Source organism: Prosopis cineraria, unplaced genomic scaffold, assembly GCF_029017545.1.
Source record: "Prosopis cineraria cultivar Desert tree isolate PC_DT_omini unplaced genomic scaffold, ASM2901754v1 PC9, whole genome shotgun sequence".
NCBI classification, from domain to species: domain Eukaryota; kingdom Viridiplantae; phylum Streptophyta; class Magnoliopsida; order Fabales; family Fabaceae; genus Prosopis; species Prosopis cineraria.
The window spans coordinates 29,623,597-29,684,544 of record NW_026555340.1 but is presented as its reverse complement, the minus strand read 5'-3'; the positions used below and the strand labels follow the sequence as shown (position 1 = coordinate 29,684,544).

Sequence of the window (60,948 nt, the reverse complement as noted above, 5' to 3'; positions counted from 1 at the left end):
GAGAAGGATGTTTGATGGGCAAATTGATCAAATTATGAAGTTCTAAAGTAAAGCTCGGCTCTTTAGGCATGGGTGTAAAACACAATTTCATTAAATTTGATGGAATTCACTTATCTAGAGAACCCTCTCCATTCACACCAAACACAAAATTATAGATTTTTCTTCCTTACACATTTCTCCTTAAAATTCATTACTACCAAACAAGCCATAAGGCGTAAAAAAAAAAAATGATTGACATAAAAAAGGTCACTTGCAATGAGCATAGCATAAAAAAGGTCAACAAAAGGATGACTATAATAACACCTTAAATTTTTTTTTTTGGGGGGTGGGGGACATTACAAGGAAAAGAAGAAAATAGAAGGCACAGCATTACAACAACAGAACATATATTACAACAAAAGCTTGATGGTGAAAAGGTTATTTTCTCCAGCATAAAGATGATCAAATAGCATCTTCTTTCACCGAGTGCTTACTCAATTCATCAACAACTCAGGACGGGGAAGAGTGGCTAAACCACTGCCATGTTCAGTTTCTTTCGGTTACACTCAACCAGAATTCTCCACATTTCTCTCCTAGCAGGCAGCAAACAGAATCTATTCGGAGGAAAAGCTAACATCAATACTTGCAGCACATCCTCCAACCTCGTCCAATCATTCACAATCCAAGACACTGGCTGGAACAGTTTAATCTGCAGTAAGTAAATCCCGCACGACCAAGAGTAAGAAAATGTAGTTCAGCAGATGCAGTGGCAAAAGCAAATTAGGATAGTAACTTTGAGAGATCAGGAATAAGAATTTCGCAGCTTAGCATTTCATTGAAGCGACCAAATAAGTAGTCACATTTTAAAGGACTAGGACTTTGGGAACAATATGCAGGGTTTAAAGTGCAGACGGGTGAATGGAAAGCTCAAGCCCGTGGTTTGGAGTTAAGAGGAAAATGCACTCAGAATGCTGCGCATTAAAAGAAACAAAAGAACAAACAGATCTAAGCAAGTAAACATGTTTGGGTGGACAGTAATAACGAGAATAAGTCTATGGCAGTTGATTAAAAAATGCAAACATTGTGGTCAACTAATTTATGTTTGATTATGTAACTCAAATAACCAATGTAAAAAAGCAAAACCAAAGGACCGATCACAAGGATCATAAAGGGAATAAACAATACAGCTAGAACTTACACCAAATAAAGAAATGAATAAAAAGATTAACACTTCTAGTTCAATAGTTCAGGTTACTTTACTTCCGAACTAATTTGTTTGAGTCTCAAGATAACTCGGTAAAAAGTCCTGAAATTTTGCCCTCCCTCTTTTTGCCAGTTCCTTGTAAGAAATAAAATCAATCTTCCTCATTACTTAGAAGTTATCACAACAGTCTAGCCAATTCTGTCATGTACTAAACCAAAAGGCAACCATTTAAAAGACATTAATAATACCAATCATGATGGCTTTGTTTTTCGCTCCACTTTTGTAATGCGTCTAAGCTCTTGAGTTCGATTCTTCATATCTCTGCAAATTTCCCAATAACATTACAAATTATTGCTGAAAAATTCTCAGTTCATTCAACAACTTTATAGAAAGAATGCTTGCCTTTGTACCAAATAGACAAAAAGATAAAACACAGGAAGTAGCACCAAGGTCAACGCTCCAGAAGCCAAATAGAAGATACTCTTTTGCTTCTGCAGCAAAAAGAAAAAAAAGAAAGTACCAGGAGGGATAATTAATGGCTTTGTTAATACATAATAGCATGCTATAATGACTTAGCTATAATTAACCTAGAAATTTTCAGGAATTTTGATATGCTGGGATTGAAAGGTAAAGACCATGCTTGATACTTGTAGACCTTCCTAGGATAGAAGTACTGCTTGCATGTTTAAATTTAGAAGTGGATAAGAGCTACCCTAAAGAACCAAACAGAAAATGCAATGATATATAATTGCAATAAAAGGAGGAGATAATTAGAGTTAATCAATAAATAGAGGGGATTGGGTAGATATATAATTAGATTTTAATCATATTGAATTGAATGGAATGGAATAGACTCTCCTATTTTTTCTCTTCTCTCTGTTTCTACTCTCCTTCTGTCTCTCTCCTTTAACCTACCCCTCTTCCTCTCTCTATCACTCTTTCCTACTCTTTCTGTCTCTTCCCTATTATATTTCTAAACAGAGGGAAAGTTTATTCCATTCAACTCAATATGATTCTCACAAAAGCTAATTACAACCTATTTAATCCCCTCCGTTCACCCAAGGCAATTAACTAACTCTAATTAACTCTCCCTTTTATTACAATTATGTTTCAGTTCATATGAGGTTTTTCTCCCCGGAAGTGCTTCAATAGAATGGATAACACCTAACAATGTGGATAATTTATGACAAGGAGTATAAAGCCACGAATCTTTCAAAGCCATTACAAATTAGTAGTGACAACTTTCCAAGTAGAGACATTGAAATAAATAGGTGTTTTAGTAATGCAATTTAAAAAGAAGAGAGTTGGATCTTAGCATCTTACCCTGCCACCTCTAACGAAGGGTTTCTGTTTACCTGAGCAGGTGTGGGCATCACAAAATTGGTGCAGAAACAATTCTAACAGCAGACCATGACATCATCATGAGAAACAAATTAAAACCAGTGAAAACACAGATAGAACACCTTCAGAAATTATAAGCATACCATGAAGGCGGCTTGCTGAGAGACCCCCATTTAAGGGAAAACAAATATCTGCAAGACTCTGTAAACAAATTGTGGACATGGATTGGGTTGAAATATTCAGCATTAGTGAACAGTGCCAAAATGCAGGCGAACCAAAAGGCTATAAAAAAAAAAGGAGCAACCTCACATAGGTGACGATTTCTCCCTGCAGCTGCCGGATTACACTTGGTTTTAGAGGTCTTAGTATAAATCACAGCATCACAATGCAATGCCCCGCATAAATCAGCAAGGCACTTGCCATGACTCTGCATTTAAATGTAGCAACAAAGAAGTCAAGCTTAAAAACAACAAAGCTTTCAACAATTATGATGTGATATCAACTGTAGCAATGCATTCAAGGAGAGCTTGAAGCTTTTCTCCAATGGGCATAAAAAGATTTTGATATAACCCTGCTCTGAAATTAAATTCTCAACAGCAAAACAGAACCAAGAAGTAATAAATGAGGGAAATTCTGAAGTTTTGCTATTAATGAATAAATAGAACCGAATCAGTGTTGCAAAAGGATTTTCCACTGATTCTGGCCAAAACCCTATTCCCTATCAATAAACAAGATACACTGAATATAAACCAGCAATACATAACCATAACAAGTCTCTCATTGGTGTTCGAAAGACCAGCATTCTCCTCTCAAAACATTCTCTGAGTGCCCTTCCAAAACACAACGAAATAGTAATGTAAGCCAAAAGGTGACCCTAGCATCTAAGCTGAGTCTACAGCCACACCACCCACATCATTACTTACTCCTGATTACCAGGACCCTTCAGATAATCACTTTGATCTGCTGGATCCTTCTTCTTTGTCCCCTGTTCCCCCCTCAATTTCCTCTTATATGTTTTTACAAATTTTCCAGCTCTATCAGATTTCAATACCTGTGTACGCCATTTGAATGAGAATTTGTTGTACAGGAAATGCATATAAAACTAGAATGAGTTTTTGACATCCTCCCACAGATTTGTCAATATATTCTTTCTCAAGATAAAGGGGGAGGGGGGAATGAATGAGTGGTTTGTAACAAAAAGTCTTGAATTATTGTGTTTGGCCATATATAATATAACTGAAGTATCACAACTGACTGTTAAAGGAAACAGTATATGATCAGCCACAAAAATAGGTCCCAAATAGAATACTGAAATGACATTTAGATATGACAGAAATGAACAATAAATAGAAATCTGAAATGAAACGTAAGGGGGGGGGGGAAGAACACTGAGAATCAGTGTCAGCTGTAAAGGCAACATCAACAATAAAAATCAGATACAGAAGAATCAGAATACAGAGAGGAAATCAAGAGTCATGGCGTCAAAATCTCCTTGGTTTGGACGTCTCAGCGTCCATGAGTAGATAAATAAACTCAGCCAAAAATTTTAGAAAAATAGAATAAAGGGAAAATTGATGTTATGGACCTGCTAAGATAATTATTTTCCATAAGTAACCATTAATCAGTAGTGTCATGGCTCTTGACCAAATTAAATACACTAAGGCTTAATGGGCCTTTAAGGATTTATATCATCTATGGCAAGTAATCACAGCCAATCTTCCTTACACTAAACTCATCTAGCTGAATGAGAAACATAAAGATGAAAGCTTGCACTGCACGTGTTAAATGAATGATTCAAACACAATGAGACAGGGAACGAGAAACTACATACTACATTTAGAAGATTGTGGTGTCTGTTATCAAAATGCTGATCAAGAAATTTTTCAGCACGGAAGCTTTTCTTACAATATCCACACCGCCATTCATTTATATCAATATAAATTTTATGCTCTTCCTGATCCCTGAATATATTATAGTCGGGACGAAGTCTGCATTTTGTCGGGAGCTGATAGTTTTCTCGCTCCACAAATGGCATCAAATACTACAAAACCAACATAAGCAACATAATCATGGAGGTGGACGTTCAAAATGCACTCTTCATACTGTACAGTGTAACAATGATGACAGAAAAACATTTGATACCTCCTCAATTATTTTTGAAGCTGCCCTACTTCTTTCTCTAGAGCAATGTACTTCATGAGCGTGCTCTTGCCCATGTTTATTATGCCTGCATGATAAATCATATCAATTTGGGCATAAGATTGGATGACGAGGCCACTTACAGTCCATGAAGAGGAACAGTGCTAGACGGCAAAGATAAATGCCAAGTATCATAATGAGCTAAGAACGAAACTCAAACGTATCAGTATCAAAACCATGTTATGAAAGTTAAGCGATGAAACGTATTGGGTGTTGAGCAGTAACAATAATTGCTGCTCATTCTCATACCTTCCACCAGCAGATCCCTCATAAACCTGGAGCAAATATTTCAAAGATGGAACAAAGCAATGTCAGCTTCGCATCTCTAGGCAATAAACCACACGCACAAGTGAAAATGAATATGATATATTTCTTGCAAATCCTAATTAACCTAAAGATATCTTAGACTAACGATGTTGAGCTTGGAACCCATATGTCACCTCTATTGCATAATTAAATTTCACATAACACGGTTTGCAAAATTCCAGAGTAGCCAATACTGATGACGAAATAAACCACAGATAATTTTCTTGCAGCAAAATCATTATTCAACAAAACTCCAAGCTTTAGTCCATCATAACTGCGCAGCCAATTACCAAGTCATCGTATTCGTAGAGACAGCATAGTATAAAGATAACCTGGCTTTCATGTAAGAAAGGCGACGATGAAGAAACATCGACGATCTCAATAGAAATCGTTATTAAGATGAAGAAAATTGAAGCACTTGTTGTGGCCCTCTTCATCTGCCACGCACTCTTACGATTTGAACGCCGGCCCCCTCTTCTGCAAAATGGTTTCCTCCGTAGGGCCGGGACGGAGACATTTAATTAGTGGATTTCAGGCCAATATGTTTTGGATTTTTTATGCTCCGAGAAATGCCAAATTTTCGCGAGGTTTTCGAGTAACTGTCAACAGGCATTTGATGGCGAAAAAATTAAATCTCGCGTATCCAATTTTTCTTGTTCTTGCAAAATAGACATAGATATATCATGTATTGTAAGGGGGAAAAAGGCATGGTTATATATATGTTCGCTTGATTTTTGGTGAAGAATCAAAGTGTCATGACCCTTTGAATGTAGGCATGTTAAAAAAAAGTCTCCTTGAAAGTAAATTGCCATCAGATAATTCAAAGAATTCTCAACACCTTTTATCATAATTTTTTAAAAAAGTCAATTGACTTGCAAGAGCAATTGCGATGAGTTTACCACAAATGAGCATCAAATTCACTATGATTACTTGATGAAGTAAGTACAATGAGATGTTTTTGTAATAAAGTGAAGTAAATAGATTGAAAAAATTACCTTAAAAACAAAGTTTATATAGAGAAAACAAGTCACACAAGGTGAGGTTAAAAACAACATACGATCAGGATTTAAATAGTTTACATTGCGCAAATATTAAGTAAATATAGCAAAGTGTTTGGAATCTTTAACTACGTGCTTGCTGCTTATTTATAACAAATGGCAACAATGTGCTCCCATTTGAATTTGGCACTTGGTACTAATGAGAGTAGAAAACCATCTTTGCCTCAAACTGCTTAAAGGTGTTTAATCATGTAATGTTGGCGAGTATGGATGTACTAAAATGCTTGAGTAGTGGGAAAAATGCCCACAACTCAGTTAACTTTCCCTAAAACATTTTGCTTCATATCTTCACCTAGTTGTATTACAATTGGGTAGAAATCCCCCCCCTTTTTTTTTTAGGCTTGTGCTTCATGGACTTTTTGCTTTTAGGTGAAGTGCTCCAGATTTAGTATAAATAATATATTATTTAAAGCAACATCCAATTCAAAATAGATATTTAAAACTATACAATTTATAAAATTCATTTTAAATTTAGATGCGTAGGCTTGGAATTGGAATGAAATAATACCAGCTTAAATTTTTATATGCATGGAGCAATATGCATGCTTAATAAGATATATATTTATATTTAATTAATAAATTAACTCATTAAGCAATAAATTAAGCAATAATTTTTTAAAAAAAAAACAAGGGTAAGAGTCTTCTCGTGTAGGATAGGTGGGTGTATTGAACTCAATTTTGGATGCCACATGGCAAAAAAAAAAAAGGTTAACACAATTTGTTCAGGTAAACAAATAACAACAAACAAGCAACACGTGAAGGACAAGGTAAGGTAATGGGAGATTAATTTTTAAGAATTTAAAAATAAAAATAATTTAAAATTGAGTTTAAAATAACGACAGCCCTGTACAAAAAGTTAAATAATATAAATAATCCTTGACTCAAAAAATTATAGCATGAATGCTATGACAAGGCATATACATCAATAAAATTTCCATGGCAACTTACGAATAATATTTTTGCATTCTTCTCCTAAATAAGAATACATACAGGCTTACTTTATTACTCAAATGCAAAAGAGATCCTCGGCATGCAGGTGCTCATAATTTCTCTGAGTATTTAACTAAGCCATTGTAACTTATTTTATTTTAATCAAATTTTTATAATCTGACAGATTAAATATATTGATCTCTAAAAATTAATATTATTAAATTTTTCTGTTTAAAAAAAGAAATTAAGAACTTTTATATTTTTATCAGAATATTATATAGCTTTTTAACTACTTATATAATCTCTATAACTCGACATTTATATAATTTGGTAATGTTTTCTATTTAATTTTTATAACAGTATAATTTTCATAAAAAATTAACAAAAATGTAAATATTATATTAAATCACATTTTATTCTTTTTGTTTCTTGCCAAAAGTTTGAATCAAATTTTATATAATTTGGAAAGTGTTTTTTTTTGGAAAAGTTAATGATTCATTAATATTTTTCACTTTTATGATTAATATATTTATTTGATTAAATGATAAGGACTTGATCAAAAATAAAATAAAATAAGGAGACTTCATTCAAAATCAAAGGAAAGGACTTGCAAATTGATTTTCCCAAATGTAAAACTATACAAATGAATACAAAGTAATGTAGATGTTTATAAGCATGATATGTAACACACCAAAATTTTTTTAAAAATAATTTAACTCAACCATAGTTGGGTTACAGCCACCTAACACATTTTTATATCAATAATTTTAATATAAAATATTTTATAATTGGCTTCAACTCACACACTATAACATTTCAGATAAATTTTTACCTCCCACATGCTATTAGGCTAAATCACATTAGTCCATCCTTATACTCCAAACAAGTAAACTAAATCACATTTGTCCATCCTTATACTCCCAACAAGTAAAATAAGCAATTTAGTCAATTTTCAACACAAGCCAGTTATTTGACCTTATAATCATGCCATTTTAATCAATCCAAAGTAAATCTAATATTAAAATTATAGTCATCCAAATTGTACCAAAAATAGAAATAGTTTGAAAGGATGATTACATTTATATATTCATATAATTGACAATAAACAAAAAGCCCTAATATTGGCAATATAACACATTATAAATCATAAATTAAATACCCAAAAGAGACAGTGGATCTATACCACTAAGCCTCTGGGACTCCTCCACGTGTCACTCATGGCTCTTCTCCTGAAAATTGTTAACCACATAATGAGACTCAAAAGTCCCAATGACCAAAACCAATTTATGATAGTGTATACAAACAGTTAAGTGTGTGCTTACTAAGTAGAATTAAAAATAATATAATTCCAACAAATATAAGAAATATTATAATAAACACAAACAACCATCCTTATATCCCTCCATTAACCTCGAGCCGTAGCCCTCACTCGGTGCTAAATTACCCGACCAAAGGTAGATTAGCCCGAGCCCTTACAAGCCACCTATTGAGCTCCAATAGGGGCGTACCACGTGGCACATAAATACAACAATAATAGCAAGTCTCCCAACACCTCCCACAATAATTAAACAAATTCATAATAATATTGCACAATTATACAATATTACAAAATTCATAATTTTCTCATTAATCACCTAATTAACAAGAAGTAACACTAATCACAAATTAAAAGCATGGTTACCTTGTGGCTTTTTCAATAAATTATTCCTTAAAATTTCTCTCTCACCACAATCTTCACCAGTAATACAATCTACAAATAACATATTATTTATAAATATTAGTTTCAATTTTTGAAACTAATAAAATAATTCTAATAATAGAATTAAAAATATAACATAATTTCTAATCTCAATCTTAATACAAATCTATAGTTAATACTATTAAGTAAAATTTTTAAATCCTCTTTTAATTATCAATAAACATTAATAATCTAAAAATCAAATTTTAAACTAATTTCTATTATCAAAATTTTCTTTTTATTTTATAAATTCGTACCTAAAGTACCCAAAAATTAAAAATTAAGTCTCTAGCTTAGAATCATAATCCTATAACCATAATAATTCATTTCTCATCCCAAATAATCATCTAAACCTCAATAAATCAACATATATTTTCAGATCTAGTTTAGAATTTGATCCATAAGCCACAGATTCAAAGATCATCAATAAATTTATACTCTAGAACATTTATTATACTACTGACAATCTCAAAAATCATATTTATTCAACATAAATTCATCCCTCTTCCAGATGTTAAATTTTCTACCACTACAAACTCAGAAACTAAAGAAGAAGGATGACTAAGAAAAAATTTTAGAACACTTACTTAGTCTTAAAAAGCTTAAAATCACATCCTAAATATCCTATTAAAAACTCTTACCTTAAAAACTCAGATCTCTCGCACCGATGAAACTAGATGCTCTTTCAGTCTCAGCTCACGCACACGAAGAATGAAGAAACGAAAGGAAACAGGTGAGTTTTTATAAAAATTCAGTGGGTCCCACACATTTTTTTTATTCTTTTCTCTCTCTTCTTTCTTCTTCTTTTCTTTTTTTTATTATTTTATTTTACTATTGTTACTATTGAGGCGGCGGCCGAAAGCATTCACGTTTTCTTCCTTCTTCTTCGTTTTTTAATTTTTTTTAATTTTTTTAATTTAATTTTTTTTAGAATTATATCCTAAGTTAGATTTAATAATCATCTCTTCCTAATTTTCTTACCTCTAAATATTATTTTTTTTTATTTCTATTAACCCAAATTAACTATTAAAATTCAAATTGAGATGTTACATGATACATCATGCATTCATTGTACCCTGTTTTATATTGTATATTTGATATGAATATGTCAAGCCTTTTCCCCGCGACATCTCTGCATTGTTATTTTTTTTTTTGGGGACAAATGTCACTGAATTATGTTAAAATATGAGCTAAGGTAAACTAAGATTTTACTTTTGGACCAAAATCAATATTTCAACTAGCTGCTACCCAACTAAAAAATAACTCTTGCATTCAGTACCATAGATGTAAACATTGTATTTTGCTCAAGTTTTCAAGTGTAAATTATAAATTAATAAAAACATGATAAATAAAATAGAGGAATGAAAAATGTAACAGCCCTCCTGGGTCACCACTGCCTCTCCAGGGTCTTTTCCCAGGCGCTGGACAACACACATGTCACCACATGATTGCCGGCTTTCCCACTGGTGGTACAGTGGTTATTCCTCACCCCACCCTCGCGGGGGTCTTTTGGAACCTCCCCAGACTCGAACCTCCAACCTCTACCACCTTAACGAAGTTGAGGCGAAGTCTGGTACCATTGAGTCACTCAATGGTACCAGACTTCGCCTCAACTTCGTTAAGGTGGTAGAGGTTGGAGGTTCGAGTCTGGGGAGGTTCCAAAAGACCCCCGCGAGGGTGGGGTGAGGAATAACCACTGTACCACCAGTGGGAAAGCCGGCAATCATGTGGTGACATGTGTGTTGTCCAGCGCCTGGGAAAAGACCCTGGAGAGGCAATGGTGACCCAGGAGGGCTGTTACATAAAAGGCGCCTTTTATGTAACAGTACGGAGCCACCCCTTGGGCCTCGACTCGGTACTGGACTCTGGCCCATCACTGGACCAAAGCCGACTTTCCCACAGGTGGTACTGTGGTTATTCCTCACCACTGCCTCTCCAGGGTCTTTTGGAACCTCCCCAGACTCGAACCTCCAACCTCTACCACCTTAACGAAGTTGAGGCGAAGTCTGGTACCATTGAGACTCAATGGTACCAGACTTCGCCTCAACTTCGTTAAGGTGGTAGAGGTTGGAGGTTCGAGTCTGGGGAGGTTCCAAAAGACCCTGGAGAGGCAGTGGTGAGGAATAACCACAGTACCACCTGTGGAAAGTCGGCTTTGGTCCAGTGATGGGCCAGAGTCCAGTACCGAGTCGAGGCCCAAGGGGTGGCTCCGTACTGTTACAAAAAAAGGAAGAGCTTTTGTGATAATAATAACAATAATATTTTTCACCTCAAAATTCCCTTAATTGTGATCTCATTAAAGTTGACTTTTTTTAAAATGAAAATTTAAAATATTTGAAATCTAATTTTAGGAAATTATGCCTTGAATAGGATTTGTTTTTAATTAATTAAGAAAAATTTGAAATCTCAAATAATAAAAAAGATTCAAAATAAAAATTACCTTTTTTTATCCTATTATTAAATAAAAGAACCCTCGTTAGTATTTATAAAAAGGTAGGGAGAGGAGGCGACAAATCACAAAAAAATTTTAAAAGGATAGAAAGTCAGGTGAAAACGATATTTTGAAGGTGCAAAGGTAGAAGACTTTTCTCCTATTCTTTTTTTTACTCTTACAATGCTTAAGTCTGATTAAGTGATTAAGAAGGGGATTTAAATCATTTGTATGCAATCTATCTATTGTAATCCTCTTTCTTGTTTTTTTTTCTCCATCTTGTGCAATATCACAAGAATATATTCGAGAATTTGTGATCCCATCTTCAGAAATCATCCTTACAATAGTTGGATTATTATATCAGGGATATCAATCCAAAATCGTGCTTCCTTGTCTGCACCCTCATTTATTTATTTATTTGTTGTGGATGTATTTACATTAATTTTTTTTCCTTTATGCATAACATGATGTTTGTCCCAAAAGGTGTGTGATTGGTGGATGATCTCAATCAACGTTGTTAATGTTACTTGGCCATGGGATTTTGGTTTTTCACATTTCCTAATGATTTTGAATTTCAATTGATTGATATGCTTGAGTGATATTAAATCACTATAATTATTAGTTAAAAAAAATTCTCTTTGTATATTAGTTTGAAAAATAGTAAAATTTATAGACACGTTTTAGGTTATGTCATGGGTGATAGTAAGTTATTGTGGATATTTAAAAACTTTAAATGAGATATCATGAATGACATTAAGTTATCATAAGTAAAACAATAGTAATAATAATAATATTATTTACATTTTTATGGTGTCTCATGAATGATACTAAATTATCATGAATACTTAAAAACTTTAAATAAGATATCATGAATGACACTAAGTCATCATATGTATTAAATTTTATATTTAAAATTTTAAAATTAAATTATTCTATGAAAAAAATTCACTTTGAAGATTCTTTACGATTTGTCATGAGTAATACTAAATTACCGTGTACACCTAGAAGCATCGACTAGTGGATTGCGAGTAATACTAAATCACCATAGGTTCCAATATTTGTTAAATTTCCCTCTCTTATGCATTATTAATAAAATAATAAAATAATAAAAACTTTAGCATATTTTAGGTTATCTCATGAGTGATATTAAATCATTGTGGATTTCTAAAAGTATTAAATGAGATACTATGAATGACACTAAATCATCGCAAGTATCTAATTTTATATTTAAAGTTTTAAAATTAATTTATTCACTTTGAAAGTTCCTTTAAGGATTTGCCATGAACGATATTAAATCACTGTGTGCACTTAGAATGTCCACCAGTGAACTTAAGCGATACTAGATCACCGCAAGTTTCAATACTGGCTATTTTTCTTTTATCCGAAGGAACATCCTTATGTCATTTTTTATTTGAAAATAAATATAATTATATAACAAAATAATCTTCTCTTCATAAAATAAATTAATAAAAATTAAAAGAAAACCTAAATAATAATATTTCGAACTATGTAGATTTTGATCCTCATTATAGGGTACGTAGGTTTTAGGTTTTGATCCTAGGTCAAGTCCTTTCATGTAAATAAATAATTTATTTTCTTTTATTTGTTTTCATGTGCAATCAAGGATAGCTAAGATATTATTAAAATGTTAATTAATTTACACGATCAACTTAGAGTAACCATTTTTATGAACGGGTGTTGTGAGGTGTTTAATACCTTCTCCATGCACAACCGTCTCCCGAATCCTATTCTGATTATTAGAGATCATTTTATTTTTTAAAAATTTTTTAAAATTATCTTTTTAAATTTTAATGGTAACTCTTATATTTATTGATCATTTTTTTTTTAAGAGATCAAGATATAGGCGCCACAATAGATAAAGTATCTAATTTAAATAATGTCTCTAAAAAAACACAATTATGATATGATAGGTCTCTGAGTTTAGAACATGGCGCATGCTTTTTGTTTCAAATGTGCCCTTCCTGAAGTCCAACAACCAAGGTACCGGGGGACTGGGGAGCGCTGCCGCGCTAGCGAGGGCCAAAAAAAAAAAAAATGGGGAAGAAGACGAAGAAGCCAGGGAAAGGCAAGGAGAAAACAGAGAGAAAAACTGCGAAAGCAGAGGAGAAGAGAGCTCGCAGGGAGACCAAGAAGCTTTCCCCGGAGGACGATATCGATGCCATATTGGTAATCCTTTATTTCTTCATACTGTCATCACTGTAGAAAATGCTGAGCTTGTTCAAGATGATGAAAACTCCGTGCAATGACATCCCATAGAAGTCCCATGCGATGCGTCGTCCATGATTACTATTCAGTTTACTGTGAAATATTTTGTACATGCTGGACCTCGATTGCGGCTATGTTCATATTTTTACCACATTGGTTTTCTCATCTGGAAATTAATCCATGCGAGGGAGAAAGAAGTTCCTCGCGTACTTTTTCCACGCATGTAACTAGAAAAAATTGATCTTTGCCGCCTCCCAGTTTTGTAAACGACCTTTTGCTTCATTGGGTTCTACTGTGTGATGCCCAGAATGGCGGCAGAAATGTTGCCTGGTTTGTATAGTACTAAGTTTGGGCGGTTGGGATCTCCGCCCTTTCTAAGGGCTCTGGTTTGATTAATTTGTTTCTGTTATGGCCCTTTAACTTTTTAATTCCTAAATTCTAAATTCCTGTCACCTTTTCAATTTTAATTCAGGAACAATCTCTCATTCTTTCTTTTCCTTGTGATCTTTTATCTGAAGTTTTAACGTTTGGTTTCATTCCTATCTAGCACTTGCTGTAAACTAGGGTTGCATCCCCCCTTTTGGTTGATTTATCATCAGTTTCTGTTTTGTCTAAAGCTGAAATCATGCTCCAAAAGCATCATGACAGTTGACGGTGCTTGATTTTTTTGGAAAATGAGTGTTACGGTTAGATTGATCTGTGATGTAGTTTATTGTGGAACAACTCCGTTATGTGATTGTTATGAGTCCTACATCGAGGAGCCTCACAAGTGGTGTGGGGTTTATAAGTTCAAGGGGCTCTCCCACCTAACAACTAGTTGGGTGGGTGGTGGTAATACTCTCTTTAGGTTTGTTGTCTCAATAAAGGCCTTGTACGGAGGGTTCAAATTGGCTGCAGTTGAGTGAAGTGTTGTGGAGTGAGAGCTGCCGGAATTATAGGTTTGGGGGGCACTCCTACTAGGCTAGTCTTTTAAGATGGACTTTCTCTTTGGGCTTGTGCTTGTCATATTAGTGTTTTCATTGAGAGTCCAATGTCATGAAAAGGGCTACCTACAGAGGGTTTGACTCGCAGAAGGCCGAGTGAAGTGTCGTGAAGTGAAGCTGCTGTGGACGTAGGCTCTTGATGGGGTGGCACTATCATGAGTCTCATATTAGAGAGCCTCACAAGTGGCATGGGGTTTATAAGTTTAAGGGGCTCTTCTACCTAACAGACTAGTCTATTGGGCGGTAGAACCACTTTCTGTGGGCTTGTGGTCTCGGAAAAGGCTGCTCATGGAGGGTTTTGACCAGCCCCAATTGAGTGAAGTGCCATTGAGCAACAGCTGTTGGAATTATTGGTTTGGGGGGTACTCCTATCAAGCTAGTTTTTGGGGATAGGCTCGCTCTTTGAGCTTGTGCTCGTCACAGTGATTCTTTTCTATAAAAATTTTTACATGATTAAATGTGTTTGTTTACAGTTAAATATACAGAAGGAAGAAGCCAAAAAGAAGGAAGTTCAGATTGAAGACAATGTTCCTGCACCTTCTCCTCGATCCAACTGTACGGTAATGCTTTAGTCCTGGTTTATCATTAATTACAAACATGTTCAATTTAAGTTCACAATCTCATCTATCTTGCTAATAAAAATTTAGTGAGAATATAAGGTTTTATCAATGTCTCTTTTGCCCACTTACACAGCTCACAGTTAATCCCTTGAAAGAGACAGAGTTGATTCTTTATGGTGGCGAGTTTTACAACGGTAACAAGGTCAGATTTTAATGATAGTCAAGATAATGCTATATTGAAGCATTCTGGTGTAAGTAGTTCTGTTTATATTTTGATGAATACCATGTGATTTATTCAGACCTTTGTCTATGGTGATCTTTACCGATATGATGTGGAGAAGCTGGAATGGAAACTAATTTCAAGTCCTAATAGTCCTCCCCCTCGCAGTGCTCATCAGGCAGTTGCATGGAAGAATTATCTTTATATTTTTGGTAAGCTTTCACCTAGTTAGTGAATGTCTGCATTGCAGACTCCTTTTTCCCCATAGTATATGTCACTTCATTTTATTCATTCTTCAGGCGGTGAATTCACATCTCCAAACCAAGAACGATTTCATCATTACAAGGTAGGACTTGCTTAATCTTACTTCCTTGATGTCAATAAATGCGGTTCGATTTAGCGGTTGTGACTATATAGAAAGAGATTACTGAAAGTACTGCTTACAATCTTTAGATGCTTCTTTTGAATGTTTATTTGTGTAGGACTTTTGGATGTTGGACTTGAAAACAAATCAATGGGAACAACTTAATTTGAAAGGTTGCCCAAGTCCACGCTCTGGACATCGAATGGTAGGCTCATTTTACTTTGAAATGATCAATGTATCAATCAATGCTAGTTACTTGTGAAAATGACAGATTTAGAAATCATGAACCAAACAAAAATTTGGTTTGCTTAATTTGGGACATGATCCTCTTCTTTTGGTTACATTTTTTTTTTCCTTTGACTCACCTTATATCGTGCTGCTGTGCTGTGATGTAACTGTATATAGAAATGTTCTTCAGTTGATTTCCTCATGCCCTGTAAATATGTCTTAAATATTCAAATGATACTGTGCTGTGTACCAGTAACCTGACAAAGCATATGCTGCGTCTATCTTCTGTGAATATATGCTTTCTCACAGAAAGTACATAATGTATGCGCACCCACAAACTTGTGTGTGATTATTTATCACACGTCATTTATACATATTTCTCTTTGTCAGTTTAGAAATATATATGTTTTCTGGTTTATAATTCCAATATCATCTCTGTTGTAGAAATTTTATATCTGAATGTGAGTCTTCCCCTCTGGGTGGGCTATGCCATTTATGAATGGCTGTATTCGTCTTGTTATCTGTCTTCATCATATGCATTTCTATTCAAAGAATTTTGTTCTTTTACAGGTATTGTACAAGCACAAGGTTATTGTTTTTGGCGGCTTCTATGACACTCTTAGAGAAGTGAGGTTGTCAATGCCCTTTATTTATTTATTTATTTATTTTGAACGTGGTGGCTTCTATCACACAACGCTCTTCCAAAAGGAATATGGGAAATGTTGTTGGTGCTTTTTGACTTACACATCATCTAGATGTAAATACAAGGAAATAATGGCTGATAATTACAAAATCCTAATTAAGATAATTAGGATTTGTTTAAGATATTAGGATTATTTAGTAGGAATATTTGAATAAGGATTTTATCCATTAGAATTAGGATTTATTATTTATTTTATTGTTATCTTAGATATCAGTATTTTTAAAATTAGATTTAGATTTAGGATTTGAGATTTGGATTTAAATTATTATTATTTTTAGAGCTCTATAAATAGAGCTAGGTTTTTTGTTTGTATTCAGTTTTTGAGTATTATTGAATAAGAGTGATGTAACACACACACACACTTGCACGGTGCTGGATAGAGGGAAAGAGTAGAGAGAAATCAGAAATAAGGAGGGAGAAATGAAGAAAATGAAGAACAAAATAGTAGGGGAGCAATGGAGGGAGATAGACACAGAGAGAGGGGGGGAGCTTCTAAAATTCAATCACGGTAATTCATTCATCAAAGGTGTCTTACAAGAACAAAGCCTACTTTATTTAAACTAAACTTTCCTACCTATTAAGGAAACCTTATCACTTGTCTATATAAAGCTAACGTTCAGATTTTCCTTCTAACAAAATATTAAAATAGCACTAAAAGAAGCTACAAACTAGGTAGGTTTCTTACAAGCTAAAGAAAATACAATAATGATAATATACTAGCCTAGATTTCTTCCTATAAGAGATTTCTTCGAAATATATTAATTCTCATATTTCATCAAAGAGTTTTCGACAGTTTTGGCCTTTTCCCTCCTTCTTTCCCCCTCCTCCTCTCTCTTTATCTCTCTTCCCTCTCTCCTTTCCCGTTTTATATCAATTTGGTACTAAAGCCTAGTTTCACCTCCCTTCCTTGTGTTACTTTTCTGGTTGAGATTCATAAAATAACCCAAACCTTTCCTAAAGCCACAAATCATCATATTTGAGGAGAAATTTTCAATCCATATATTCATGATTTTATATGTGATATTATCATGAATGCCCATTCAGGGAGTGCCAAAATTATCACCGCACTCTACCTCGACGTGTTGGGCACCCACAATAGAACAAAGGCTACTAGAGGAAAATAATTGAAGAACGATGACAATACTAGTATGCATATGACCAATGGTGTGGCTATGAAACATGTCGCATGGTTGAATATGCATGACAAATTGCTGAGGATGAAAGTTTTGATGCTAAATTTAAAAGGTGAATAATTAAGGTCAAATGCTGCATTGCTGAATTCAACAGTGAATTAAGACATCAAATTCAAGAAGTTGCATGTTGGATTGAAAAAAATAAAGAAGAGTTTCCAAAAAAATTTGGAATTGCTAAATCAGCATAAACAAGCAATCAAGAAGGAAGATGTTGAAACTCTTACCTTAAATTTAAAGGAATCTATAGTAACCCTTGTGGAGCCTAATCATGAGAGTGGTCTGTCCATTCTAGCATCTTTATCATTATAGGCTATATTAAAAACTTCACTAAAGGCTCCTCTACTTCCTATACAAATGGCACCTTCCCAAGTTATGATCAACCAGAAACAATCTTGCCTTGCTACAAATTCACCTCATCGACAAGTTGTGCCTACCAAGAATGTCCTGGCATTTAACGGGAAGCTTCAACAATATCTTGTCTACTGGAAAGGGTTCCCAGAATTTCCTTATAATCAAGTTCATCTTCCATATGACTTACTCCGTCGCTACCTCACCTGTTGGAAAGGATTTCTAGATCGGCGCAACCCTGGCTAAGATATTATCCTACTTGTCCCTCCCCGACTAATTTGTGCCTTGACGAGTTCTTCAAGCGGTGGAGAAATGATGGAATATGGGATAATGATTAATTAAGATACTTAAGATTTATTTAAGATATTAGAATTATCCATTAGAGATATTTGAATAAGGATTTTTTCCATTAGAATCAGGATTTATTATTTATTTTATTGTTATCTTATATATCGGTATTTTTAAGATTAAATTTAGATTTGGGATTTGGGATTTGAATTTGAATTTGAATTATTATTATTTTATTATTTTTAAAGCTCCATAAATAGAGTTAGGTTTTTCATTTGCATTTAATTTTGGGTATTATTGAATAAGAGTTTTTGAGAGTTTTGGCTTCTCCCCTCCTTCTTTTTCTCCCCTCCTCCTTTCTCTTTATCTCTCTTCCCCCTCTCCCTTCCCATTTTACATCACATCAAACATTGAAATTTTAGGTTCTTTGTCTGTTCCTTGGTGTTCTTTAGTTCTTTGACTTTGCATGTAGGACTTGAATTAAGATCTTCAGAGATACACCTAGACTACATTATCTCTGCCAGCTGAAGATTAACGGACCTATTAACTGACTATGCAGGTACTACAATGATCTATTTGTATTTGACCTCGATCAATTTAAGGTAACATTTGAATTTTGGCTTACTGTGCAATCAATCCTCTAATATGCTATCAATATTTCTGTCTGAGTTTGACTTCAGAATGACATGCTGTACAATGCAATAAATTCCTATGCCTTACTATAGTTAATACCAACCTGATTTTGTGCTGTAGTGGCAAGAAATAAAACCTAAGCCTGGTGCAATGTGGCCAAGTGGGCGGAGTGGTTTTCAATTATTTGCTTACCAAGATGAGGCAAGTAAATTATCACTGTCACTTTTTTGGAGCTATTGTATTTTACATTACTTGATTCCTTTTAGACATGCTTGTGTTTATTAGCGTGACACATTATCCATTTGACATTGTAGATTTTTTTGTACGGGGGCTATTCAAAAGAAGTTTCATCTGATAAGAGTATCTCCGAAAAAGGCATTGTTCATTCAGACATGTGGTCCCTTGATCCTAAGACTTGGGAATGGAATAAGGTGATAGGTTGGAGTCCAATATTCATTAATTTTTTATTTTCCTCAACTTAGGCTAGTTTAAGCTTCTAATTTGTGCACGGTAAGACCCTGCACTCCAAGAAATGAACACAATTTCTTCTGGTGACATAGTTGACTTGCTGCACCTTCTCTTTTTAAATGACCAACGATGGAATTGCTTGTTTAGATCTTATTCATTTGTCTTGATTGTTATTTCTTTTGTGTGCTTGTGCATGTGGAAGTGCAAACATGCGTAAGGTATTTTAATTTATTTTCACCCAACTGATTTATTTCATCATTCCTTCTCTTCCTTCTTCATAGGTCAAGAAAAGTGGAATGCCTCCAGGGCCTCGTGCTGGGTTTTCCATGTGTGTCCATAAGAGGAGGGCTGTGCTCTTTGGAGGTGTTGTGGATATGGAAGTTGAAGGTTAGGTTTTCTTAGGGCATTTGCCATTTCCATCATTTTGTTAATTGTTGCGAGCAATTAGTAACAGGTGTAACAATGAACTTAATTTTATGTACTTTATTTTGAAGGGGCCAATGTCATATGTCTATGCTTGCTATGAGGATAGTTTCCTGATTTCATTTATATTTTTCAGGTGATAAAATGATGAGCCTGTTCTTAAATGAGCTTTATGGCTTTCAATTAGATAACAATCGCTGGTGAGTCCTGTCCTAATATTATATTAGTATATATTTTCTGAAGTTGTTTTTTGCCCTTATGAGATTAATTTCTCTCATTTGCTTTGCAGATTTCTTTTATCTTTTATCACAACGTGTTCTTTATTTTTTATTACTTTTGCATGATTATTTTGTTCCATATATTGGCTAGAGTTGAAATGTGATATCATATTTGATCCTCTCTTCTTGAGCTTGTCATTGATTTTATTTGTGTTTAGGTATCCACTGGAGTTAAGAAAGGAGAAGTCAACGAAAGATAAGGTAGATTAAAAACATTCCACTCATGTTCTCTCATAAAAAAACTCTACATTTTAAAAGCCAACTTTTAGAGGTTTTGATGTAAAATGGGTTTTGCAGTTAAAAAAGAATGAACGGAAGTCTATAGATGGTGTTGATGACAAAACCAATCCACAATTGGAAGCAAGAGAAGAAAATGAGGGTTCGGAATGCCAAGAAGAAGCAAGCAATGCGGGAGTCAACATTGATAATGTATCCCAGAATATTAAATCAAATATGAGTATTGTTGATAGTGCAACAGTTGAATCTGCAAGAAACCTGCAGGAATCTGGTGTTAACTTGGACATTCAAAGTTCTTTGCCTGAGGTTCTCATTGTGGGCGAACAATTTTATTTCACTGCTTTCTTTTTGCACTGTTATTGATGTTGATTGATAAATTTTATGCAAATTTTCTAGGTCGTGAAGCCTTGTGGACGTATTAATTCCTGCATGGTTGTTGGGAGAGATACATTATACGTATATGGTGGGACTATGGAGATTAAGGATCGAGAAATCACTCTTGATGACTTGTATACTCTGAATCTTAGCAAACTTGATGAGTGGAAGTGCATTAAACCGGTTTGTCACCTTTTCTGAACTAAATTTTACAAAATCATGCATAGACAAAGTACTGTAAATTCAAAGAAATAATTTTATCACCAGTAAACAAAGCTAGAAAAGGCAAAAGGGAAAAGGCAGACTAGAAATATGCCAAAAACCAGTTATTAGAAAAGGCAGTAACCAATAACCACTATTTTGTTGCTTGTCATTCTTAAAGTTGCAGGAGACCTCAGTTGTCTCATTGAATATCATCAGGAAAATTTTCTAGTAACATTTTTGTCAGAAATTAGACCTATTAAAATGGCTTGTCTGCTATAAGATATTGTGTAAATTAGTGAATTTAGTTTCATATAAAATTGCATTGCTTTATTTGTAACAACCTGACTCAGATTTTCTTTAACCCAGTCATCAGAATCTGAATGGATGGAGGTTTCAGATGATGATAATGAAGATGATGAAGATGATGAAGAAGACGGTGAAGATGAATCTGATGGCGATACCCTAAGTGATGATGATGAGGACAAGGAGGAGGTGGTACTCATTCTTCGAAAATCAAACTGGAAAAAGAAATCTAACTTCATGGTTCACACCTTAAATCTATTGAGGGTTTGGGGTGGGAAGAGAAACAGCAGATATGTTTGTTATTCAGTGGTTTTAAATGTTATGTCTTTTGCAGCCCACATGTCCGTTATATTTAAGATTGACCTATCCTTTAGCAAGATTGAGTTATAACCCTATGGAATCTTGCCTCTTCTTTTTCCCTTTGTTGCTTCAGCTGGTTTGAGTTGTTGGCTCTTTCCACAATATTGATTTTGCATTTTTTACAACTTGAAACATTCTTTTGAACAAAAGCTTACGTTGGAAGCTGCTCTTGCTGGGTTTGCATTGATCAGCAGCTGGGTCAACAAGTGTTAGAAGAACCACCTGCTTCTCTATCCAAGCTCATATGGGAAGATTGTATTGGGGTCACTAAGCCCCGCATCTGTACTTTGTAATCTGTTTATTTTCTTACCTTTTAATATTAACAAAAAGTCTGCTTTGGAAACAGTGAATTCGAACATATTATTTAAAGCATTTCTTAGGTTTTTTGTTTTTCATGTAACTCAAATTGCCATACCACAATAATTTTCAAGTATATATTTATATAGATGAAGTCTCTGTCAGTATGTCCTTTACAGCATGAAGCTTCCCAATGAATTAATTTGACCTTACTTTTTGGGTATTATTTCAGAATGAATCAGCTAAAGTGGGAGATGCTGTTGCTTTGATTAAAGGTGGGGTGAAAAATCTGCGGAGAAAAGAAAGAAGGTCACGAATAGAGCAGATCAGAGCAAGCCTTGGCTTGTCAGATTCGCAAAGAACACCAATGGTACATCAATAGCTAATGCCTATGATTATAGATTGAAGATAGTGAATGTATTAACCTATGAATTTCATAGATTTTTCTTCATGTGAGCTCTTCTACCTTCGCTGATTGTGTGTTCGGTTGTCTTTTTGCCTGTAGAAAAAAAATGAAATATCTGTTGGTTTCCAATCATGTCTTTGTTTTACCATGCTTTTTAACTGATTATTTGTTGCATATTTGACGTAAAGCCAGGAGAATCCTTGAGGGATTTCTATAGACGCACAAATTTGTATTGGCAAATGGCTGCTCATGAGCATACTCAACACACTGGAAAGGTGTGTTCATTACCTGTCTGGGTCATTTTTTTGGTCCATTGCATTTATCTGTAAAAGTTTGACTAGTTTTCCCTAACATGAATTATCTTTTGTCTAGAATTTCTAGACGTTGGTTCTGTCAAATTTTGCATCTGCTTGAGAACTGAAGTACCACCTTCAGGAGGAAAATAGGGATTCAGTTGATTTGAAGTTCTCCTTAACCTATTGGCTTGGGCCCTTGTTCTTGTCAATGTTAAAAAATCTTTAATTTATCCTAATTTTCTTGCAAATTATTTGTTATGATGTTTCTAAATAAATTATTTCTTCATTTTTTGGGCTGGATGCATTCTATGTTCAACATGTTAAATCTTTGTCACTGAATCATAGTTCAACTTTCCTATCATTTATGGTGCCTGGCAAAATTGCTGAATAACACCTCTCTCCCTGTGTTGTTTGGGGTTCGGGTTCAAATTTTAAATGAATGTTCTAGAGTTAGTTTAAGTACTTGGCATCATGCAATTCATTTACATTTGACGGAGCACGCACCCCTTGCCTTCGTCTGTTGCATGTTCACCCTCAAGATAATATGATCCTATCGATCATGCATTTAAGTTACATAACGGGTTTCTTGTTTGAGCAAAAACATATTAACATGATGTTAACCACTGATGAACGCCTTCACCTTTGTGGTGAAATTCTGGCCTTGGGTCATAGGAACTCCGCAAGGATGGGTTTGATCTTGCTGAAGTTCGTTTCAGGGAACTAAAGCCTATACTTGATGAGGTAAGCTTGTTTGCCGATTATGGGCCCTTCTGTTCTGCCTAGGATTCAAATTTACACCTAAAAGCCACTTCTTTTGTTGTTTGACATCATTGCCATTGTCTTTCACCTATTCATTTAAGTTTTTTCTCCGGATACTACAGCTGGCCCTATTAGAAGCTGAGCAGAAAGCTGAAGAGAACGAAGGGCCTGAAATTAGTTTAAAGAAAAGAGGCAAGAAGAAAACTAGGAACTAATTTTTTGGCACGAAAATCCGTTGTAATCAAGGTTGTAATTTAATATGCAATTTTGACATAGTTTGATGTCATGAGATGCAGAGTATGTGCTAGGAACTGCATCCATATGCCTATGACTGTATGAGCTTATCGATGATCTTGCAATGAAACCTGACTTCTATGCGTGTTTGGTTTCATGGTTCCAGTTTATAACATGAAACCAAATATGCTCTCTCTGCTGTGTGGGGTATGGACTGTGCAATAGTTTCGCCCCGGGCTTATTCCCTTGCGTTTCTTCTTTTTTGGAAATAGATTTATGGGGCACTCACATTGCACAGCAGAGAAGTCAGTGGCCTTGCGATTAACCCTTAAAGATGTGATTTTTTTGGCCGGGGGGGTGGGGGCGGGTGTTGTTTTAGATTGAAAATTTGTGCATTATCTGTGTCACTGCCAGCAATTAAAATATGAAATTGCTACGACACGAGCATAAATATGTGGTGATTTCTCAAGTTTTGGGAATACTTTTGTTAAAATATTTTAAGCATACCATGTTAAGTTTTAAATTTTTCAAGTGATGATTAAAACTAAGGGCAATGCAGAACGTTCGATGAAACTTTAAGGCGAAAACTAAATGTGAGTCCTGCTTCGCTCTTGAAGCCATTACTTGAAGCCTCTTGACATTGGTTGGGGTGGTGATCTTAGTAAAATGGTTCGACATCTCAAAATTATGGCTGGCTTACCTTTCACTCAATGTGCAACTCGTGCAACAGTTATTATATGATAGACATCAATGACAAAACTAATGTGGCTGCCAAAATAATAATAATAATAATAATAATAACAAAACTAACGCGATCATCTTGCTTAAAGTTATTAGAAAAGCCTGTTCCTGAAAGGGCTGTTGCCTCGCATTTTATCCAAAATAAAATAAAATAAAATAAAATAAAGGAAAGCCTCTTCCTGGTTCCATGCATCAGACATTATCCTCTATTTCATTTGCAGTTATCTTCGGCTTTTGATAGATCGCAACTTAAGGAAGCTATTGGTTTATGATGGGCTGGACACATCCCTTATAATGATCCTGCTCTGATCACGATCGAGTTTAGTTTTGGCCCATATGGAATGTTTATTACATTGTTTTCATATTGCTTTTATTTGATATTAGTTCATTTTTCAAAATTTACACCATGTGAGTTTAAATGAGAGCAAAATTGAAAAATTTAAGATAAAAGTTAAAGAATTTTAATTCTTTCATTGGTCATGGCAATAATGTTGGAACTTGAAAGTGTCATATAAAATGGATAAGAAAAAGTAATATCCTGAGTTCAAAGGTCATTTAGTTAAAAAGTCCACTGAAAAAGGTAATAAATTGTTTTTTCTAGTTTCGTAGGCAAAAAAAAAAAATTGTTTTTATAGTTTTAAAAGGAAAAATACATGCTCTATTTGAACCCAAAAAAAAAAACACAGCACTTTGTATTAAAAAAAAATGAATAACAGTACTTGTTTATGGTGGCGAATCTGCGTGGGCTTTAGAAGATGGTTGAGCGGTTTCATGTGTTCAAATAACCTCACGAAATAATTATGAAGTCGATAATTTTAGTTTGATGGTAATTTTGTGGGAAAGATTCAGATAATTTGTTTTACATTTTTTTGCAAATAATATATATATATATATATATATTTGTTTTACATATTACATATGTCAAGTTGCATAAGGGTAGGGAGAAAGAGAGTTTCTTCACTTTTTTTCTCTCCATTTCTCTTCACTTTCCCATTCTCATCATTCATTAATTTTATTATTTAAAAAATTATTTAATAAAATAATTTAAATGATAAGAATGAGAGAAGTGAAGGAAAAAAAAAATGAAAGGCTCCTCTCTCAAAAAATAAGGCCGGAAATTAAAAGGAAAACAAAGAACCAAGGCGTCCAAAAAAAAAAAAAAAGGAAGCATCATGGAAGATGTTATAATTGCGGAGGCGATTGGCCGAAAAGTCCAAACCTTGGTTTAGGAGACCAAGAAAAGAACAATGAAAGAAACAGAGGAACGTCTTGCAAAACGGAGTCAGATAGGAAAGGGGACAAGAAAGAAGCATGGGGGCTAAAAATATGAGCAAGCGTGGAGGAAGGGAAAAAAGAAAAGGGGGCGGGGAGCAGGTGAGCGGAGCCTCAGCTCTTCAACTTAAACCCGCATCTCACCTAATTGATGACTCTAATCGCTACCATTAAATAACTAATAATAACTACTTGGGCAATGAAAGCAGTAACGATTGCTTATGCAAGCTTAGAAAGTTAAAAGAATCAAACTTCAAAAAATGTACTTGTTCTCTCTGATTATCATAACGAGTGTTTGATGGGGGTTGAGTTTTCAAAATAAATGCTGTTCCTTGGGTCACTAGGCGTCGTTAACCCTCCATTCTACACCTGTTCTTGGTCAGCTTCCGAAAATTGTAGCCGTCTTTTGTGCATTCGGCTTTCTTATTTTATTCTCTAGCTTTCTCTCGCTGTGATCATTTCCGGCTTCTGTTTGATTACAAGATTAGAGTGTAATTCACTGGTAGAACCAAAATGTTCGAATACTGCCAGCCACTTGATGCAAGCCCCCGTTTCGAGGATTCCCTCAAGGCACTTGAATCTGATATTCAACACGCCAATATGCTGTGAGCTTTCTTTCTAATCTTATTTCTAGTTTGATCATAGTTGGGGTTCCGGGTTCGGTGTAGAATTGATATTCTAAGGCATACCTCTGTGCTCTTCAGTCAAGTGTTGCTTATTATACAATTCCACCATTTCTGGGTTGGATAGGTCACCTCTTTAAAGCTATAAACAGGAATTAGCCATATAGTAGTATTGAGTTTTCTGTTTATCCCTTTCTTCTTCTGATTTTTGTCAACTCCTCCATTTCGTATAAAAAAGATGTTCTTTTTCGTTTCGTTTCAATCGACAAGTACGATGATTTGATTGTGCATGGTTCTCTGTCACTGTTATACTGTACGACCTCAATTGACTAGGTGATATATGTTGGCGGACATGGATCATTGTTGGAAAATGAAGTCTTTTGTTTACTGTTATCTAATACCTTAAGCTGGGCTATATATTGCAATATTGGAACTGGAGAAGGAGAATGTATAAAAGGCTATGTATGACATCTATATGACCTAGATGTCATTTGCAGTATTGCTATCGTCATTCCTGTTTTGAAGATAAAGGCTGCTCCTCCCTCCCACCCCCTTCTCTCTCTCGGGGGCAAGGGGTTGCAGACCCAGAGACTGTTTTATTCTAGCAGAAATGTTGATATTTCGTTTTTAGTTTTGTCAGGTTGGCGTATGTATTTGTTGATTTTTCCCTCAATCAGTGCATTATAACAATACTGGATAGAAGGCTATTTTGAACAACATTGGTTAACTAACAAGAAGTTGCATGGGAGATATATATTGATGCTGGAATTTGAAACTGTGCAGGGCTGCTTCTATTCCCAGGGGCAAGGGCAGGGCTTGTCTTCAAATGAAGTTAGTTTTCAATCAGCTGGCACCAATCTTCCTGTATGTACTTCGATGGATAGATTGCTCCTGTTCTTGTCTACTTTCAAGCTATTTGAATCTTTTCCACATAGTTGTGTTTAAGGTCTGTGTCCTGCTCTATTACTGGTTTGTGTTGAACCATTATATTTTTCCACTCAAATTCTGGTAAATTTTTTATCTGTTATTTGTTTAGGTGCATTCAAATGGGAAGCCAAATTTCTCTTCTTATGGAAGGAAAGCAAGCATAAGGGAATTCTACGGTAAATACATGTTTCCTAATCATGGTGCACTATAACACTGTATAGAAGGCTATTACGAACAACAATGGTTAACTAACAAGGATTTGCTTTCTATAACTGCAGGTGTTATATTGCCTTCTCTTCAGCGCCTTCATGGTGATTTAATAAATGCTGATATTAATCAAGAAAAGGGTCAAAATTTACAGATGGTTGTTAATCGGAGTATTGAAGATGAGGGGAATATTTGTGATGTGGACATGGAAAGAGAAAACGAATGTGGCATCTGCTTAGAGCATTGTACCAAAGTAGTTTTGCCAAACTGCTGCCATTCCATGTGTATAGATTGTTATCACGACTGGTAGATATGACCACTTTTTGCCTTCCACTAGAATTAGTCACTGTTATTAAGAGAATAGAAGCGTCGAACTATTCTTGGAAGTTTAACTTATCCTTTCATCTCTTCATACACAGGAACAAGATCAGAATCTTGTCCATTTTGCCGGGGAAGCTTGACAAGAGTTAAGTCAGGTGATTTGTGGGTTCTAACATGTGCTAAGGACATGATTGATGTGGAAACTGTCATTAGAGAAGATATGCTTCGTCTCTCTCTCTTCATAAACAACCTGCCTAAGGATATCCCAGATACTCTCTTCTTAATGTATAATGAGTACTTGTTTTAATTGAAGAATAAGCACAGGTAGAACTAACTGCCTGCGATGTACAGAATATTTTTTCTGTTTTCCTTGATCTCTTCTTTGTAACTACACAATGATTGCACTTCAGAAAGCAAAATTGTTGATATCAGATTGGCAGCTTCTCTTGCACAGAGTGCAAAATGCATTTCTTTTTCCATATTCATGATCCCCCAATCCTGCACAAAGCAGCAAGGGAAAATCTTTACTAAAGTGGATACAAGTTAGAGACTACTTAGGTTACAACAAGCAAAATATAAATTTTTCTGATGCTAGTTTAGATGATGATGATGCACCAACTTAGGGCACGTACTTCCTCTGTTCCATTTGGGATGGTTGGTTGTGAGGTTTAATTTATCGCCTGCCCAAAAAATCAGTTACTGCTATGAAAGCGTTTTATTTATTATATATTTTTTAAATTTGATATGATGTTTTGCAATTTCAAAGACCTGTAATGAAGCTAAATGCAAGTCTTGATAGCTTCATGAGGCTCTTAATTCTTAATTATGGTCTCATCTCATGTGCTAGCTTTAAACGTTCTCCTACTGTTTATGGAATTTGTGTGTGGGGTTTGCTTATCACTGCTGATCTTGTTCTGCCAAAATTAACTGAAATTTGACCAGTATGTCAATAGCAGTTGATCGGGCCTTTCTTTTACTTCTAACTGACCTTTGCTCATTTCGTTGAAGTTAAACAATCAATGTGTTTAAAATTTTTAGATAGATTGTTTTAATTGCTAAATTTTTGAAAAACAACTCTATATATTGTTTTTTTCAGAAAGGTTTGATGACGCTCTAAGATGTTAAAAATTGTGATCTCATTAAATGTTTATTAAAGGATTCAATAACGAACACTTCGAAAAGTACACCGAAGTTTTGTCCTTTCCTATTCTAAGACCAGACCGATGCCCCAGTGCAAGATCTAGTGAATTCAGGGACGATTCCCTTTCAAGATCTAATCGCACTGAAACTCCACAAGGACTAACAAATACAAACATCATCGTGGGATAAACCATTCATCCCTGCCTCTCTTTCGCGTCCAACAAAGAACTAAATGGGGGTTGACTGTAGTTTCCTCGTAGGAACAAACTAGTAACAGCCTTATACATAGCTTCAGTCAAGTGAACACCATCCCAATTGACATATTGAGAAGGGCTTGAGCAGACGGTGGTATTGGGCGTCCCGCAAGTGGCGAAAACACTGAAGTTGTAGGGTCCTTGTCCTGCTCCGCAGCACACTGCGAACCTCTCTTTGAATCCATATTTGGCGGGGTTCTCCATCACAGCTCGGTAGGCATTATAGTAATCGGCATACACTATCATGGCATGAGGGTACTGGTTCCTGAATTGTTGCAGCTTGTCTTGCAGTACAAGGTTGTGGGTGTAGCTTTTTTCGTTGACGCTTTTCACGCATCCAATGTCGTCTCTGTCATCTTCAGGTTCCAGATACATGGTCAATGGCAGACACCCGGTTAGTGGCAAACCCTGCACGACAAGGTACTTGGCTCCCCTCTGGAGCAATGCCTGCAAAACCCAACGAAGAATGAAGATGACTTTATAAAACAATTCCTTCATTTTGACAGGAAATTGATTGCTTAACGCGATCCAATATACCAGGACGCCTGAGATGTCATGATTAAAAGTCGAATCTCTTAACAAATATATGGATTTTATATTGTATACATGAAGTGTACGATAACTTTTTACGGTTTACCAAAACCAAGCTAAACAATACCTGTAAAGCATTGGAGACGCTGTAAACAGAGAGCTTTCTGATGGTATCAGCAGATACTGAAGATCCAAGAGTGTAGGCATAATCGTTGACTCCAATCTCACCAAACCAAAACAAAGTATCATCAAAATTGGCTTTACACTCTGATGCAACTCCCTTACATCCTTGGCTATCTAGGTATCTGTTGAACCATAGAACCTGGGTTTGGATGGACTGAGGAGTTACGTCGAGTGTAAGGTTGTTCCTGACAAAGAACTCATGGTTTATTGCAGTAGAACCAGCAACAGCAAAGTTTACTCCAAAAGTATCATTGCCTTTGAAGTGTAGGTAAGGAGGCAAGTAAGGCAATGAGAGTGCTTCAGCCATGAAGTCTATCACAAGCCTACCATCAGAGTATCTATTGGTGGAATGGTTAAAGAAGGAGCTTCCATATGGAGAGCTTGATACATGGCCAAACCCACTCGGTCCGCTAGCACTCTTGGTGTTGCCTGTGTCAGTGAAGGAGTCACCGAAGGCGAAAATCTTCTTGAAGGGTCGTGTTTGTCCCTCCACGGTAACTACAGGACTTGACAGAAATGAGAAGATTATGCAGATGGCCATAAGGATGATTCTGGAAGCAAAAGAAGAAGCCATCTCTGAATGCCTCATAGGGACCTCCAACTATTGAGGCCTTTATATAAAATACTGTTCTCTTAATTCCTGAGATTAGTCTCTCCAAACTTTAGCAGGGCTATGTATCACTTTAGATCATTGATGACAATATGCTAACCATTCATTTTTGACAAGCATTTGTTAAATATTAATAATACCTGTATTGTGAAGTAGGTGGAAGACTGGAGGGGGAGCGTTATGAATTATGGGAATTTATTAAATTCCTTGTAGCAGATGAAATTAATAACAATTGAGTTTCTTTTAAGTAGTAGCACATACAAATCTCCATATCAGATGTCTAATATTTTTTTCTTTTGAATAGCTAGGTGTTTTCAAAAGATTTAGGGAATCACCGAAATTTGGCCCAAAAAAAAAAGAAGAAGAAGAAGCAGCTTGCATTTATATAGGCTAGGGAAGAAATAGTATGAATTAGTTGAGGCCTTGAATAAGTGTGGCCCTCCGCCAACCGTTTTTTGAGGCGATTCACTGATGCGGTGAGGTATGAGGATGCAGACAGTGTGCTTTGGTGGTGAGAGTAAATGGGGAGGTATATTTAGTTGCTGTATTGTGAATGCCATTAATGAAGGCCAACTATCTCAACCCCACACATTGGCATTTGGACTTGATACTACTTTTCTTTTCTTTTTTTTTTTAAGAAGAAAATTGAATTATAGTTTTCAAAAGATCATTTAATCACCATAAGAGTATGTTACCCATTTTTTACTGTACAAAAGTATTTTTTTATTGAAAACATTGTTCACCATATTATTAGATATTAGCTCCTTCTGCTAAATTTAACTATAATCAGCAAAGTCATTAATTTTCTAAATACATAAAATCAAGAGATGAAACATACTATTTACTAAAATTAAAAATAATACTTGCTCTAAGCGTTTTTTGTTTTACAAAGTTACAATCATAAACAGAAAAATAATACTGGTAATTCATTGCATCCAAATTTTATATATCATAAGCAGAAAAATAATACTGGTAATTCATTGCATCCAAATTTTATTACTCCTGATCTTTAAGGTAAACTTAAAAAAATATCTTTAATATAAGAGAAAGTTAGAGTAATTAATATTTTCTAATTTTATTCCTTATTTATTTATTTATTATCATTTGAATTTTAAAACCACAATTTATTATGATTATTAATTGTAAATGAAGGTAAAATTGAAAAGTAATATATTTTTTTCCAAACAATTTTTATGATATAACTTTTTTTATTCCATTACTTGGTATTCTCATAAACCTAAGCCAAACCCTATTGTGTGGGATTATTATTACTAACGGCGACCTCACAAATATTTGGAATACTTTCGACATATTTATTTAGCATAATTTATATCCTAGGACTCGAAGTCAAGACCCCCAATATAAATTAATTCAACTCTCTTAACCAATAAATCAAATGCCCTCAATAATTTTAATGATATAACTATTATTTCTTAATAATAATCAATTGAGAGAGTGCATAAATACATGTATGTTGATGATTCAAGATCAGTCATCTAATGAACAAAACAAAGTACCAATTCTTGAAGACAATATTTATGTATTTAACTTCATATACTTAATATAATTTTATTTAATCAAATCAAAATAAGTGAATTTTAATACGTTAATAATATTAATAACAAGATTTTGTTATAGAATAAATAACATATATAAAGAATTCACATGTCTTGATTTAATTAAAAATAAATACCTTAAATATTTAAGACTAATATATAAGTTTTTTTCTCTCCATAACTTTTGAGATTAATTGTCAATTAGAATTTTACAATATTTTTAAAATCGGATTAGATATTAAACTAGAAAGGCTAGGGGGTTACAGTTTGCATGATCTATCGGGTTGGATTAATGGTCAAACTAATAACATAGTAATTAAATTAAAAAAATTATATATGTGTATAATAATTTAAATATGAGAAATAAATATAAAATTACTACTTAACTTAAAAACAAAACTAAATATTTTAAATTTATCATGACTTAACAAATACATGATGCAACATAACATTAAGGGATTTAAAAAATTGGTTATTTTCTAAAAAATTGATAAAAAATGGTATTTTTTTTAGTAGCTGGTTTTTAAAAATGAATCCAAATCCTGGTCTGACCAACTGTCCAAAGCAGCCCAACTTTCAAACTATTTTTTCATGTTGATTGAGTTGAAATCCAAACAATCAATGGTCCTATCATCAAGTTCGGTTTGATTTTTTAATCATTGAAATTTTGTAGAGTATTGCTCTAAAAAATGTTTATCTCACAAAAAGGGAACTTTTATTTGGTAAAAGAATAATTTTGATGTTATATTAATTAATAATTATCAATACTAATATTAATATAAAATATAAAATTTATTATTCAGAATATTACCTGACTAGGATCTAGCCTACTTAATTAGAAAATTTTAAAAATAAACGAATTGTGCTGAAGAAATTTTATGAGATTTTTTTTAATTGTTTAAGGGTATCATCCAATTGGAGGGCACATTTTTTAATGACATTCAACCTTGATTAATCACGTTATGAAAAACTCACTCCCTCCACTAAACACGTTGATGATTTTAACAAGATTCATTCTAACAAGTGTCATATTCAAAGCTTGGATTACTATGCCAGCTTTCACGAGACACTGTCGGTGCATTTCCACGACTGAAATAAAATAAAAACCTAATTCTACTATATTTCTCTTTGGAGTAGTTTCTAAAAATAAGTTTTGAATGTAACAATGAACTAAAAAACTAACGAGATTGGGAAGCCCGAAAACAGAGGGAGTTGAAGGCTGAAAATGACGCACGCAGGAAATCGGGACCTTGCAGCGGGAAACAGAAACGGTTCGAGCCGACGCGTGTCGCTCCATGGTTGGTCCAAATTCGGTTACTCTAATTTTGCTTGTGGGCTCCATGCTTCATAGTTCCTACACGGGCCTCTTTCGCCTTCACACGGGCGAAAACGTCGTGGCTATCGATCCCAGCATTTGCAAGCTATTACGATCCAAACTGGCTCATCCATGGCTTCGGTAACATTGCTTCCTTTTTCCTAATTTGATTTTACCTTTATTCCGAAATGAAAGTTTGACGCTAGTTTGCTTGTTGAATCCGTTTGGTGTTGCCAAATAATCATTCTCGCATTGGTTTTCGGCATTCCTGATCGGGACATTAAATTCTTCCTCTTGAATTTCTTTTCCTGTTGCTGCTGATAGATTCAATGGTTTCCATCATTGGAGTTTAGATCCTTAACGGCCAAGACTTTCTGATAATGACAGCAATACCGGCCTTATCTTGCCTTGTCAAATCTCACGTTAATATTAACCTTGAAAATGATTTCCTCCAGTTTCTTCTTTACCATTCCAATTCTAGAGGATCAAAGACTGAACAACCAGCTCATTGAGAGTCTCCCTGGTAGCAATTTTATTCTGGACTATGTAATTGATTCCTGATTTGTTATTTTCACACGATGACATGTTCAGGCGTCATTTGTATTTGACTTATTATTGCCGATTTCAAAATCAAATAAATTGTGAAGAAAAATAGAACGCGTCACACGATCAATAATATAGGTTTAGATTTAATCCGGCAGTGTGTGGAAACCATGCAAGTGATTTTGTACGTATCAACGTTCTGAGGCCATAACGCTTTTAGTCAGGTGATTCCACTGATCTAGCTCAGAAACAATTGTGTCTTGTCATTTAGGAGCTAAGAACAATCAATCTTAGCAAAATGCTGTTTTTTATTTCTTAAAATGATACTATGCATAGAGGTGGACCTTTAAAATTAATTTCATTATATCAAGTTGTGACACATGAAAAGCAAACATGTCTTACGAATAAAGATCGTGCACTAATTGTTCCAGTCTTTGTTCCAAAAGCAAGATACAGGTGGGCCGTTGCCTAAATTCGGCGAGTGGGATGTGAATAACCCTGCCTCGGCTGAAGGATATACAGTCATATTTAAGAGGGCTAGAGATGAGAAGAAGACTGGCTATGCTAACATGGTAACTCCGAGGAAATCTGAACCTACGTACAGGCATGAAAGTTATCCTCGTTACCCTCGAAAGGTAAGCTTAAAATGTCAATCGAAGTGTTCTTTTTCACTTTTTAGTTCTCAGTGTTTGGATTTAGGTTTGGTGTTTAAAATGATAAGATCCCTCTGAGCTTCACTTAATTTCTGAAATTGCAGAGCAAGTGGTTTTGCTGCGGTTAGAGCCTTGGAGCATAACGTATAATCAAAAAGATTGTATAAGTCTTCTTCCAAGCAATGCTGTGTGGATCGTGCTCTTGCAAATCTGGGGAGTGAAGTATGGCTTACGGTCTTTTTTTTTTTTTTCAAATTGATTTTTCCGATTACTTTTTCATCTTCTCTGTGCTTGTGAATTGAAGTTCTATGCCAAATTTAACAAGGAAACAATACAGATGACCGAGTGATAAAATAGAATTGAGTGTCTGCTGAAACATACCTTACATATACACATAATTATCACCCATAAATGCATTATAATATATATATATATATATATAAACAGTTCAAAAACATTTACTATGGTAGAAAAGTATTTATCATAGTAAAGTAAAGTATATTTTTAAAACATTACCATAAAAATAAAAGGCTTATCTTGGTAGAAAAAGATTTTCTTATAACATGAATGTTTAGTAAAACCAACTATCATAATAAAGAAGATTCTGCCATTATAGGAAAAGAGTTCAACTTCTTAAAATTTGTCTACTATCGTAATTTTAAAAAAAAAAAGTAAAATACTTGACGTCAAAAGTGGGATCCGAAACTATTTGAATACTTAAAATCATAACATTAATTTAAAACTCTTGAATTCATGGACACATACTTCTCAAAGGCATAATCATCCAAAGACAAGTTAACAAAAGGTAAAAGAGAAAAAAAAATCTTTCTTAAAAATGTTTAAATGTATAAGGACAAAACTGAAAAAATAGAGCCAGTCACTATGGTGCATACTGGCCATGCTGTTGCAAATGGCACAAAAGCATCTGCCTCGCATTTAGGTAGTCTAGTGTGGCTAACAAGATGCTCATCAGGGTGGACAAGACATTTTCTACTATGGTGGATAAGACACTTGCCATAATAGATGACATAGTAACAGTGCTAGGACTTGTTGTCAAGATACATTCTTCACTCAAACTTTAAATATATATAATTGCTCACACAATATTCGATTTAGGTGATTCAAATGTTCATAAAAGTTTATTTAATAATCTAGCTAATCATTTTAATTTGACACACAAATTTCACCATATAAAGGTTTTATCTAGCAAAACCTTTATTAGTTTAAAAATAAACTATCAGCCTTTCGAGCACTTTCTAAACCACTATCAAAATCATAAATTGAAGGGTAGGACACTTGATCCTAACACATACACACCAGATGACATACATGCTGATGCATTTGCTCAAAACACACAATGATCCATAGTTGGGTTTATAACCACCTAACAAAGTTCAATATGAGTAAAATAACTTTTGACTATAATGCATTGATATATCATCACTTAATTATCACGTTCACAAAATATTATAAATAATAACATGAGAGTTAAAAACCATTTTTATGACTAGCACACACAGATTTATATAAAATTAAGAGTCATATTCTCACTTTACAGGTATGAATAATGAGACCCTATAATTAAATAGTATTCAACATACTAACACTATGCCTCAAGTGTTTCTCTAGCTGAGCTCTTTCTTAAAAAATAGTTAACAATAAGGAATAAGACTCAAGGGTCCTAATAGCCAAACTAAAATGCCATCATAGTTGAACATGCAATTAATAATAAGGATTATTGAGTGGGTAAGTAACACATTTCTAAAACACGTCATATCAAATCACAAAACACAATTATAAAGTATGTTGATACCACCTTATAGCCACATCACACCATGCTTGGCACTCTCACTCAACCAAGCAAAAGTAAGCTAGTTCAAGTCACACATATCACCCGTTAGGCCTAATGGGTGCACGTCACGTGGTAGTTTAGTGCAATACACAATGCTCCCAACCTTACATTGCTAGTCATGCAATTTAAAACACATTTTTACATACACATGTTCAAAACACCATAAGTCATGCTTTTAAGCGTACATCCATATTTTAAAAACACATTCTAACATAACATAACTCACTTAGCAACATAAAACTTTCTAAAACAATATTTATCTCCAAATACACATTTCTCACAACACAATTATTTATATAAAAATTTCACACCATCAACTATAAGTCACCAAACATGACAAGTTAGAATGGTTGCCTTTACTCCTTGCAAGCAAGGTTCCCAGAACACATGAATGGCCACCTACTAAGGTGTCTACACCACAATCTACACAATATAATAATGTCAATTTACATTAATAAATTCTAATTATGGCTAATTACAGCACTTACACACTAATCTTAAGGTTAAGTTAGTTAAGCTCATTAATACTAACATATCCTATACACTTATATTATCAAACTTAGTCCCAAAAATCCTCATTATACTCCTTTTGTACAAATTTAACACCTAAAATTCAAAATCATCAACCAAAGTGTCATTTCTAAATCTAGAGTTTCAGATTTGATCATCTTATAATTGTAAACATCACCAAAACTATCTAAAAAAAATTCTTATTTAAACTCAAACAACACTTAAGATTCGGATTTAAGGGCTAAATAAGCTTAAAAATGAAACCCTAACACCCAAAAGTAATTACACCTTAAAAACAAGGATATTATAGGGTAATATGAAGATCAAATAAGTTTACCTTAGCAATTTGGAACCCTAAATTTGTGTTTTAGGTTTAGGAATCCTTAAATCTTAGTAGAGCTTCAAAAAATCTCCCAATAACTCACAAAATATCTCCACTTTGTTTCTGTTTCAAACAAAAACACTTATCGAGATTTTGCATTGTTCATTGCGGCGAAACATGCTACTCACCACAATGAGAAATGCAAAATGCGGTATTTCATTTTTAGTCTACTAATTGGCCCAGTTTAGCCCAATACCTATATTTTGACCTTATTTAACCTCTATACATGTCTCTAAGCCCATTTTAATTCATACTTAAATGCCTAAACCATCATTAAATCTCAGTTATCCTCAAATAAAAATTTATTTCTCAAATCAAACCTCAATTAACAACATCTCCATTTAATTTCTTTAATCCAACCTCAATACAAATTATAAATCCTAAGGTAAGATCCTCAATTAAACCCATATTTCTCATAATTAAATTTATATTAAAATTAGGATGTTACATCTGCTACTAATAGAAGATCGATACATATGGTTGTGCATATGATTTTGTAATACTTTTATTGATAAACAATCTTTGTGATAGTGCTTCTCTCCAAATTTTTGGTGTTTATGCTGGATGATCAAGATTAAACCACTTGTGAAACCCAAATGACAAATTTGACTAAATATAAATCTATGTAAAAAAAAATGATCATATGAAAATCAAAATAACAAGTTTTGGAAAGCAATTTCTCTGTTACATCATATATGCCACTCGTTGGAGTAATTTGAATAGAATAGGCTCTTTTTTCCATTAAAAAACAGATTACCAAGAGTAAACAAACTTTTATTTTTCATTCAGTAAATTAATTTTCATCTTGTATTTCATTTTTTTCAAATACAAATTAGTATAGATACAGTCCAATTAATCTTCTCACCAAACTGCGCCCTAACCAACTAACATAATCTTTCTATTAATGCTAGATTTTAAAGGATCAAACTAGATTATTTTTCCACGCATTATAAATAATAACTCACAGAAACTTTTAATAGGATTCTTGATATGAACAAAATTTTAGCTGAGAAATTTAAAATTTAATTTCAGATAGTTAAAAATAGTAGAGAGAAGAGATGGAATGATGACACGATGATGATGGTGATGAGAAAATAAAGGTAAGACACAATACAAGAGCGTTGTTTAATGGCTTATGAATAGTAAATCAATAGCAATATAATATACAAAATTTTTGGGAAATCACTCTATCCACAACAATATGAATAATTTAACTTGTCACAAGTTCTATAAAATTTTCTGCCCTACCCCCACGTTCATTTTTTTTTTTTAACATTTCATTGGATTTCAGTGCCATATAACTTTTTCAATTCTTTTAATGTTTCCCTGTATTTTAATTGAATACAAATGTTAAAAAAACAATACAATATATCCATTGCATCATGCGGAGGAAACAGAAATCTAGTTATACAAGACTCTCGCTTACACACAATTTTTTAAGTATATGTAATATGGATACAGAGAATGTATCAGAATAGTTCCTGAATATAGATACAATATATCTATGCTTGTATTAGAATCTCTATGCAGAAATTAATGGCAAATACCAGATACGACTATACTTTACATGCACAAATGAGCGCGGCGGGAAAGAAATCCACTAGTTTCGAACAGTTTGCGTATTGACAGGCATAGGTTACACCTGGTTTATGGATTGAAATCGTTATTTTTTTATTCCGATCAGCTTTACACCATTAGATGCCCGAAACTTTTAACTGGCAAGGGCGAAACTTATAACATTTCTCACCAGCCGGACTTGTAATCCAGAACATTTTTTAATATATCAAGGGCAGGGGCAGGAGCAAGAATATATAGACGATACTGTAACTTCTAAGTTCTAATAAATAGTTATTTATATAATATCTCGCTATTCTTTGCAAAGCTTGTGCCGCATTGTGCAGAAATGGAAAGAGTAACAAATTTATCATGTCCTTAAGAAAAATTACAAATTCTGGGCAGTACGCATCCTGAAAGTTAGAGGATCCGCCGTGGAAAATGTTTACACAGGTTGCTTAACTGCGGAGTCACCTGCACCTCTACTTCCAGCCATCTCAGCTACTTCCAGACTAGCAAAGTCTGTGCAGGAGGATTCCTGATCCAGTCCAGCCATGTTTGACGGCGATAGGTTTGTTGGGTGGTCAAACTTACAAGACGGCCCATATTTGCATATTCCATAGCGACTATAGTGCGAGCAGACACTCTGGTCCTGCTTTAGCATAGAAGAAACAGGCAGCTCTAGCTCACAGTTTAATATGACTAATCAAACTCGAGGGTATTTTTCTTTCTATAACCAGAAAGAAAAGCACCTCTAAGGTAAATAGTAAACTGTTAAAGGATTTAGATTGGCATGGCCACACATAAAATATTCTTGGAACTAGGGAACTTATAAACATACATTTGTACATCTGTTTAACAAGGCATGCATGGTTTGAAATCCACTTAAATAACAGCAATAATAAAAATTCCTTTCATTTTAATCAGAAGCCACATGTTTCGGCCATAGCAAATTTTAAATCTCAGTGAATAATAGCAGCTTATATTTTGGAACCGTGCTCAGTTCCTAGTCAGTCCAGATCACTAGAAAGTTTTAAATTTGCCAGTAAGGAGTTTCTTTCAAGATCATGTGCAGGAGAAATTCCGAGAGGAGAGGATAAAGGAAGAACACAGAACAGCATTTCAAAATAATCAAGATATTCAAATTGCAATTTTTTGGTTTCTGTAAACACTTCAGCTTCGTATATAAAAGGTGCTAGTTCTCCCTAATTCAGGGGGAAACAGTTTCTCCATAAATAAGTAACAGCAACATTAAAAACTTACAGGTCTCAAAGGCAGACCCTTGTCACTTAGAGTGCATAGAGGTCTTGTACTGCGGTTCTTTGGATGGTGAAATTTACAATTAGATTTAAATTTGCAATGGCCAGTTTTTAAGTAGTAACTGCACTCTGGTTCACCAGGCCTTTCTGGAAACTCTTCAACCTGCGTCTGCTTCGGATGATGCATAAAGACATTTGTTTCAATAGCTGGGCTGTTCACAATGTATGTAGATGGTGGGTGCATAGTCCTCTCAGGTAGGTAGACAGGTGCCTTTACAAACCACAAACAAAGGTCAAATAAATAGGAAAACAATCACTACTAAAGTTCAACAGGAAGAATAGTAAACTCTTTAGGCCAGAAGGAAGGGGATAAAAAGGAACCATCCTTGTCTCGGATCATGTACCAGTTAATCATAGCCTGCTTCATCAGAATTAAGACAAAGCCGCAAAAGATTATCAAAAGAAGTGATTGCAAACGAAAGGAATAGGGGAAGGGGTGGTGGAATGAACGTGAAATCCAAAATATTAAATTCTATTCAACATTTCATTAACAGCTCAAAGCATGATGGACAATTTCAGGTTCACTTCTAGCCTTGCAAGCATGCAGTAATGGGTTCATAGCTTCCTCTGTATAATGACTTAATAGAAAGCCTTCGGATACACAGTTGTCAGCGATGATTTACCTGATATCCATTCCAATCAGAACTTTGGGGAGAAACCCCTTGAACAGGAGGAATCATCATTGGCACAAACGGGGCAGTTTCATTGAATGTTCTTGGAGAAGACCAAGAGGGTATAGATGGCTGAGATACACCTTGTAAAGAAACAGCCCCACCATTAGCAAATGTTGAAGGAGGATCACTTCCTCCAACAGTAGTAGGATCAGGGTGATTGAATTTGCAGTTTGCTCCAAACTTACAAGAGCCAGTACGCATATAATAGGGGCACTCTTTCTCCCCCTGTCATGAATAACAACCTCATGAAAGTTAAGGGAATAGTAAGTTCAGAATGGAGAAAGAGACAAGATAGGAATTAGGAAATATCTGGAAACAAAAATGAAGTTTCATCATAACTTGATAAACAGGAAGCAATGTTTATACCAGACGAATAGGCAGGCCGAGAAAGTTAAGTTCTAAAATAGTGGTTGGAGAACATTTTCCTCTGGTGTGGTTAAATTTACAAGCCTTTCCGTATTTACAACCTCCTGACTTTAGATAATACTGTCAAAACATAAGAAAACCAAAATGTTTACCATAAATATGTCATGCATGGTGCAAACACAGAAGTTATGGCTCAAGAAAGAATTCAACCATGATGCTTCTTACAAAACTCATTCAACAGAGGTCAAGGCATTTTTCAATATAGCAATAGATAAAGTAGTCTAAGGAGCAAGGAGTGTTCATTTTTCCTGTCATCTCCCATTCCATTCATCCATATATTCATCAATTTATTCCTTTGGATCTAATCTATGTATCTACGACTATTATTAATTTTATATAAATGTTAATTTTATAACTGCCATCAACCATATTTATCATTATAAGGCCAACATGAGTAAACTAGACAGTGTTTGAGCATATACCACAACTGAAAGAATTCCACCAACTAATATGCCATGATAATTCCTGTCCTTAGCTAATGTATATTGGGTAGATATTGAAGTAATTGAGATTTTTTTACTCTCAGCGCCAGCAATGATTAACATATTGTATTGATCAATGAATTATGATATAAACTTTACGTTCTATGTATATCACTTAGTCAAACCTAGGCATTGTTCATTATTTATCACATAGTCAAATGACAAATTCAATAGTCCACATCCTTTACAATGGCAAAACGCCATGGCCTACCCTTCTCCTGCACTGTAGAAAATACTACAGTAGCTAAAATTGAACAAATAGTGTCTCAATTCCATGACCTGTAATCCAATAAAAGGGAAAAGTAATTGCTTAATAGAACCAATGAATTTTCTTTTCAACAATGAGACATGATTAATGCACAACTTAAGTCATCACATTGAGGATGAGATAACACAATATTAATATTACAGTTTGCAACAATAACTGCATAACAACATAAATTTGACCATAACCTTGCATTCAGTCTGCCCTGATCTTTCTCCTGATTCTTCTCTTTCTTTTCCCTTCTCCTTAACAACCTACAATTAATGTCAAAACATCAAACACAGAAGTTTTATGAAGTAACGGTTAAAAAACGTTTCCAGTTTAATAAAACATAAGAAAAACCAATTGATGCGCGCTCATACATATTCATTAAAGATTTTGGAAAAACCAATTTCTAAGCGATACAGAAAAGGAACTCCAAAAATGAACCCTCTAAATACACATGAACAACCAATTTCTTCATAAAGTACAAGTAAAGGTTGAGCATCGAGCAATCGGTCATGACGAAAAATCCTTACCAGTATCTCAAATAGAAACATAATCTCAAAAGCAAAATGCCCTTTTCTCAATTCTAGCAGACATGGATGATTGTTTACACAACACAAAAGGAAGCAGGGATTAATGTTCACATGAGAAATTCTATAGTTTAGTTCTAGTATATGCATTCATTGAATAATATATAGTGTAGTAGAGTACCTTGATTTTCTTCCTAAGAGGGTGATTAAACTTGCAGTTAAACCCAAATTTGCAAGTTCCAGTCTTGAGATAGAACGCACAATCTTCAGCTTCGGTCCTCACCGGGTACTGGTGTGCTCTACTGCTGCTTTCCCATCGTTCTTCTCCACCTTATCACCGACAGTTACATTATCCAAACCAAAATTATCATTCTCACTCTCGTTCACATTCTCCCCCCAACCATCGTCCTCATTTCCATTCCAATTCTGGTTATGTTCATTGAAAACTTGTTCCTTCTCAGATTCTCCAGTACCAGCTATACCACTTACTTCTTTACCATCATCAAATTCAGAATCTTTCTTCCCCTTTTCCTCTTCGTCCCTTCATCCTTATCCTTCAAATCCAACTTATCCTGAAGGTCTTCCTGAAGGGCATCAGTCTCATCCCTGGGATTGAGATCTGACGTTTCAGGATCGTGATGGGAACTAGAGAGGAAGAAGCTGACTGATTTCCCAGTTCTGGATCTTTGACGGAGTTCGAAACAGCTGTTGAATCGGATTCAGAGGATCCATTCTCCCTCCACATTTCAAACCCTAATAAGTGACAACAGAGATTACTGAAAAAGAACTTGAATAGATTTAGGTCGGGGGAGCTCTTATGTTTTGACAGAGAACTGAGAAGTAAGCAGTTCGAAGTGTCTAGTGTGAACACAGAAGTGAACGAACGAAGAAAAACGGGCGTTGCTTTTTGGCCTTTGATGGGGTGTCTGAACTCTGAACACTACTACAGTTTCGTTGTTTTCATATTTTTTAGCTCGTAATTGCCCGTAATTTTGTACGGGTCAAGGGATATGCTATATCGTATGCGGCTGCCAGAAGAGGAAATCGAATTTGAAAAGTTAATTTAATAATATTAACTCAAAACCCATTTTGAGAAGATGATTATCGATTTGGAATGTCGACACACGCATCTGATTAGAATGTAGAAGTGAGATATTTGGGTCTGGAAATCGAAAAAAGCGTGGGTGGGGGGGTCAGGTTCAGGATCAGGAGCAGCCAAATTCTAAACAATGGGCTTTGGAAACAGATTGAGGAAGTGGATTTGTCTGTTTGTAATTGAAAGATGTCAGATTATGCATTGTTGTTTTGGGGTCAACTGATAATAATAATTCATAGATATTGTGAGTGGGGTTTGCTATTTAATGGAGCATCTTCCAGGTTGGCCATTATGCAAAGAAAGGAGGGAAGAATCCACGGACCAATTTGTATTTTGTACTCCCAAATCACCCCCATAAATTAGAAGTTGGGAGAGGCAATAAGCGTACTTCTCTTCTTTTTATCTCTTTTGTATTGATATTGTGTAGGTAGTTCCTTTACTGGTGAGCGCCTTGACCTTCAATTGTATAAATTTTGCTATGCTTACTTGATGAGCCCGAGTCGAGGTTGGGGGGAAAATTCGACGTTTCAAAATCTGCATGAGATAAGATGATGTTATTGATTTGATGAAAAATAATCAAATAACTACAATATTTATAATGCAAAAATAGTTTGACCGTGTGCACAGCAGGCGTTACACAGTTTTAAGAAATAGACATTATTTATAACTTATGAATGGTGTGACCTATATCTGTGCACGTATAGGAATATGCATATTTACATACATGCATAGGAATTGGTGCGCGCGTGCCCACACACCCAGGATTTATTTGGAATTGGGTTCACTACAGGTATAGGGATAGTCAGGTAGGCCATTAGAATGAGAATGAGAACAAATCTGCCAGCCATACTCCTCTCTGCCGTCTATACAATAGAGCAAGATCACCTCCAAGCAAACGGGACGTTTGAGTACTCATCATGGTATGTCAAGCCTATCTTAAAATGTTTCCTGCAAGCACACACACACACACACACACACACACACACACACACATATGTATGTCTGTCTGAAAGAGTTTGAGTTTTGCAAACAAATAAGCTTCAAAACCATGCCCTCATTGCACCATCACACGAACCTGCAACCCTTCTTTAGTGCCATTTATTACGATCAAACGCTAGAGACTATACCAAAAACTCTTTTTTTAAGTGTGCAAGTATATTTCTTTATGTATAGTTCTCTGGTGGCATGAGGACGCTACGAGCATGAAGCATGGAAGCTGACTAAAGCCAAAGGTTTGAGTTTGACCATCTCATGAGTACGGCCTTACAGGAGTATGCATTATGCATTAGTACGGGTAAATAAGGAGGGTTGCTTGCACCAAAGTCAACAGGGTACGTACAGAGACATTGGGGCAACGATTGATCAATATTGATTGAGAATCATGTTTCTAGTCCAAGTATCTAGTCCTAGCCCCGTCAATTGAACAATGAGCTAGTTAAATTCATAATACTTATTGGTGACTCTTCTCTGGTGAATGGCCAGTATTTCGCTTATGACGACTAAAATCAGGCAGAAACCTAAATGTTTGCCAACGGCCAGGCTCAGTGCAAGCATACATGGACTAACTCCGGTGTGTGCTAGGTCAGCCTTCTCCCTCCTCTTCACCATGTAAACAACTAAACTCTGTCGCTATTGGATTGCCCATTTCGCAATCGTGGAAACTGCTTCCTTTGCTGAGAAGCATTTGCTTTAACAATCAAGCAGCCGAGCACTGTGTTTTACAGACTGGGATGTCTGGTTTTTCACACTGCCAGGCTTAGCATGCATGTTTAATTGGCTTCGGTGTCTCTAATTTGAGTAGATTGCTTCGAAGAAGCCTCTTGTGCTGCTAGTGAGAATCATCCTCCACTTGACCATCCGAATTACTGTCATCTCCATCCATGCATTTAACTTGCTTCCTTTTCGGTGGTTTTTGCGGTAGACGATAATTTTCAATGGAGACGTCCAGAACTTCTCTATTAATGCATTTCTTTTGCGTGCTCCTTTTTTTGCTTCTTCTGAACTTGATGATCTAAATGTTCATCAGACATTACATCTTCCTTAATTAGGCATTTTGCTTGCCTGCTTTTAGAAGTCCTTCTTTGATACTTCAGAAAAATATTTTCAAGTCACTTATTAGATGTAGTATCCTTTCCAGCAAGCTAAGGTGTCTAGTTTGTCTGCTTTTGGGAATCCTTTGTTGTTGAGTGTGACACCCCAGTTGGTCATCAGATGTTAACAAATCATTTTTAGATCTTATACCAGCAATCTAAATATAAAGAAGTTCAATGAAATAAGAATTTTTTTTAAAGTTTCATGTGTCCTTCTTTGAAATTGTCAAATGTTGCCGTATAGTCATTAATGGAGTTGTTCAATTGACAACTAAATAACAAAATTAACTTATATAAATTAATTTTGTTATATCAGTTAATATAAATGACAACTTTAATTTTTTAAAAAAAAGATATTTTAGAGTAATTTTGTAATTTCATTAGAATTTTTTTACTTAATTTGTTTTTCATGTAAGACCTCAAAATAATTTTTTACAATATTTAAGTATTTTATCAATGTTTTATCCATTAAGTGTTTCTACAAATGTTATGAGTAGTAAGATATATTTGAATTTTAATTCACCCAAATATTTTTTTCACAAAGAAGAATAAGATCTATAGACAACTAACAATTATTAGCATGACAACAAAAAGAAAATAGAACCTCAATTGAAGACGTTAGATTAATGATGGGTGGACTTACCAATTTCTCAGAGGTGGGGTTATTATTATATTGTATATTCATGCGTAGCTCCATGTTTCTAAATTGATTCCTTTGGATCTGGCAAAAAATAAATAAGATAAAAAAAAAATGAATGGGTAATTTTCATGTTATACCAGTTACTTTTCCATTTAATTTTTCAATTATACTTTTTAAAAAGTTTATCTAAAATTCATAAAAAAATTATTTTATAAATTATAATTGTGGATTCATGATTGATTTTGTGATATATATGATATCTGCATATTCTTGCAAAAATTATAATTTTAAGTTTGTAATTAATTTCAATAATAAATGTCTGAATTTTTTAAGAAAATCAAAATTTTAGGCTCAGGATTAAGTTTGCCATATAATAGGAGTACTTGAATACATTTTTATAAAACTTTACTCCCTCAGTTTAAAAATGTAAAATATTTTTTAAGAAGTTGAATGTTTAAAAATATATGAAACATTTTTATCTTTTAAAATATAATGATTGATTTTTTTTTAAAAAAAAATACCCCCATTGATGAATGACTTTACATTTATTATAAAATGTTTAATAAAAATAAATATAAAAAGATAAAATAAATTTAAAAATAGATAATTATTTTTTTAAAGTAAAATTATATTAAAAATATTTTATATTTTTAAATGGAAAGACTAACTTTAATTTTTATAATTGATTTTTGCACCTCCCCAAACAAGGCAAGCACAATGATGAGTTGCTTCCGGTTGGGACAAAAGTCCAAACTCTAAAACCAGATGCAGGGCATCGGTCAGACAAGACTGTAAGTCATGCACAGCACTGATATAACCCTGCCCGCACCTCCATTCGCCCTCGTGTACGAGGGCCTTCATTGTGACTTTCATTCCAAATAAAAACTAAATGTGTTATTAATTTTTTTTTTATATTTAAAACTATAAGAATAGGCATCTATACAGCATGCAAGAATTTGTGAAGTCCGAAAAGCTGCCTATCTTTTTTTTTTTTTTTGCCTGAAAACTACCTATCGTTAATGAGATGCAAAATCATTCTTTAAGAATGCATGAGGAGAGGCCTCTGCATAACTTTGACATGGCAACCGCCTTAATCCCGTTAGACTTCGCTGCATCCAGTAATGGATCTGATTGGAGGGCCTTGTCAAAACAATACTTGGCCTCTTCCAACAGACCCTCTGCAACAAAAACAAGACCCAGATTGTTATATGCAGGAGCGTAGCCAGGTTGTAGTTCAAGGGACTTTGTCAACATTGCCTTGGCACGTTCATACTTTTTCTGCTGACGATAGAGATTCCCCAGATTGCATAGTATAGCATGCGCTTGTTGTGTTGTCGCCAGTGCCAAGGCCTGCTTATACACTTGTTCAGCTTTTGATGGTTCTTCTGATAGTTGAAGTGAAACACCTAATCATACATTTAAACCGTTAAACAACAATTATGCAGAATGGTTTCTTCATCAATTCGGGTGAGGGAAGAAATCTAGACCCAAGTTGCCTCCCCAACGGTATAAAGTGTAAGCTCTAGAAAGAACACTGGGTGTTTAAAGGGAGGAGATTGGGCGCACCTAGATTTGACCATGCATAGCTACAGTGCTTGTCACGGGCAACAGCAGCTTTGAGATACCTTTGAGATGTTGTGAATTGCCGAGTACAGAGACTATGAAGACCAAGTTGGTGCCACTGCACAGCATCATCTGGATCTTCTGCTACAGCCTACCAGAAAAAAGAATGACGAGAAAACTGAGAAGGAGTGATACCTATCGTGTAGATACCCAGATAAAATGGCATTTCATACAAGCTGTGTAAACTGTAAACAACACAGCATGCTCGGAAAACGCTCACCTATCAAGTGCATGGTTATTAAGATAAAGCTTTAACAGAATTTCCATATCTGCATTGCCCCATCTCATCCCCAATGAAAGTAACCATATGAAACAACAAATTACCTGTTTTAAAATGCGAACAGCACGCTCTTCAACTTCCATCAGGTCATGCTGTTCAGTTTCAAAAGCGGCTGCTATTTCATGCTGGGCCTTGTGAACCATGGAAAGTCCAGCCCATGCTACAGGAAGCTCAACGAAGGATGAATCACCATCTCTTATTATAGAAGCCATCTCATTTCCAGCCCATGAAAGCTGCTCCCGATCTAGAGATCTTTCAGCATCCTTTACTCTATGGATGGCAACAGCGTATCTAGTAGACATGCAATTAGGCTCCAGTCTTGCTGCCTACAACGCAATGGCAACAGGAGACAAAACCACAGCCCCACCAATCAGACTTCAGAGAAAGTATAATATCTAAATGCGAGGAAAACTGTTGTTGGCACAGCAGAGCCTATCCAAAGAGCAATACATGCATGACCACCAACAAGTAGAATTTTTAATTTTTAATTACCATCACTTCCAGTATATGAAAAAGAAAGCACAAGAAAGCATACAAATGGATCAGAAAAAGTTCATATCACAAAATCCAAGTTTAAAACCTTTCCAACAAGAACAACTGAACAAGGACCAGGAAATCATTTAACCACCTCAATAAATACACTATAAATGACTTTAGGAATAAGCCGTGAGCACCTTCTCCAAGCACTTGCTGGAACTTCTATGATCACCACACAGAGAAAATGCATTGGCAAGATTTGTCCAGATATGTCCTGATTTGGGATCTGCTTTTACTGCAGCTAGCAAACATTCCTTCGCAACACTAGCAGCTGCAACCTGGTCTAAAGAAGCACCTTCTGGAGCACTTGCGCCAGCACCTGAGGGTAGTTAAAAATCAAATCATAGAATATTCTTCAACCTCTTAATATCAATGAACGGGTAAATTAAATATTACACAAAGTTGAGAGCTTCTAGCAGTGTAGAATACCTGCTACAACTGAAGAATATTTACATAAAAGAAGGGCAGCATAGTTGATCAAAGCTGCAGGATGATTCTGATCTTTTAGAATCAACTCTTGGAAGCATTTTGCGGATAATTCCAAATTCCCACTGGGACAGTATAATCAATAGCAGTTACATATAGGAGATAAAAATAAATAATATTAAGTAATTTTAACCTGTTTCCAATTGAAATTGAAGAACTCACTCTTATTTTTCAACTAATTCAGTGCAATTGCAACAAAAATTAAGTGGACAAAAATTAAGAAGGTTGAGCCATTGCCCAGAAGATGATAGCTAAAACCATATATTACAAAAGCGGCAATGAATTTGTAGACACATTAAAGCTGTTGATTGAATGTTTTCCAACTCAATTAATACACACAATAGTCACCCAAGTGTCTCTCACTTTTGTTTTCATGTTTTGTATTTGTTCTGAAGGCGAACTTTTGCCCCATTTGACCACTATTTCCCACATGATCTAAGTTAAAGACCCTTGTTTTATGAGAAAAGTTAATAAATAAATGCTCTTACGGCAATTTGTTTGCCGCATTGAGCTTCCTTTTTCCTGTTGTGTAGGAGGTCTTAAATTCTTCCTATTTGTCATAAGTCATTACCTTTATGGATCTCCTTAATTATTACATGCCCACAGATGGAAGTTTCACATTATATTTCATATTAATTTTTTTTACTGCATTATCAATGTGACAGCAATAACTACGTAGTTTATTCTTTCTCCTCTCACAGTCAACACTTCTTTTGTATTTCTATGTTTTCTTCGTTTAAGAGATTATTTATTCTTCAATCTCAGTTTCAAGGATCTTCATTGTCTTTCCCTTTTAAATTGCTTTATTCAGGATGCTATAATCAATTTTCATATCAATATCAAGGGAAAATTAATGTTCTAGTCCTCATAGTTTTCATTAATTTTGAACTCAGTCCCTATACTGTATTTTCATATTCCTCAGTTGATGAAATATGAGAATAACATATTTGAAGAAACCTAGGCTAGTAGCTTATTATCATTGTATGTTGCTTGTACAAAACCTAGAAAGAAGTAAGTTACTTTTGTTATTTTAATATTTTGTACGAAGGGAAATCTAAAGCCTAACTTTATATGGACAAGGTGTTAAGGTTTCCTTTTGTGTTCTTTTGTAAGAAGAAATCTGAAAGTTAGCTTTATATGTAGATATGATTAAGGTTTCCTTATTTAGACATTAGAGTTTTGTTAAATAAACTTGGTTGCACTTATAATGGACACTTTTGATGAATGAATGAGTATGTGTAAAATCTGATAGCTTTCTCTCTCCCTCCGCGTTCTGCCTCTCCCCCTTGCTCCCCCACTGGCCACTGTTCTGTCTTCATCTTCCTCATTTCTTCCTCCTTATTTCTGATTTCTCTCTACTCTTTCCCTCTGTCCAGCACCGTGCAAGTGTGAGTGTGTGTGTGTGTGTTACATCATCAGTCCCCGTACAATTTTTCTTTAAGAAGCTCTCGTCCCCAACCCATCCAAGTATGCAAATGCTTAACAGCATTTGCTGACATGGAAATGGCGGTTTAGATGTATTCATGAGCATAGTGAGTCACCTACCACATACTAAAAATACCTGTGGAAATGCTGAAGAAAAAAAAATAAAAGAAAGACCATGCTAATCGTGTGAGCTGAGTGAAGAACAACATTGGGTATGAAAAATATAGGGTTTTGATTGATCTAATTGCAATGGTGACCAAGGTTGGAATCTCAGCAATTTCAGGCAATGGTGGCTGGCAATCTTGTTGTGCAAGTCAGGAACCATGTCAGTGGACTAGGAATTTCAGGTAATGATGGACTGGGAATCGTGATGGGTAGCAAGGTGACAGTGATTTCAAGCAACTGTAACCGAGCTTGGAATCTTGGTGATGTTAGGAAGGTACCAGTGATTTCAGTTGCTTTATTTTGATTTCATTCTGCAGCCCGAAATGCTTACAAGATAATTGAAAATAGTTGCAATATGAGCAAAGAGGATAAAATGATAGTATACCACAGCGACATTGTTGATAGTTAAATTTATCTATTTTAATTTGGTTTGTTATTTTAGTGATTAAATTGCCATAATAGCAGCAAGTCATTCTAGCATTTCACATCTGGGTTCTTTGCATAAAGCCTTCCTCTTGGGTTCATCCCCCCCCCTTTTCTCTCTCTACTGATCAAGTCCATTCATTCTTCTCTATCTCGGCTATTTATCTCCATTATCCCTCAGTTCTTTTCATTCAGCTTGGTTTTCTTATCTGCTCCACAAGCTGGTTTATTTTTTCTTTTTCTCATTGTCAGGCAGCTCACTCGTCATACAAATGAATCCAACTTATCTTCCATTTACATGTCAGCAACTCTTGAATAGCAACTGGGTTGTATGAAAACAATACAGGGACTGAGTTAAAAATGCGTACAAAAAACAAGGACTAAAGCATTAATTTTCCCTAATATCAATCATACCAGTACTTTGCATCACATAGGGGTTTGAGCAAAGTATTTGTTAAAAACATTAATTCCAGGGGAAAAAATATTGTGACTTAGATGCCTATCCACTTATTTTCTTAACAACCACACTTTTACTTTTTCCTCAGAACAAAAAAAAAACAAAAGAAAAGAAATCGCCATTAAAATTTACCTTTGAAGATATGAAATCCCAAGATTTCCCAGGCAATCATAGTTGTCTGGTGCAATAGCCAACAATGATGACAGTACTGTGATCGCACTCTAGACCAGCAATTGAAGTTCACATCAGTTCATGCAAAGGGTAAAAATAGTAACATAACATAAATTGCGGAAACAGCTTGACAATATCAAAAGGCAAGCATAAAGAGAGAACTAGAAGAAACTATTAGATTACAAGAGTTGATAGGAGGCACTTGTACCTGCAAACGACCAGTTTTAAGAAGCACATATCCTAGAGTATTCCATACAGCTGCCTGCCTGATATCTGATTGCACAGACTCCTTTAGTTTGGAGAGAATTTCCTCGAGTTCATGAGGTTCAAGTTCTTTATCTGAACTATTTTCTACTGCACTTTCTAGTACCAGGCACTATACAAATTATAAAATAAGTCATTGAAATGAAAAGTTATAATCAGTATTGCTATGTATCAAATTAAAATTATTTTACCTGTGCATGGTGAATTTGAACTAAAGAAAGCAACTCTGGCCGACTAATCTCAGCCTCAGACCGAAGTAAGATCTCTGCAGCCTTCTCATATGCCGATAGAGCCTGAAAAGTATTAATAGTACTATAAGCAAACAATACGCAACAAGCTAAAAAAGAAATGGGTGAATTAAAAAAAAACAAACAAACAAACAAAAACTACCTTTTGAGGTTGGCCCAACCTTTGGTACATTAGGCCAAGTATAAAATGAGCATGTGCATTTTTGGGCATCTTCCTTGCAACATGAGCCAAGCCCTACAAAAATCAACTCTATCAGTTAATGGTAGAAGCAATAAAATAGCAATGACTATGGCCATAGTCATAATGTTAACAAAGTCAATTTTGCACCTTCCCACCTCCCACTCTTTTACACATACCACTGATTCAGTGGTTGAAAAGCATGAGTAAAGAAACAGTTAAAAATTTGGGTGGGGTAAAATTAAATGTCACGTGATGCTAGACATTATTCATCTTGAAATATTCTTGTTAAGTAAACCCAGGAAAAGCTATAAATAAGCAAAACCAATAAATGAACTTTGAGAAATGGTACATAAGAAAATGGTAATTAAAATTTAAAATCATGCTTCCATCCTGCAAATAGAAAGCCAGAAGCTATTCTGTGATGTCATAAGCAGCTGCATAAACATTGGCAAAGAAATATAGCCTACTTGAAAAGAGGAAAGATGCCTTGGGATTTCTGTATGTGCGTGTGTGTACATGTATATATCTATGAAGACAAGGGAGCAAGAAAAGTGTTTTCAAAAAGCGCCATTACAATCACAAATGATGGGTAAAAATATTTCAATGAATCCAGAAAACCAAAAGATACAATGAGTCATATGCAGGCCAAGACTGCTAGATATGATCCATCTCTTTTAGTTCTTATTGCCAATGCCGATATGGTTCCACAAAACGAATACAATTCATCAAAGGCCCTCTAATTCCTGCAAGAGCCACTTCTCAGCAGTGAAAGACTTTAACTGATTAACCCAAACTCTTAAGCATATTTTGATTTGGCAAAGTAAAACCCTATCTTTGCCTTCAAAGATAGCCTACAGCAGAACAAAATATACAAACTCCATTTTTCTTCTCATGCAAAAGCAAACGATTTGTGTTGCTGGCTAAAATAAATCAGCAACAAGAAAAATAAATCATAACTTTAAGGGAAACTCACAGTCTTCAAACTGCTAACTTTTTCCTCTCGAGAGGAAGGAACCCCTTGGACATGCTGATCACCATCTCCATCGGCTCCGCAATCAACAGAAGAATCTGTCTTACTAAATCTGGAGCGGCACTTCCCCAGTTTGTGCAACTTTTTACCTTCACCATCAGCACTATCAGTGCCTTTGGACAACATACTCTTCTCTTGACCTTTTCCATTTGTTAACCTGTAAATTCATTCAAAAAAGAACATATTAATAATGAAGACCAATGACAAAAAACTTTTAATATCATTAACAAAAATAATTTGTTCTTCAATGACAAGTTCAAAGAAACTTTCTTCCCCTTTCAGGAAAACTTGGGGAAAATTAAACAAAGAGTGAGGAAAAAAGGATTTTTCATATAAGGAAACCCTCCCACCAGCCGAATTCCACTCTACAAAATGTACAACAGTCTCTTTCCCCAAAAAGAATACATGTTTTATTACAATACGTTCAACAAGATTAGGATTTCAGTACCCATAGTGGTTGACACCAGAAAATGGAGATAAAACAGAACCAGCTCCCAAGCCAAAAAAAAAACAGAGAGTGAGAGAGAGAGACCAGATTTAATTGAATAAGTTATAATTTCATAAACCTGTAGTGGCAAAACAAATGAAAAATCAGCTTAAACATCATAATTTTATGTTTGGCAAATGAAAATTTATATTTGACACACTGTTAAACAAGTAAATCCCTTCAAGAAAAGCCATTTTTAATTGAAAATCATGCTTTCATATAAAAATGTTGCTGCCAGAAATTTTTTATTCATCAAGCGTCCAAATCATCTGCAGTAGAGAGGTTGACAGCCTCAAGTTCATCAGGCTGTGACTGTATGTTTGATCCGTGGTTGTCCAGCTAGGAATGTCATGCCGTAAACATACAAAAGAGAGTAAATAATGTGATCTGAGGCAAGAATTCTCTCCGCTAATGGAAGCATGAAAATGCACCATTTTGAGCACTCATTACATAGAGTTTCAGCAAATGCCCCCATCTTCTTTGGAATTTGCTGGGAAAGTTCAGAAGCTTGGCGATATATCTAATCAGTCTGAATTCCATCCACCTTCTTCACCTCTCTCTGAACTACGAGTCACCTATGGACCCCACTGGGAACACTTGCTTGATGGAAGAAACGTCAACTTGGATGAAGGTGGTCGGAACAGGTTTCCGAATTTGGATCTTGTCATGGGTTCAGAGGCAGAACTCCATTGATGACTCGTTTTCTTGATGAAAACGAGGCTATCAATGTCCTCACTGAACTAATTACAAAGGATCCACACGCCATGCTAATTTTATACAAGCTGTGAAATATCAAACTAGCTTCCCTTGAAGACAGTTTGAAGAAATGTTTATCAGAAGAAGTATACAAAACAAGACATTTTGTGCAAAACCCAAAGTCTTGTGTTGAAATTTAAGATTAATTGCTTCGTAACATGGAGTAACATAGAGTTTGGCGATACCACTCATAAATGAAAAGAAGTTAACGAAGCAGTTTTCCGCTAATAATTTCTACACAACAACAGACTCTATCCGTTTTATGCCGTTATATTCTCATGCACATACAGTTTAGTCAAACAGATAGCCTGCAATCAAATATAATTTACACAAGCAGACATTTCCAAAATGAAATTTTTTAATCAGTCCTTATAATCAAGCCGCTGGTTCCATGCCACATTAAATTGCCAAGCCTTTTTTTTTTTTTTTTTTGCTTAAAGTATGGATATATGCTTCAAATGGTCTTCAACAAATTGCAGAAAACAGGAAATTTTAATCTCAAAAAGTCGCTGCCGAGTGCCGACCCTATAAGGTTCGAGCTACCGTCAGTTAAGCCTGCTAAGATATTATATGCTTTGTATACCAAGATGTGAGCATACAAACCGTGACATTTTACTCCTCGTCGCCGGAACTTACTTAAAAATCAAACTTAGAATAGAATGGCAACAACATAAAAAATAAGAGAAGGTAGCTATAATTCGCAGCAAAGAAAATTAAAATTGAAGTGAAACGAGGCAAAAGGAAGATTGCAAACATGGTAATTTCTGGCGGAGGCACGTGGGGGGAATCATCCTCCTCTGCTTCGGGGGGGTCGACGTTGAGGTCAGCCAAAACGACGAGCTTCGGATGCTGGAGAACCTTCGAGCTCTCTGCTGCGCCCAACTCTGATTTTGGAAGCAAAACATTACCCCGGGGTTCCAGTGGTTCGGGCATTTCCTCCCCTTGGCACTTCGAGCAGTATCGTCGACGACGATTGCGCCTCCTCAAACAATATCCCTCGAGTTAGTCATTTATATTGGACTTCTTTTTACTTTGTAATAATTATATCATATACAGGGAGAATTACTAAAAAATCACTAGTTGGAAGGGGAAATTATGTCTAAGGTCCAACCCGAATTTGAAGGCTAGATTGAATATTTATTCATAAAATAATATGTTCAATTGACAGAATTGTCCCTCTGTTTTCAATGCAGCACATCCCTAATTAGGGAACCACCGTGGAGGCTAGAGATGAAGCAATGGCTGAACAAGGGAAGGTTAAACACGACTATGACAAACGATGTCGATGAAAAAGCAACCAGCAATGCAAGTGAGGGCTTGGTCAAGAACGTAGATCATGTTGCATTGTTGAATGGTATTTTTCTATTTGCATGTTTAATTTTTGACTATTAACCTTATCTATTGTCTCTTTAGTGCGCTTCCTCTCTTCCCTGTTTTGCTTCAATTCAACATGAGCCAGCGTGCTAGCAAACTACCATGCCTCTTCATCCATTCTTCTTCCTTTATTCTTCATTGTGTTTCATGAATTAACTGCTCGCGACTTTGCTTCATGAAATGGGTGTGTCCTTTCTGCTTCCTCCTAGTTCTTCACCCTATTCTTGCTCGACTTAGCTATTTGATTTTGTTCACTAATTCACTTCTATTTCTTTATTTTTTTTGTTGTCTGACTCTAGTTATCCCTCCAATTCCTTATTTGATTTTATTTATTGGTTTGCTTCTTACTTTGTTTAATTTGATATATGGTTATTTGTCGGTTTGCTTCTTACTCTATTTAATTCTGTTACATTTGTTCAATTTGGGTCATGGGAGAGAAAGAATTTGCTTATGATAAGGTAATAAGGTTTCTAGTGTTGCAAGCTTCTTTTCCAACTTACCTAGTTTTGCTTCTACACTTTCCAATTTAGATACCAAAGTACTTCTTTCATTAGAAGAATGGACTTATTATTCAACAACTTGCAGAATTCTTCCAAGCTATTTGATTTAGCCCTCAAACCTTCCAGTTCAATGCTGCATCAAACAGGGACTTCTCCAGTAAGGCATTCTTTTATGACAAGTTGTGCATACTTTTAATGATTATTTGTAACTATGAAAATAAGGTTGATTGTTTAGCATTGAGGATTGATTTTTCTTCCAAGAGAACTTGGCAGGTCTCCTTAAACTCCCTCACTTCACCTTTTAAGCCATCTAACTCATCATTCTATTTTTATAGGGAACTTCTATAAAGGAATTTGTCACTTGAAAGTTTACATATGTTATCTTGCTCAAATCATCATATAAGAGTATAATTTTTGCTTTCACATGAGATTGAATTTATGTCATTTACTGAGGCTTTATGCCCTTTTTTTGTGGGTAAGTTCATTGTATAATTTACTATTAAATTAGTGTTACTTGTGGAATAACTTGATGTTTCTTCTACTACTATGACATGGTATGTTTCAAATCCCCTCTTTATGGAAATTTGTCAAATAGACTTGGTTGGTGAAAGATAGGTAGATGCAAGATAGGCACACTTGTGAAAAAAATGGTGCTTCAATGTGCTAGCCACAATTTTGAGTGCTTAAATCCACAATACTAGCATGCAAAATCAAATGTGTGTGTTTATATGGTGTAGTAGTAATTAAGGGTTGTTGCTATCGAAACACAAATAGTCAAATTTACTGAGGTCTCTCTATTTCTAGTTAGCTTAGATTTTGAGTATTTAATAAATTATAAAGTTGAAAGTGATTCTATCATATCTTTGTTATTGCATCAGACAGAGAAAGAGAAGAAAAGTGAGAGAAAGAGAGATAAAAGATAGGAGAGAGGTTTAGAGAAGAGAACAAGCAGAGTTTGGATTTATAATTGTATATCAAATTCTGGATTTAATAGTTATTTCTTTTATTAGTTGTGCTTCTACCTAACAATTTAAAAACCCAATTACTTTGAAGCATCCTATAATGAAACATAAGGTTTTGTCTGAAGAAGAGAAAAAAATAAATTTAAGTCAATAAACTCTTGCATACATATTATAACTCGAGTGAACTACAAGGAAATGCTAATCAAGAGATTCTCTTGAAAGATTAAATAAAATTATGATTATATTTTGAAGCATACTTATAACCATCTCCTTTTTTTTTAGTATAGGGTAGATTGTAATTTGATATGGAAATAATGTTATTCTTACCCTTACGGTATTTTTTTTAATATGGGGTGCCTAATGGTTATTGTTTATAGTTTTGTTTGTACCTAGCATAAAGATAGACTAAAACTATAGGAGTTAATGTTCTTTCATTGAAATTATTATTGTTCATTATACCTCTTCACATTTACTTGTTTTTCATGAAAATGATCACTAATTTCATGTAAAACAATATATGAAGAGCCTCATGAACATGCCTGAACAAAAATTACATGTAAGATCTAACGAATTTTCTACCAAGCAAATACACAAAAACGATACCACTACTAGCGTTCCTAAATTCCATAAAAACAACCACCAATTCCATGTAAAACAATTTATGAAAAGATTCACGAATATGCCTAAGCAAAAAAAAAATGTAAGATGTAATGGATTTCATGTAAAACAAACACATAAAGAGCACGCCACTATCAATGTCTCTAAATTCCATGGAAATGACTACTAATTCCACGTAAAACAAAGCTATAAAGAGATTCGCGAATACGCTTGAGCAAAAATTACAAGTAAGGTGAAACTAATTCCATGTAAAAAAAATGCAGAGAGCATGCCAACCTAAGCTAGAATCCTCACGTCTTGCACTCAAAGCCAAAACTCTTACACCCTAAGCCAATCCCTTTATACCTTGCATCTTAAGCCAATCCTATTGCACCAAAACCAATCCTCTTGCACCCTACACCTTGAGCCAAAATCTTTACACCCTCTGGTTGTTAAATTTTCATGTACTCTTTGATAATTACACATAATGAAAGGGTACTAACTTTTTTCTATGACCCTTAATCGGCTAGAGCTTTAGCAAGCGTACTATCACTAACCAAGCTCCACTAGTCAAATTTTGTGCTTTTTTAATTTTTTTTAATTAACATAAAGGGCATTTCAAACAGTTGAGCAGATTATTTTATGAATAAAATATTTAATCCGATCCTTCAAATGTACTTGATCCATGGACATAATTTCTGTCTCAACTAGGGATTTATTAGCAATTCCCCCTAATATATGTCATATGCGAGTTGTTAAATTTTTTTTATTTCATTCAAAAAAATTGTTTTTATAAGCAAATGATAGATAGATGATAATTATAATTGTATTTTTCTATAAAATATGCTTGTGTAATTTTTATTAAGTACGTATGATATTTTGCACAATTTTAATAGGATCTCTACACTTTTATTTTTGTAAAAAATATATTATATAGCTATGTATAAGATGATGGTATGCACTCAAGCCTTGGTTTCAAAGAAGACCAAAGGAGCAAAACATTATGCCATACAATAAGTTAATCTCTGACTCGCCTTTGAGGGAAGTAAGGAATCGTGACCTTTTCCATTTAATTGATGAATTTTGTTATTTTGACAAAATTGCCTCAGAAACAGAATTTTGCTGGCAATAGAGCTCCCGATAATGCCATGAGGTATGTGAGCCGAGGGAGGAAATTACTTATAACTATCTCTATTAGTCTATTTTGTAATTTTAAAATTATTTTTAAATTAACATAACTAAAAAAATTTTAATTTATTTTGTTTTGGAAATAATTTTAAAAATTGTATTATGAAACAATTTTTAAAAATAAAAACCAAACAGGCTTTGCATTTCCATCCAAAAAAATGCTTTTAGATTGGACATGCATTAAGTCTAAACTATTTGTTACAGCAACTGACTTTTACTAAACTAGCTTTTGTTAAATGAATATTTGACAAATTAACATTTAGCTAATGGAAAACCAAACATGCACCAAAACACATTGGCAGCCAGTCGTTGTTAGATTGGGCTCTTGGCCCAAGCAAAGACTAAATCCAATCAAATTCACCTCAGGAGAGGATTCCTCTCCTTTTCTTTGTCCATCATCTTCCTTCTTTTTCTTTTGTAACGATTTGATCAAGATTTGAATGGTTTGGATCTAGTCTCATATAAAATTATTATTAAAATATTAAATTATGAAAAAAATATAAATGATAAAATTCAAATTGTTAAATTTTAATATGAACAATTAAAAGATACAATAAAAATAAAATGAAATGAAATATTTTATAAGAGAATAAATTTGAACAACTCAAATTTTAATCCAATACCCAAAAATTAGGAAGATGACAGGGAGAGAAAAGGGAACCCTCGCCCCCTTGGTTTTATTCCACGATCCTTTGAGAGAAGTTATCCAATGTGCAAGCCACATAATAAGATAGCCCAGGTGAAGAATGAGGAGTGATAATGACTACAAGGATTCTTAAGTTGTCAACATATTATGGGTAATTGTCAATATACTATACGTGATGTAGATTAAACTAATAAATCTATTATGAAATGGCACGATGTGTTGTTAATAGCCTAAGCATAAGTTATCAATATGTTATGGGTAATTATTAATATGCTATGAGTAGTTATCAATATAGTTGGCAATATCATGTAAGAATATACACATAAAAACTTCAAAAAGAAAAGGAGGCTGCTAGTGAGATAAAAATCATATGCCTTAGGCTATTTCTCTCTATCTTGTCCACTTGAGCTAGTTCTTGTAATATTAAAGATAATCGAGTGAATATAAATGCTCAGTAATTAAGGTCTATCTAACTCATACAAATGCATGTCAATTAATTTAAATGCAAGTAGCAAAGATATTTAATTTCAAATTATTTAGCATGTACAAGAGCATAATTCAAAATTCTCATTCATAATAACACATGCTCAAGAGATAATGATTAAGTAAACACAAGAAATAATTCCTTTAATTACCTTAAACTTTTGAGAGGTCAAAGATTTTGCCCCTCAATTACACACTCTCAAAACTTCCACGAAACTTGAATGATGTCAAATATGCTCACTTTACAATTAATTACAATATAATTCATCTTATTCACTCTTAAGATTCAATTTTTTCATATACAAGGGTTTCTTAGCTTCCTCTAACTTCTATTAACTCCATTAAACTCCTAAATAACTATTAATGAAGTCACATTGCTTTAACCACCTCATTAATAGTGGAATTTCATATA

The 60,948-nt window shown here is 34.6% G+C and overlaps 6 protein-coding genes and 1 long non-coding RNA gene across 20 annotated transcripts; 3 read left to right on the top strand and 4 right to left on the bottom strand.

The window, feature by feature from the left end:
• Positions 1-231: 231 nt before the first annotated feature.
• On the bottom strand, positions 232-5,675 carry LOC129320215 (uncharacterized). Of its 10 annotated transcripts, none has more exons than XR_008595698.1 (11): positions 5,362-5,675; positions 4,973-4,998; positions 4,667-4,751; positions 4,356-4,565; positions 2,829-2,951; positions 2,668-2,725; positions 2,539-2,580; positions 1,594-1,674; positions 1,432-1,504; positions 1,240-1,318; positions 232-688 (listed from the first exon to the last, which is right to left on the bottom strand). XR_008595698.1 is itself a non-coding variant. In XM_054965518.1 (10 exons), exons 1-9 carry the CDS (start codon positions 5,464-5,466, stop codon positions 1,475-1,477), a joined length of 792 nt encoding a protein of 263 aa, XP_054821493.1. In that variant the 5' UTR covers positions 5,467-5,672; the 3' UTR covers positions 232-688; positions 1,432-1,474. The 10 variants fall into 10 exon arrangements, 3 of the variants coding, with proteins under 3 accessions (XP_054821493.1, XP_054821494.1, XP_054821492.1); XR_008595697.1 differs by having other exon boundaries at positions 1,586-1,674; positions 5,362-5,674; XR_008595696.1 differs by having other exon boundaries at positions 2,507-2,580; positions 5,362-5,673.
• A 7,469-nt stretch (positions 5,676-13,144) lies between these two features.
• Positions 13,145-23,905, top strand: LOC129320008 (uncharacterized). 2 transcript variants are annotated; one of them, XM_054965136.1, is made up of 20 exons: positions 13,146-13,373; positions 14,869-14,955; positions 15,089-15,157; positions 15,255-15,387; positions 15,475-15,521; positions 15,658-15,744; positions 16,338-16,399; positions 18,859-18,901; positions 19,053-19,133; positions 19,247-19,363; positions 19,682-19,787; positions 19,960-20,023; positions 20,260-20,302; positions 20,399-20,644; positions 20,735-20,896; positions 21,284-21,409; positions 22,110-22,247; positions 22,472-22,558; positions 23,252-23,320; positions 23,461-23,905. In XM_054965136.1, the coding sequence occupies exons 1-20, from the start codon at positions 13,242-13,244 to the stop codon at positions 23,551-23,553; spliced, it is 1,992 nt and encodes a 663-aa protein (XP_054821111.1). In that variant the 5' UTR covers positions 13,146-13,241; the 3' UTR covers positions 23,554-23,905. The 2 variants fall into 2 exon arrangements, with proteins under 2 accessions (XP_054821112.1, XP_054821111.1); XM_054965137.1 differs by lacking the exons at positions 23,252-23,320; positions 23,461-23,905 and adding an exon at positions 22,656-23,038 and having other exon boundaries at positions 13,145-13,373.
• Positions 23,906-25,648: 1,743 nt separating this feature from the next.
• On the top strand, positions 25,649-28,094 carry LOC129320010 (E3 ubiquitin-protein ligase AIRP2-like). Of its 2 annotated transcripts, none has more exons than XM_054965140.1 (5): positions 25,649-26,190; positions 27,010-27,154; positions 27,245-27,311; positions 27,414-27,648; positions 27,762-28,094. In XM_054965140.1, exons 1-5 carry the CDS (start codon positions 26,099-26,101, stop codon positions 27,811-27,813), a joined length of 591 nt encoding a protein of 196 aa, XP_054821115.1. In that variant the 5' UTR covers positions 25,649-26,098; the 3' UTR covers positions 27,814-28,094. The 2 variants fall into 2 exon arrangements, with proteins under 2 accessions (XP_054821115.1, XP_054821114.1); XM_054965139.1 differs by having other exon boundaries at positions 25,652-26,190; positions 26,992-27,154.
• A 688-nt stretch (positions 28,095-28,782) lies between these two features.
• LOC129320009 (GDSL esterase/lipase At3g48460) lies at positions 28,783-30,436 on the bottom strand. Its single transcript, XM_054965138.1, has 2 exons — positions 29,716-30,436; positions 28,783-29,504 (listed from the first exon to the last, which is right to left on the bottom strand). Exons 1-2 carry the CDS (start codon positions 30,358-30,360, stop codon positions 28,998-29,000), a joined length of 1,152 nt encoding a protein of 383 aa, XP_054821113.1. The 5' UTR covers positions 30,361-30,436; the 3' UTR covers positions 28,783-28,997.
• Positions 30,437-33,290: 2,854 nt separating this feature from the next.
• LOC129319330 (uncharacterized) lies at positions 33,291-34,784 on the top strand. Its single transcript, XR_008595480.1, has 3 exons — positions 33,291-33,393; positions 34,242-34,430; positions 34,553-34,784. It is a non-coding gene; the product is annotated as an uncharacterized LOC129319330 (long non-coding RNA).
• A 4,232-nt stretch (positions 34,785-39,016) lies between these two features.
• LOC129319744 (zinc finger CCCH domain-containing protein 67-like) lies at positions 39,017-43,172 on the bottom strand. The gene is made up of 8 exons (XM_054964818.1): positions 42,995-43,172; positions 42,805-42,903; positions 42,609-42,757; positions 42,101-42,166; positions 41,106-41,225; positions 40,689-40,964; positions 40,010-40,276; positions 39,017-39,398 (listed from the first exon to the last, which is right to left on the bottom strand). The coding sequence occupies exons 1-8, from the start codon at positions 43,170-43,172 to the stop codon at positions 39,192-39,194; spliced, it is 1,362 nt and encodes a 453-aa protein (XP_054820793.1). The 3' UTR covers positions 39,017-39,191.
• A 3,837-nt stretch (positions 43,173-47,009) lies between these two features.
• On the bottom strand, positions 47,010-55,827 carry LOC129320240 (probable UDP-N-acetylglucosamine--peptide N-acetylglucosaminyltransferase SEC). 3 transcript variants are annotated; one of them, XM_054965580.1, is made up of 12 exons: positions 55,541-55,827; positions 53,487-53,700; positions 52,475-52,567; positions 52,276-52,377; positions 52,029-52,196; positions 51,782-51,870; positions 49,123-49,244; positions 48,831-49,012; positions 48,201-48,482; positions 47,820-47,967; positions 47,527-47,659; positions 47,010-47,431 (listed from the first exon to the last, which is right to left on the bottom strand). In XM_054965580.1, the coding sequence occupies exons 1-12, from the start codon at positions 55,717-55,719 to the stop codon at positions 47,398-47,400; spliced, it is 1,746 nt and encodes a 581-aa protein (XP_054821555.1). In that variant the 5' UTR covers positions 55,720-55,827; the 3' UTR covers positions 47,010-47,397. The 3 variants fall into 3 exon arrangements, with proteins under 3 accessions (XP_054821555.1, XP_054821553.1, XP_054821556.1); XM_054965578.1 differs by having other exon boundaries at positions 47,010-47,659; positions 55,541-55,822; XM_054965581.1 differs by lacking the exon at positions 55,541-55,827 and adding an exon at positions 53,992-55,503 and having other exon boundaries at positions 47,010-47,659.
• Between the last annotated feature and the right edge of the window lie 5,121 nt (positions 55,828-60,948).

Bases quoted from the DNA above. Each gene is read 5' to 3' on its own strand.
- LOC129320009 (XM_054965138.1), bottom strand. From the start codon at position 30,360: ATGAGGCATTCAGAGATGGCTTCTTCTTTTGCTTCCAGAATCATCCTT. The intron at 29,505-29,715 runs GTATTGTTTAGC...TGGGTTTTGCAG, and splicing joins GCGTCTCCAATGCTTTACAG to GCATTGCTCCAGAGGGGAGC.
- LOC129320008 (XM_054965136.1), top strand. From the start codon at position 13,242: ATGGGGAAGAAGACGAAGAAGCCAGGGAAAGGCAAGGAGAAAACAGAG. The intron at 15,158-15,254 runs GTCAGATTTTAA...TGATTTATTCAG, and splicing joins AGTTTTACAACGGTAACAAG to ACCTTTGTCTATGGTGATCT. The intron at 20,303-20,398 runs GTAGATTAAAAA...TGGGTTTTGCAG, and splicing joins AGAAGTCAACGAAAGATAAG to TTAAAAAAGAATGAACGGAA.
- LOC129319744 (XM_054964818.1), bottom strand. From the start codon at position 43,172: ATGTGGAGGGAGAATGGATCCTCTGAATCCGATTCAACAGCTGTTTCG. The intron at 42,758-42,804 runs GTGAGAATGATA...GTCGGTGATAAG, and splicing joins GGGGGAGAATGTGAACGAGA to GTGGAGAAGAACGATGGGAA. The intron at 41,226-42,100 runs GTTATGGTCAAA...ATGTTTTGACAG, and splicing joins CAGGGCAGACTGAATGCAAG to TATTATCTAAAGTCAGGAGG.
- LOC129320240 (XM_054965578.1), bottom strand. From the start codon at position 55,719: ATGCCCGAACCACTGGAACCCCGGGGTAATGTTTTGCTTCCAAAATCA. The intron at 52,197-52,275 runs GTAAAATAATTT...TAATTTGTATAG, and splicing joins TTCAAATTCACCATGCACAG to TGCCTGGTACTAGAAAGTGC. The intron at 49,245-51,781 runs GTAAATTTTAAT...ATACTGTCCCAG, and splicing joins GGGATTTCATATCTTCAAAG to TGGGAATTTGGAATTATCCG.
- LOC129320215 (XM_054965517.1), bottom strand. From the start codon at position 5,466: ATGAAGAGGGCCACAACAAGTGCTTCAATTTTCTTCATCTTAATAACG. The intron at 4,999-5,361 runs GTTATCTTTATA...TATTTGCTCCAG, and splicing joins CTTTCTTACATGAAAGCCAG to GTTTATGAGGGATCTGCTGG. The intron at 4,752-4,972 runs GTATGAGAATGA...TTTATCATGCAG, and splicing joins GAGGGATCTGCTGGTGGAAG to GCATAATAAACATGGGCAAG.
- LOC129320010 (XM_054965139.1), top strand. From the start codon at position 26,099: ATGTTCGAATACTGCCAGCCACTTGATGCAAGCCCCCGTTTCGAGGAT. The intron at 26,191-26,991 runs GTGAGCTTTCTT...GAAACTGTGCAG, and splicing joins ATTCAACACGCCAATATGCT to GGCTGCTTCTATTCCCAGGG. The intron at 27,155-27,244 runs GTCTGTGTCCTG...TTATTTGTTTAG, and splicing joins TCCACATAGTTGTGTTTAAG to GTGCATTCAAATGGGAAGCC.